Below are 71,335 nucleotides of genomic sequence, written 5' to 3' on the forward strand. Positions count from 1 at the left end.
GTGGATCACCACGAAGATTGAAGTTTCCCAATGAACACCAAATGGCATGGACTGATATGCTCGGACATGTTTCTGGAATCACTTGGGCAAAAGGTTGCACCTTGGTTTGTGCATTTCACGTACATATTTCTGGTTTGCTGCTTCACTTGTTTTCCTTCTTGAAATCCACATGGTAGTTGGTAGCCCTGTTGCCTGACAATGGCTTCTCTACTAAAAATCCCAGCCTGTGGTTGCAGTGAACGGAACACGAGTATTTGATAACGTTCCCAACTAAACTGACACTCTTTTCCAGTTGACAGTGTTTGGGATTTTGAATTTGTTTCACATGTTCTATTCTTGCTGTTGTTACGGATTTGCTCTGTTATGTTGCGTGTTCCATTTGAACTGGTTAACGTCCACGGTGTCCAAGGAAATAGTCCACATCCACTATGCATTAAGATTAGGAGACAAAGAGAGATTTTCTTTGAGAACAACTGAAAGCTTAGAGCCTGGGAAACAGAGATTCCAGGAGCACCCGAACTGTCTTTCATTAGACTGCAAGGTAGGCACTGCAGGAGTCTCTGGAAAGCCAAAATCTGCAGTGTGACAAGTTCGTTTCTTCAGTGCTTTACAAATATTTTCTTTGGAGCTGGCATGAAGGAAGGGCGCTTTTAAAGGGAGTCCCCGTTGGGGATCCGAAACCATTGCCTTTTCTTGCATCCTTCCAGAGGGAGATCTGGAGACGACCCTACGTCACCAGCTGCCAGCTGCTAGGGCAGGTAATCCTTGCAGAAGGGTTGGCATTGACCTAGAGTTGGAGAGATTTCAGGAAACTCAAGATCTCAAGGGTGTGCCGGACGTGCCTGAAACCACACCCTCCCTGGCCATCAAACACGGCTCCCCCCTTAGAATGCAGGAAACAAACACCCATCCATTCCCTTGCTACAAGAAATACGCAACCTCAAATAGGAAAGGGGTGGGGGGCAGCCCTTCAAACTGCCCAACTGAAAGAATAGTACGCACAAGGGGCAAGTCACCATGACTTCGGTGACTAAAAGGGAAGCTCATCTTCTGAGGAGTAGCGGGCTGTTGTGGGTGTGCGGGTGGGTTGGCGCCATCAGACAGGGCAGCACGTTGGTCATAACTCAAAGAAATAGGTTTTCTAAACAATCCTCTGGTGTGTTCTGTGTTGGGGGTTGGATTGTGTGTTTGTCTGGCTTCATTTGGCTTTCGTCTACTTTCCTTTCCAATAGTGAAAGTGCAGATAAGTTGTGCGAATGATAGTTCAGAAGCCAGGTTCCTATCGTTAGCATAGAGTTAGAGGTAAATCTGGTAGAAGCCATCAAGACTGTCCCAGGCCTCCACAGGTAGAAAATGCTTCCACCCGTTTTGGTCACGTTAGCCGGTTTTCCTAGGGGATTCCCCTTCTGTTTGCATTGCATCCTCTGGATCCTTGGCGAATGGCGAGGTGATCCCCATAGCCTTGACCTCAGCATCGCTTTAGCCCCCAGTGTTCCAATCAGCATGGCCTTTGGGGTGTATCCACGGTTGTTCCAAAGGCAGAGTCTACCCCTGGCTTAGAGATTTTTCTCATGGCACAAGGACCAGCGCTGTGCCGGCACCATTTGTTTGCACCTCCATGGATTCTCCCCTGACACATTCCCCCTTTTCTCTCCCACAGGACGTCTCTCAAGACCATCGCGAAGGAGGAGGCTTGTTCTGAGTCTGAGTCAGAAGGACACCCTGCAAGCACTCTTTCAACAGAACCCCTATCCCGGGATAACGACCAGAGAATGGCTGGCACGAGAACTGGACATTCCAGAAAGCAGAATTCAGGTACAACCGAGCCTCTCGATCCATTTTCCCTCTCGGGGTCCATGTCCAGACGCAAGTCGCCCTACTGCAATTGGAGTCCTTGCTCTAGGGCTTTCCTCTTCGGGCTGCTCCAGACAGAAGTGACTCAAATCTTGGCAAGGAAGGTGGCTCCCTTTAGAAAACATGGCCAGACTGAGCTGTGTGGCGAGAGGTCCATTCAAATGTGTGGTCAAGTATAAAGGGCGAAGGGCCAAGGAAGCAGGAAAGCCTGGTGGTGTCAAGGAGGTGTTTCCTTGATGGCTGGCCTCCGAGGAACTGGCTGTGCTGCAGACTTCCCTCTCTGGGCAGCTTGGAGAGGAGTCACCAAAGTTAGGAACAGCGTGCCTGCGACCTTACAAAACGTCGCCAAAGACTGATTGACTTTCCCTACGAACACTTTTTCTCAGGGTGTCCAATTTTCCACACACCACCATCAGAAATATCTAAAAACATGCACACACACACGAACACAAGCACAGGTCCACACTGCAGTTCGGCCTCGGGGAATGAGGTAACATGCACAATGCTTCACTGTTGAAGACAAGGACACATATTCTGAAGATGGAGAGCGGGTACATAAGAGCCTCCTGACCTAAAAGTGATGGAGGCATGTAGTCCCTGAGAAGTAACTGTCAGTGAGTAGTTCCCAGGCAGCATGAGAAGAGTGGTTTTCATGGGGGCACTTGCTAATGGATACGATTGCATGTTATGAGACAGTACTGCCTGTGGGGACGTAAGAGAGGCAGGGAAACATGAATCGGGCATGGACTATGCCAAAGGGGAGGCAAAGAGACCAAATGAGGGAAAGGAGATTGAGCCTGAGAGCCTGGGACAGAGACAGAGAGAGGGGAAGGCAAGCAGGCAGTCACTTGGGCAGCCGGGCGGGTCGCAACAGAGACAGACGTCAACAGGTAGATGCAGAGAATCGTAGACAGAGACCTAAAGACCCACAGAGAAAATGGTAGTTTTGATGAGAACGGCTGGGGCGGGAGAGAGAGACAGAGAGAGTTAGCTATCCATCCCATTCTGACTGTGGGAAAGCAAGCATTGTCTCCTCCTGTGTCACAAAGCATTACTCTGGACACCAGTAAGGTGACTCGAAGAGGAAAGATTATTTTCACAGACACAGATTGTGTATTCTGGAATCTGGTGCACTTCTTCAGAGGTAAAAGCCGGAGTCTACATTCTACATGCTAGTGAGACTTCAGTCCCTTTGAATCGTAAATATTTCCACTGGGAGCAGACGGGCCATACTGGGTCTCCATCAGTCGGCTTGTTGCTGGCCGGCTGGCCAGCCGGCCGGCTGGCTGGTGTGTTTGTGCGTTTGTTCTATGGTGCATCCCTGCAATAGATCTTGGAAGTACGTGCATAAGCATTGAAAGACAAGGCTTTCTTTCTTTGTACCCAGGTTTGGTTTCAAAACCAACAAAGAAGACGCCTAAAGCAGAGCCGATTGCTGTCGGAGAATGCCTTCAAAGGAGGGCACTCACAGCCGCTGCGGCCCCCACCACCTGAGGCTTCGACTCGAGGTAAGTACCCGGCATTCCATAAGCATTTCCCCAGAGCATCTCCTTGAGACAGAATCGTCTATGAACGTGGATGACCATGGGAGGCCAAGAACGCTTCAGACAGGAAACAATGATATCTTGGGTGCTTGCCCCACTCCTGTTCCACCCAGGAGCATCATGCCCCTCTTAGAGGGTGGGGAGATGTATGCCCAGGAAGGCTTGGAATCTTTGGGTCCGGAAAATGCCCGATGTGCAGAAATGCCTTCTTCCATCACATGGGGCGTTTTCACATAGCACTGAATCAGGTGTATCGATGTATCAATCTTGATCTATGACATACTGCTTCCTACATACCACACACTGGATCTGCTATGAATGTGTTGAAATTGGCCTGAATGTCCTCTCTTCTCTGTGTGTTTTTCTTTAGGAAGCATGGGAAGACAGGCCAGGCGAAAGAGGACTTTCATCTCTCCTTCTCAAACAAGGGTTCTTGTGCAAGCCTTTGAGAGGGATCGATTTCCATCTATTGCTGCCAGGGAAGAATTGGCTCACCAGACAGGAATTCCCGAACCTCGAATCCAGGTAAGTTCTCCACCAGTGGGTTGAACTTGGCTTCTCCCACGAGAAAGGAGTGTTAAACCTTGCGACGCGTTGTTGCTGGATATATGTAGGCTTGGAGACGGGGGATTGGGAGGACGTTCCCTTCATCTTAGGAATACGCTATGGGGGCTGATCTGAAGGCATCCGTTTCCAGAAGAGGAGAGGGCAATGGAAGTCCTGGGCAGCCAGGGAGGGGCCTGAGTTTGTAGCTGGTCAATGCCGGCTCTCCTCAAAGCTAGGGGTGGGGAGGGGTGTGGAGAGTGGTGTGAGTCTTGCGTTGCCCTGACGTCCTCCCGCATTTTCAAGAGCCAAGGTGTAAGATCTAGGTAAAATGGCCCTTAGATGAGGCCCACCAATACTTGCCATGGGCCTGACAGATTGGAGGGCAGGTCAGGTCAGGGCAGGGCAGGGTGGGGCGGGATGCGGCGGGCTGGGGATGAGGCGACAGCAAGTCGATCTGGATTGTCACGCTGCTAATGTTCCTGTCACCCCATATGTCTCCCTAGATATGGTTCCAGAACCGAAGAGCTCGGCACCCAAAGCAGAGCGCTAGTGGGCCTGTGAATGCCTTAGCCAAAGGCCCTGATGCCACATCAGCCGTGACTGCCCTGTCGGACCAAAGTCCCCGGCCCACTGTCCATAGAAGCTCTCACCGTTATCCTCCCTCTCATGCACCTGATAGCATGAAATGCTTTGCTGCAGCCACTCCTGTTTTCTCCCCCTCCTTTCTTGTGCCAGAGACTTCCTATGGGTTCTGTGTGGGCCAGCCGTTGATGTTCATCATGCCCCAGCCCAGCCTGGCAGCCCTTCAGAGATGCCAGAACCCGCAGCCTCTTCAGGCCACGGTTCCGTGGGGCGAAGTGTCACATGCTCTCATCACCTGTGGGCAGCCTGCCCAGGGGGACATCTGGCCACCTGCACCATCAGAGACACACTTCTGGCAGCAGCAGGCAAGCTCAGGTGAAGAGACATCTCCCCAGCTGGATCAACAGCCCCAGTATTCAGCCTTTCCAGGCTCCTCAAGCTTCCTGGACGAACTGTTGTCAGACGTGGACATTCTGGACACGTCCGGCCCTTTTCTCAATGTGGACACAGAGGAAGAGGAACTTGCAGCAACCCTGGAAGCCCCCCTCAGCGAGGAAGAATTCAAGGCCCTGCTTGACATACTGCCAGGCTCCCCAGTGTCACAGGTTTAGGGGGAGAAAGGAAGGCCTTCCCCCGTGCCCCTTTCAAGCCTCCTTTCCTGGGAGGCAGAGCCATGGGGGAGAGAAAGAAGAAGGAACAAGCAACGCTCATGAGAGTGTCTGGCAGGGAGAACAAGGCAAGTTGACTGCTGACAGCAACTGCGTTGTGGCCAGGAGGGATGCCATGCTCCACACAGACCGTCACAAAGCTTGCACACCAGGAGGGACACCCTCTCTGAAGCCTCAAGGAATTCAAACCTTCCAATGAGAACGAGGAGGACCCAATGCTGAACTGGATTTCCCCGTTGTATGTGACTTTCCATTGATCCAATCAATAAATCTTGGCACTCACTTCAAGTTCTTGGTTGTGTTTTGGTCACTTTGATTTCTCCCACGTTTCCTCGGAGAGGTGAAATCCCTCCCTTGACCTGGGACAGCATGGAATGTGGTCCAGATACCCCTGTCTACTCCCGTAGCTAGTAGCCACAAACACACCCTAGTGGAATCACGAAAACAGTCTCGCAGTGACAACCTTCACTTGCTTTCTGGGTGCATGGTATGAAAGGCTTCCTCGAGGGCATTGCCTTTGCACACGAGGACAGAATTATGCTAACATTTTCATTACCAGGGTTCATAGTAACAACTGTGCCCAATATATTATGCAGGCAAATAATCTCTCCATCTCACTCTCTCTCTCTCTCTCTCTCTCTCTCTCTCTCTCTCTCTCTCTCTCTCTCTGTCTCTGTCTCTCTCACTCTCTCTCACTCACTCATTATCTGTCCACAGCTACACACTACACGCACTCACCTCTCAAAATATAAGCCAAGATACAACTAAAGTGATGCACAAATGAACTGAAAACCCAAATGCCTGTGGCATCGTAACGTCATGGCAGATGATCCCTTCCACTGCTTCTTTCAAAAATCTTTTCCAACACATGTGCCTCGTACACTCTCTATTGAGTAATTCTCCACTGGCTCAATCTGTGTGCCCCAGTTCCAGCATGGGAGTGTCAGCAGCAGGAAGCATTAAAATAATCCAATGTGTAAACAACAGTGTATCTGAGTCTCTAGATAAAACTGCATCCGGGTCTCTAGCTCTATTGTGTGCATATCTCTGCAGAAACATCTAGTCCTCAACTCCTTCCCAGGCACACCCGTGTCTTAGGCTCCGATTTCCCCGGAGCTCTAGAGCAATGTACAGTGCTCTCTCGCTCTCCCTCTCTCTCTCTCCCTCAGTTTCTCTCTCTCTTTCTCTTTCACTTTCTCTCTGTCTCTCTGTCTCTCTGTCTCTCTGTCTCTCTCTCTCTCTCTCTCTCTCTCCTTCTTTCCATTGGGCACAAAAGGAACATCAGTTTCAAGAGCCACACAGGTGGCATAGGCCTTCTGGGGAAAGAAACTGGCCATGGTTGCCTCAGGACAAGTAGGATTAGAGATGTGGAAAGAGACAGCTTATGGAAGAGTTGATGCTTTCAAGAGGGTGGGAGGGACACTGGGTCACAGTGTGCTGGGAAACACTGAGATGCTTCTGGGTGGAAGGACTTGCACAGACTCTAGCTAGAGCTAGGAGCTGTGGCTTTACTATCTTCGTTGTCCAATGCTGGCGGCTCCAGAGAAACCTCGGAGCCCAGGGACAGGCAGCGATACCTCCACAGGGAGGTCAGCGGTGGACTGTGCATAAACACACCTGCGGCCTCTCAGTGTTCCCTGGCTGCCATGCACATCACAGCTTCTGCTCTCCCAAGCAAGCTTATCCCACCTGGATTGTCCAGGAGAGAGGTGATCCAGGTCTGGCAGGCAGTGCTTTCTGGGAGAAGCCAGCAAATCCCATGTTTCAGTGATTAATTTTCTCAGCCAAAACTTCCAACTACTCGGGAAAACCCACCCTGATCCAACAAGATGGTCATGCCTCCCTCTGATCTCTGGCACTTCAGGACAAGGGACCAGAACATACACCTCCTCGGGACATCCTCCTGGGCCTCCTGGGACTTGCAGACACCTACTGGTCCCAGTGACATCCGTCCACGGGTACCACCTGACAACCGTCCTTAGTGGGTGCAGAAAATCAAACACACAGATCACACAAACACCCCTACACACACACACACACACACCAGCCACATTTTAACGAATGGCTGGTGTAATTACCCTGATTGCCAACTGTTTCTGAATAAGCTCACTATCCTCATGTTAATCCCCGTGGTGGCAAAAGAACCATGGTGGCAAAAGAACACATTTGGCAAGGTTCTCTATTTCTGGGTGGGGTTTTCTTGTTGCTTTGTTTTTAATTTTTCTATTCTCTGCAGCCCAAATGCACCGAAAATGTTGACATGGCTGCACTTGGAATCCAAAGCTTTCGTTTCAAACTCAGCTGTGTCATCATCCATCATGTAACGTGCTACATATCCCTCTCCTTCCCGTTCGCCTTCCCCTTCCTCTTCTCCTTCTCCTTCTTCTTCTTATTCTTCTTCTCGGTACAGATGTCACTTGACCACTGAATGTGAAACCGACACTGTGTTTTGTACGCCAAGGATAAGCACTGAAAATAAGTTCCTTTTCTTGTGAAACATACACGTGTGGCATGCCCCTTTCTCTGGTCTCTCCATGGCATGTGAGCAAGGGTGTGGGTTTCAGGGTACCTCTGAAAAAGTCCCAAACTGCTGAGGACCATGGGTAGACGCTAGATAAGCACTCAAGCTTAGTAGGTGAATTATCAGGAACTCAAACCCCCGCCAAGGAAATGCTTTAGGAGTGTGAGGCAATGATGTCCTGATGGTGATGAGGGAAGTGGGAAACGTACTCGATGCAAACTAGGCTCTAGGTTCTCTCTCCATTTGGGAAAGTACAGTGACACACTTAAGCGTGAAGGACTCAGAGGTGGGGAATTCCACGGAGACAGAAAGTATGTTTGGAATGTGGAAAGGTGTGAAAAGGAGAGAGCACTGGACCCCAAGCATTCTGGAAAAGGATGACGAGGGCGGCAGCTTCAAAGGGACCAGGGAGCCTCCGAACAGGCCTTCCATTCCAACGCCCACTTGCCTCACGGGATTCCTTCCAGGTTCTCAATTGGCAAGGAAGGGTTCCGCACCATCTGTGGCTATTTACATAAATAGGGGCGTGGCATCCTCATCCATTATAAACCCTGAGCTTCTGAGAACTGAACAGTTGGTCAGCAGTTTCCGTGCCATTCCTTTGGGTCTTCCACCATGGATTCGTCCAGCTCATCCGGCACATACAGCACCTCCAGAGGTACGTTGCCCTCAGTATCTGGGCTCTGCACTTGGGTCATCCAAATACACTCATGCACCTCCCCACCCCAAGGTGGATCACCACGAAGATTGAAGTTTCCCAATGAACACCAAATGGCATGGACTGATATGCTCGGACATGTTTCTGGAATCACTTGGGCAAAAGGTTGCACCTTGGTTTGTGCATTTCACGTACATATTTCTGGTTTGCTGCTTCACTTGTTTTCCTTCTTGAAATCCACATGGTAGTTGGTAGCCCTGTTGCCTGACAATGGCTTCTCTACTAAAAATCCCAGCCTGTGGTTGCAGTGAACGGAACACGAGTATTTGATAACGTTCCCAACTAAACTGACACTCTTTTCCAGTTGACAGTGTTTGGGATTTTGAATTTGTTTCGCATGTTCTATTCTTGCTGTTGTTACGGATTTGCTCTGTTATGTTGCGTGTTCCATTTGAACTGGTTAACGTCCACGGTGTCCAAGGAAATAGTCCACATCCACTATGCATTAAGATTAGGAGACAAAGAGAGATTTTCTTTGAGAACAACTGAAAGCTTAGAGCCTGGGAAACAGAGATTCCAGGAGCACTCGAACTGTCTTTCATTAGACTGCAAGGTAGGCACTGCAGGAGTCTCTGGAAAGCCAAAATCTGCAGTGTGACAAGTTCGTTTCTTCAGTGCTTTACAAATATTTTCTTTGGAGCTGGCATGAAGGAAGGGCGCTTTTAAAGGGAGTCTCCGTTGGGGATCCGAAACCATTGCCTTTTCTTGCATCCTTCCAGAGGGAGATCTGGAGACGACCCTATGTCACCAGCTGCCAGCTGCTAGGGCAGGTAATCCTTGCAGAAGGGTTGGCATTGACCTAGAGTTGGAGAGATTTCAGGAAACTCAAGATCTCAAGGGTGTGCCGGACGTGCCTGAAACCACACCCTCCCTGGCCATCAAACACGGCTCCCCCCTTAGAATGCAGGAAACAAACACCCATCCATTCCCTTGCTACAAGAAATACGCAACCTCAAATAGGAAAGGGGTGGGGGGCAGCCCTTCAAACTGCCCAACTGAAAGAATAGTACGCACAAGGGGCAAGTCACCATGACCTCGGTGACTAAAAGGGAAGCTCATCTTCTGAGGAGTAGCGGGCTGTTGTGGGTGTGCGGGTGGGTTGGCGCCATCAGACAGGGCAGCACGTTGGTCATAACTCAAAGAAATAGGTTTTCTAAACAATCCTCTGGTGTGTTCTGTGTTGGGGGTTGGATTGTGTGTTTGTCTGGCTTCATTTGGCTTTCGTCTACTTTGCTTTCCAATAGTGAAAGTGCAGATAAGTTGTGCGAATGATAGTTCAGAAGCCAGGTTCCTATCGTTAGCATAGAGTTAGAGGTAAATCTGGTAGAAGCCATCAAGACTGTCCCAGGCCTCCACAGGTAGAAAATGCTTCCACCCGTTTTGGTCACGTTAGCCGGTTTTCCTAGGGGATTCCCCTTCTGTTTGCATTGCATCCTCTGGATCCTTGGCGAATGGCGAGGTGATCCCCATAGCCTTGACCTCAGCATCGCTTTAGCCCCCAGTGTTCCAATCAGCATGGCCTTTGGGGTGTATCCACGGTTGTTCCAAAGGCAGAGTCTACCCCTGGCTTAGAGATTTTTCTCATGGCACAAGGACCAGCGCTGTGCCGGCACCATTTGTTTGCACCTCCATGGATTCTCCCCTGACACATTCCCCCTTTTCTCTCCCACAGGCCGTCTCTCAAGACCATCGCGAAGGAGGAGGCTTGTTCTGAGTCTGAGTCAGAAGGACACCCTGCAAGCACTCTTTCAACAGAACCCCTATCCCGGGATAACGACCAGAGAATGGCTGGCACGAGAACTGGACATTCCAGAAAGCAGAATTCAGGTACAACCGAGCCTCTCGATCCATTTTCCCTCTCGGGGTCCATGTCCAGACGCAAGTCGCCCTACTGCAATTGGAGTCCTTGCTCTAGGGCTTTCCTCTTCGGGCTGCTCCAGACAGAAGTGACTCAAATCTTGGCAAGGAAGGTGGCTCCCTTTAGAAAACATGGCCAGACTGAGCTGTGTGGCGAGAGGTCCATTCAAATGTGTGGTCAAGTATAAAGGGCGAAGGGCCAAGGAAGCAGGAAAGCCTGGTGGTGTCAAGGAGGTGTTTCCTTGATGGCTGGCCTCCGAGGAACTGGCTGTGCTGCAGACTTCCCTCTCTGGGCAGCTTGGAGAGGAGTCACCAAAGTTAGGAACAGCGTGCCTGCGACCTTACAAAACGTCGCCAAAGACTGATTGACTTTCCCTACGAACACTTTTTCTCAGGGTGTCCAATTTTCCACACACCACCATCAGAAATATCTAAAAACATGCACACACACACGAACACAAGCACAGGTCCACACTGCAGTTCGGCCTCGGGGAATGAGGTAACATGCACAATGCTTCACTGTTGAAGACAAGGACACATATTCTGAAGATGGAGAGCGGGTACATAAGAGCCTCCTGACCTAAAAGTGATGGAGGCATGTAGTCCCTGAGAAGTAACTGTCAGTGAGTAGTTCCCAGGCAGCATGAGAAGAGTGGTTTTCATGGGGGCACTTGCTAATGGATACGATTGCATGTTATGAGACAGTACTGCCTGTGGGGATGTAAGAGAGGCAGGGAAACATGAATCGGGCATGGACTATGCCAAAGGGGAGGCAAAGAGACCAAATGAGGGAAAGGAGATTGAGCCTGAGAGCCTGGGACAGAGACAGAGAGAGGGGAAGGCAAGCAGGCAGTCACTTGGGCAGCCGGGCGGGTCGCAACAGAGACAGACGTCAACAGGTAGATGCGGAGAATCGTAGACACAGACCAAAAGACCCACAGAGAAAATGGTAGTTTTGATGAGAACGGCTGGGGCGGGAGAGAGAGACAGAGAGAGTTAGCTATCCATCCCATTCTGACTGTGGGAAAGCAAGCATTGTCTCCTCCTGTGTCACAAAGCATTACTCTGGACACCAGTAAGGTGACTCGAAGAGGAAAGATTATTTTCACAGACACAGATTGTGTATTCTGGAATCTGGTGCACTTCTTCAGAGGTAAAAGCCGGAGTCTACATTCTACATGCTAGTGAGACTTCAGTCCCTTTGAATCGTAAATATTTCCACTGGGAGCAGACGGGCCATACTGGGTCTCCATCAGTCGGCTTGTTGCTGGACGGCTGGCCAGCCGGCCGGCTGGCTGGTGTGTTTGTGCGTTTGTCCTATGGTGCATCCCTGCAATAGATCTTGGAAGTACGTGCATAAGCATTGAAAGACAAGGCTTTCTTTCTTTGTACCCAGGTTTGGTTTCAAAACCAACGAAGAAGACGCCTAAAGCAGAGCCGATTGCTGTCGGAGAATGCCTTCAAAGGAGGGCAGTCACAGCCGCTGCGGCCCCCACCACCTGAGGCTTCGACTCGAGGTAAGTACCCGGCATTCCATAAGCATTTCCCCAGAGCATCTCCTTGAGACAGAATCGTCTATGAACGTGGATGACCATGGGAGGCCAAGAACGCTTCAGACAGGAAACAATGATATCTTGGGTGCTTGCCCCACTCCTGTTCCACCCAGGAGCATCATGCCCCTCTTAGAGGGTGGGGAGATGTATGCCCAGGAAGGCTTGGAATCTTTGGGTCCGGAAAATGCCCGATGTGCAGAAATGCCTTCTTCCATCACATGGGGCGTTTTCACATAGCACTGAATCAGGTGTATCGATGTATCAATCTTGATCTATGACATACTGCTTCCTACATACCACACACTGGATCTGCTATGAATGTGTTGAAATTGGCCTGAATGTCCTCTCTTCTCTGTGTGTTTTTCTTTAGGAAGCATGGGAAGACAGGCCAGGCGAAAGAGGACTTTCATCTCTCCTTCTCAAACAAGGGTTCTTGTGCAAGCCTTTGAGAGGGATCGATTTCCATCTATTGCTGCCAGGGAAGAATTGGCTCACCAGACAGGAATTCCCGAACCTCGAATCCAGGTAAGTTCTCCACCAGTGGGTTGAACTTGGCTTCTCCCACGAGAAAGGAGTGTTAAACCTTGCGACGCGTTGTTGCTGGATATATGTAGGCTTGGAGACGGGGGATTGGGAGGACGTTCCCTTCATCTTAGGAATACGCTATGGGGGCTGATCTGAAGGCATCCGTTTCCAGAAGAGGAGAGGGCAATGGAAGTCCTGGGCAGCCAGGGAGGGGCCTGAGTTTGTAGCTGGTCAATGCCGGCTCTCCTCAAAGCTAGGGGTGGGGAGGGGTGTGGAGAGTGGTGTGAGTCTTGCGTTGCCCTGACGTCCTCCCGCATTTTCAAGAGCCAAGGTGTAAGATCTAGGTAAAATGGCCCTTAGATGAGGCCCACCAATACTTGCCATGGGCCTGACAGATTGGAGGGCAGGTCAGGTCAGGGCAGGGCAGGGTGGGGCGGGATGCGGCGGGCTGGGGATGAGGCGACAGCAAGTCGATCTGGATTGTCACGCTGCTAATGTTCCTGTCACCTCATATGTCTCCCTAGATATGGTTCCAGAACCGAAGAGCTCGGCACCCAAAGCAGAGCGCTAGTGGGCCTGTGAATGCCTTAGCCAAAGGCCCTGATGCCACATCAGCCGTGACTGCCCTGTCGGACCAAAGTCCCCGGCCCACTGTCCATAGAAGCTCTCACCGTTATCCTCCCTCTCATGCACCTGATAGCATGAAATGCTTTGCTGCAGCCACTCCTGTTTTCTCCCCCTCCTTTCTTGTGCCAGAGACTTCCTATGGGTTCTGTGTGGGCCAGTCGTTGATGTTCATCATGCCCCAGCTCAGCCTGGCAGCCCTTCAGAGATGCCAGAACCCGCAGCCTCTTCAGGCCACGGTTCCGTGGGGCGAAGTGTCACATGCTCTCATCACCTGTGGGCAGCCTGCCCAGGGGGACATCTGGCCACCTGCACCATCAGAGACACACTTCTGGCAGCAGCAGGCAAGCTCAGGTGAAGAGACATCTCCCCAGCTGGATCAACAGCCCCAGTATTCAGCCTTTCCAGGCTCCTCAAGCTTCCTGGACGAACTGTTGTCAGACGTGGACATTCTGGACACGTCCGGCCCTTTTCTCAATGTGGACACAGAGGAAGAGGAACTTGCAGCAACCCTGGAAGCCCCCCTCAGCGAGGAAGAATTCAAGGCCCTGCTTGACATACTGCCAGGCTCCCCAGTGTCACAGGTTTAGGGGGAGAAAGGAAGGCCTTCCCCCGTGCCCCTTTCAAGCCTCCTTTCCTGGGAGGCAGAGCCATGGGGGAGAGAAAGAAGAAGGAACAAGCAACGCTCATGAGAGTGTCTGGCAGGGAGAACAAGGCAAGTTGACTGCTGACAGCAACTGCGTTGTGGCCAGGAGGGATGCCATGCTCCACACAGACCGTCACAAAGCTTGCACACCAGGAGGGACACCCTCTCTGAAGCCTCAAGGAATTCAAACCTTCCAATGAGAACGAGGAGGACCCAATGCTGAACTGGATTTCCCCGTTGTATGTGACTTTCCATTGATCCAATCAATAAATCTTGGCACTCACTTCAAGTTCTTGGTTGTGTTTTGGTCACTTTGATTTCTCCCACGTTTCCTCGGAGAGGTGAAATCCCTCCCTTGACCTGGGACAGCATGGAATGTGGTCCAGATACCCCTGTCTACTCCCGTAGCTAGTAGCCACAAACACACCCTAGTGGAATCACGAAAACAGTCTCGCAGTGACAACCTTCACTTGCTTTCTGGGTGCATGGTATGAAAGGTTTCCTCGAGGGCATTGCCTTTGCACACGAGGACAGAATTATGCTAACATTTTCATTACCAGGGTTCATAGTAACAACTGTGCCCAATGTATTATGCAGGCAAATAATCTCTCCATCTCACTCTCTCTCTCTCTCTCTCTCTCTCTCTCTCTCTGTCTCTGTCTCTCTCACTCTCTCTCACTCACTCATTATCTGTCCACAGCTACACACTACACGCACTCACCTCTCAAAATATAAGCCAAGATACAACTAAAGTGATGCACAAATGAACTGAAAACCCAAATGCCTGTGGCATCGTAACGTCATGGCAGATGATCCCTTCCACTGCTTCTTTCAAAAATCTTTTCCAACACATGTGCCTCGTACACTCTCTATTGAGTAATTCTCCACTGGCTCAATCTGTGTGCCCCAGTTCCAGCATGGGAGTGTCAGCAGCAGGAAGCATTAAAATAATCCAATGTGTAAACAACAGTGTATCTGAGTCTCTAGATAAAACTGCATCCGGGTCTCTAGCTCTATTGTGTGCATATCTCTGCAGAAACATCTAGTCCTCAACTCCTTCCCAGGCACACCCGGGTCTTAGGCTCCGATTTCCCCAGAGCTCTAGAGCAATGTACAGTGCTCTCTCGCTCTCCCTCTCTCTCTCTCCCTCAGTTTCTCTCTCTCTTTCTCTTTCACTTTCTCTCTGTCTCTCTGTCTCTCTGTCTCTCTCTCTCTCTCTCTCTCTCTCTCTCTCCTTCTTTCCATTGGGCACAAAAGGAACATCAGTTTCAAGAGCCACACAGGTGGCATAGGCCTTCTGGGGAAAGAAACTGGCCATGGTTGCCTCAGGACAAGTAGGATTAGAGATGTGGAAAGAGACAGCTTATGGAAGAGTTGATGCTTTCAAGAGGGTGGGAGGGACACTGGGTCACAGTGTGCTGGGAAACACTGAGATGCTTCTGGGTGGAAGGACTTGCACAGACTCTAGCTAGAGCTAGGAGCTGTGGCTTTACTATCTTCGTTGTCCAATGCTGGCGGCTCCAGAGAAACCTCGGAGCCCAGGGACAGGCAGCGTTACCTCCACAGGGAGGTCAGCGGTGGACTGTGCATAAACACACCTGCGGCCTCTCAGTGTTCCCTGGCTGCCATGCACATCACAGCTTCTGCTCTCCCAAGCAAGCTTATCCCACCTGGATTGTCCAGGAGAGAGGTGATCCAGGTCTGGCAGGCAGTGCTTTCTGGGAGAAGCCAGCAAATCCCATGTTTCAGTGATTAATTTTCTCAGCCAAAACTTCCAACTACTCGGGAAAACCCACCCTGATCCAACAAGATGGTCATGCCTCCCTCTGATCTCTGGCACTTCAGGACAAGGGACCAGAACATACACCTCCTCGGGACATCCTCCTGGGCCTCCTGGGACTTGCAGACACCTACTGGTCCCAGTGACATCCGTCCACGGGTACCACCTGACAACCGTCCTTAGTGGGTGCAGAAAATCAAACACACAGATCACACAAACACCCCTACACACACACACACACACACCAGCCACATTTTAACGAATGGCTGGTGTAATTACCCTGATTGCCAACTGTTTCTGAATAAGTTCACTATCCTCATGTTAATCCCCGTGGTGGCAAAAGAACCATGGTGGCAAAAGAACACATTTGGCAAGGTTCTCTATTTCTGGGTGGGGTTTTCTTGTTGCTTTGTTTTTAATTTTTCTATTCTCTGCAGCCCAAATGCACCGAAAATGTTGACATGGCTGCACTTGGAATCCAAAGCTTTCGTTTCAAACTCAGCTGTGTCATCATCCATCATGTAACGTGCTACATATCCCTCTCCTTCCCGTTCGCCTTCCCCTTCCTCTTCTCCTTCTCCTTCTTCTTCTTATTCTTCTTCTCGGTACAGATGTCACTTGACCACTGAATGTGAAACCGACACTGTGTTTTGTACGCCAAGGATAAGCACTGAAAATAAGTTCCTTTTCTTGTGAAACATACACGTGTGGCATGCCCCTTTCTCTGGTCTCTCCATGGCATGTGAGCAAGGGTGTGGGTTTCAGGGTACCTCTGAAAAAGTCCCAAACTGCTGAGGACCATGGGTAGACGCTAGATAAGCACTCAAGCTTAGTAGGTGAATTATCAGGAACTCAAACCCCCGCCAAGGAAATGCTTTAGGAGTGTGAGGCAATGATGTCCTGATGGTGATGAGGGAAGTGGGAAACGTACTCGATGCAAACTAGGCTCTAGGTTCTCTCTCCATTTGGGAAAGTACAGTGACACACTTAAGCGTGAAGGACTCAGAGGTGGGGAATTCCACGGAGACAGAAAGTATGTTTGGAATGTGGAAAGGTGTGAAAAGGAGAGAGCACTGGACCCCAAGCATTCTGGAAAAGGATGACGAGGGCGGCAGCTTCAAAGGGACCAGGGAGCCTCCGAACAGGCCTTCCATTCCAACGCCCACTTGCCTCACGGGATTCCTTCCAGGTTCTCAATTGGCAAGGAAGGGTTCCGCACCATCTGTGGCTATTTACATAAATAGGGGCGTGGCATCCTCATCCATTATAAACCCTGAGCTTCTGAGAACTGAACAGTTGGTCAGCAGTTTCCGTGCCATTCCTTTGGGTCTTCCACCATGGATTCGTCCAGCTCATCCGGCACATACAGCACCTCCAGAGGTACGTTGCCCTCAGTATCTGGGCTCTGCACTTGGGTCATCCAAATACACTCATGCACCTCCCCACCCCAAGGTGGATCACCACGAAGATTGAAGTTTCCCAATGAACACCAAATGGCATGGACTGATATGCTCGGACATGTTTCTGGAATCACTTGGGCAAAAGGTTGCACCTTGGTTTGTGCATTTCACGTACATATTTCTGGTTTGCTGCTTCACTTGTTTTCCTTCTTGAAATCCACATGGTAGTTGGTAGCCCTGTTGCCTGACAATGGCTTCTCTACTAAAAATCCCAGCCTGTGGTTGCAGTGAACGGAACACGAGTATTTGATAACGTTCCCAACTAAACTGACACTCTTTTCCAGTTGACAGTGTTTGGGATTTTGAATTTGTTTCGCATGTTCTATTCTTGCTGTTGTTACGGATTTGCTCTGTTATGTTGCGTGTTCCATTTGAACTGGTTAACGTCCACGGTGTCCAAGGAAATAGTCCACATCCACTATGCATTAAGATTAGGAGACAAAGAGAGATTTTCTTTGAGAACAACTGAAAGCTTAGAGCCTGGGAAACAGAGATTCCAGGAGCACTCGAACTGTCTTTCATTAGACTGCAAGGTAGGCACTGCAGGAGTCTCTGGAAAGCCAAAATCTGCAGTGTGACAAGTTCGTTTCTTCAGTGCTTTACAAATATTTTCTTTGGAGCTGGCATGAAGGAAGGGCGCTTTTAAAGGGAGTCTCCGTTGGGGATCCGAAACCATTGCCTTTTCTTGCATCCTTCCAGAGGGAGATCTGGAGACGACCCTACGTCACCAGCTGCCAGCTGCTAGGGCAGGTAATCCTTGCAGAAGGGTTGGCATTGACCTAGAGTTGGAGAGATTTCAGGAAACTCAAGATCTCAAGGGTGTGCCGGACGTGCCTGAAACCACACCCTCCCTGGCCATCAAACACGGCTCCCCCCTTAGAATGCAGGAAACAAACACCCATCCATTCCCTTGCTACAAGAAATACGCAACCTCAAATAGGAAAGGGGTGGGGGGCAGCCCTTCAAACTGCCCAACTGAAAGAATAGTACGCACAAGGGGCAAGTCACCATGACCTCGGTGACTAAAAGGGAAGCTCATCTTCTGAGGAGTAGCGGGCTGTTGTGGGTGTGCGGGTGGGTTGGCGCCATCAGACAGGGCAGCACGTTGGTCATAACTCAAAGAAATAGGTTTTCTAAACAATCCTCTGGTGTGTTCTGTGTTGGGGGTTGGATTGTGTGTTTGTCTGGCTTCATTTGGCTTTCGTCTACTTTCCTTTCCAATAGTGAAAGTGCAGATAAGTTGTGCGAATGATAGTTCAGAAGCCAGGTTCCTATCGTTAGCATAGAGTTAGAGGTAAATCTGGTAGAAGCCATCAAGACTGTCCCAGGCCTCCACAGGTAGAAAATGCTTCCACCCGTTTTGGTCACGTTAGCCGGTTTTCCTAGGGGATTCCCCTTCTGTTTGCATTGTATCCTCTGGATCCTTGGCGAATGGCGAGGTGATCCCCATAGCCTTGACCTCAGCATCGCTTTAGCCCCCAGTGTTCCAATCATCATGGTCTTTGGGGTGTATCCACGGTTGTTCCAAAGGCAGAGTCTACCCCTGGCTTAGAGATTTTTCTCATGGCACAAGGACCAGCGCTGTGCCGGCACCATTTGTTTGCACCTCCATGGATTCTCCCCTGACACATTCCCCCTTTTCTCTCCCACAGGCCGTCTCTCAAGACCATCGCAAAGGAGGAGGCTTGTTCTGAGTCTGAGTCAGAAGGACACCCTGCAAGCACTCTTTCAACAGAACCCCTATCCCGGGATAACGACCAGAGAATGGCTGGCACGAGAACTGGACATTCCAGAAAGCAGAATTCAGGTACAACCGAGCCTCTCGATCCATTTTCCCTCTCGGGGTCCATGTCCAGACGCAAGTCGCCCTACTGCAATTGGAGTCCTTGCTCTAGGGCTTTCCTCTTCGGGCTGCTCCAGACAGAAGTGACTCAAATCTTGGCAAGGAAGGTGGCTCCCTTTAGAAAACATGGCCAGACTGAGCTGTGTGGCGAGAGGTCCATTCAAATGTGTGGTCAAGTATAAAGGGCGAAGGGCCAAGGAAGCAGGAAAGCCTGGTGGTGTCAAGGAGGTGTTTCCTTGATGGCTGGCCTCCGAGGAACTGGCTGTGCTGCAGACTTCCCTCTCTGGGCAGCTTGGAGAGGAGTCACCAAAGTTAGGAACAGCGTGCCTGCGACCTTACAAAACGTCGCCAAAGACTGATTGACTTTCCCTACGAACACTTTTTCTCAGGGTGTCCAATTTTCCACACACCACCATCAGAAATATCTAAAAACATGCACACACACACGAACACAAGCACAGGTCCACACTGCAGTTCGGCCTCGGGGAATGAGGTAACATGCACAATGCTTCACTGTTGAAGACAAGGACACATATTCTGAAGATGGAGAGCGGGTACATAAGAGCCTCCTGACCTAAAAGTGATGGAGGCATGTAGTCCCTGAGAAGTAACTGTCAGTGAGTAGTTCCCAGGCAGCATGAGAAGAGTGGTTTTCATGGGGGCACTTGCTAATGGATACGATTGCATGTTATGAGACAGTACTGCCTGTGGGGACGTAAGAGAGGCAGGGAAACATGAATCGGGCATGGACTATGCCAAAGGGGAGGCAAAGAGACCAAATGAGGGAAAGGAGATTGAGCCTGAGAGCCTGGGACAGAGACAGAGAGAGGGGAAGGCAAGCAGGCAGTCACTTGGGCAGCCGGGCGGGTCGCAACAGAGACAGACGTCAACAGGTAGATGCGGAGAATCGTAGACACAGACCAAAAGACCCACAGAGAAAATGGTAGTTTTGATGAGAACGGCTGGGGCGGGAGAGAGAGACAGAGAGAGTTAGCTATCCATCCCATTCTGACTGTGGGAAAGCAAGCATTGTCTCCTCCTGTGTCACAAAGCATTACTCTGGACACCAGTAAGGTGACTCGAAGAGGAAAGATTATTTTCACAGACACAGATTGTGTATTCTGGAATCTGGTGCACTTCTTCAGAGGTAAAAGCCGGAGTCTACATTCTACATGCTAGTGAGACTTCAGTCCCTTTGAATCGTAAATATTTCCACTGGGAGCAGACGGGCCATACTGGGTCTCCATCAGTCGGCTTGTTGCTGGACGGCTGGCCAGCCGGCCGGCTGGCTGGTGTGTTTGTGCGTTTGTCCTATGGTGCATCCCTGCAATAGATCTTGGAAGTACGTGCATAAGCATTGAAAGACAAGGCTTTCTTTCTTTGTACCCAGGTTTGGTTTCAAAACCAACGAAGAAGACGCCTAAAGCAGAGCCGATTGCTGTCGGAGAATGCCTTCAAAGGAGGGCAGTCACAGCCGCTGCGGCCCCCACCACCTGAGGCTTCGACTCGAGGTAAGTACCCGGCATTCCATAAGCATTTCCCCAGAGCATCTCCTTGAGACAGAATCGTCTATGAACGTGGATGACCATGGGAGGCCAAGAACGCTTCAGACAGGAAACAATGATATCTTGGGTGCTTGCCCCACTCCTGTTCCACCCAGGAGCATCATGCCCCTCTTAGAGGGTGGGGAGATGTATGCCCAGGAAGGCTTGGAATCTTTGGGTCCGGAAAATGCCCGATGTGCAGAAATGCCTTCTTCCATCACATGGGGCGTTTTCACATAGCACTGAATCAGGTGTATCGATGTATCAATCTTGATCTATGACATACTGCTTCCTACATACCACACACTGGATCTGCTATGAATGTGTTGAAATTGGCCTGAATGTCCTCTCTTCTCTGTGTGTTTTTCTTTAGGAAGCATGGGAAGACAGGCCAGGCGAAAGAGGACTTTCATCTCTCCTTCTCAAACAAGGGTTCTTGTGCAAGCCTTTGAGAGGGATCGATTTCCATCTATTGCTGCCAGGGAAGAATTGGCTCACCAGACAGGAATTCCCGAACCTCGAATCCAGGTAAGTTCTCCACCAGTGGGTTGAACTTGGCTTCTCCCACGAGAAAGGAGTGTTAAACCTTGCGACGCGTTGTTGCTGGATATATGTAGGCTTGGAGACGGGGGATTGGGAGGACGTTCCCTTCATCTTAGGAATACGCTATGGGGGCTGATCTGAAGGCATCCGTTTCCAGAAGAGGAGAGGGCAATGGAAGTCCTGGGCAGCCAGGGAGGGGCCTGAGTTTGTAGCTGGTCAATGCCGGCTCTCCTCAAAGCTAGGGGTGGGGACGGGTGCGGAGAGTGGTGTGAGTCCTGCGTTGCCCTGACGTCCTCCCGCATTTTCAAGAGCCAAGGTGTAAGATCTAGGTAAAATGGCCCTTAGATGAGGCCCACCAATACTTGCCATGGGCCTGACAGATTGGAGGGCAGGTCAGGTCAGGTCAGGGCAGGGCAGGGTGGGGCGGGACGCGGCGGGCTGGGGATGAGGCGACAGCAAGTCGATCTGGATTGTCACGCTGCTAATGTTCCTGTCACCCCATATGTCTCCCTAGATATGGTTCCAGAACCGAAGAGCTCGGCACCCAAAGCAGAGCGCTAGTGGGCCTGTGAATGCCTTAGCCAAAGGCCCTGATGCCACATCAGCCGTGACTGCCCTGTCGGACCAAAGTCCCCGGCCCACTGTCCATAGAAGCTCTCACCGTTATCCTCCCTCTCATGCACCTGATAGCATGAAATGCTTTGCTGCAGCCACTCCTGTTTTCTGCCCCTCCTTTCTTGTGCCAGAGACTTCCTATGGGTTCTGTGTGGGCCAGCCGTTGATGTTCATCATGCCCCAGCCCAGCCTGGCAGCCCTTCAGAGATGCCAGGACCCGCAGCCTCTTCAGGCCACGGTTCCGTGGGGCGAAGTGTCACATGCTCTCATCACCTGTGGGCAGCCTGCCCAGGGGTACATCTGGCCACCTGCACCATCAGAGACACACTTCTGGCAGCAGCAGGCAAGCTCAGGTGAAGAGACATCTCCCCAGCTGGATCAACAGCCCCAGTATTCAGCCTTTCCAGGCTCCTCAAGCTTCCTGGACGAACTGTTGTCAGACGTGGACATTCTGGACACGTCCGGCCCTTTTCTCAATGTGGACACAGAGGAAGAGGAACTTGCAGCAACCCTGGAAGCCCCCCTCAGCGAGGAAGAATTCAAGGCCCTGCTTGACATACTGCCAGGCTCCCCAGTGTCACAGGTTTAGGGGGAGAAAGGAAGGCCTTCCCCCGTGCCCCTTTCAAGCCTCCTTTCCTGGGAGGCAGAGCCATGGGGGAGAGAAAGAAGAAGGAACAAGCAACGCTCATGAGAGTGTCTGGCAGGGAGAACAAGGCAAGTTGACTGCTGACAGCAACTGCGTTGTGGCCAGGAGGGATGCCATGCTCCACACAGACCGTCACAAAGCTTGCACACCAGGAGGGACACCCTCTCTGAAGCCTCAAGGAATTCAAACCTTCCAATGAGAACGAGGAGGACCCAATGCTGAACTGGATTTCCCCGTTGTATGTGACTTTCCATTGATCCAATCAATAAATCTTGGCACTCACTTCAAGTTCTTGGTTGTGTTTTGGTCACTTTGATTTCTCCCACGTTTCCTCGGAGAGGTGAAATCCCTCCCTTGACCTGGGACAGCATGGAATGTGGTCCAGATACCCCTGTCTACTCCCGTAGCTAGTAGCCACAAACACACCCTAGTGGAATCACGAAAACAGTCTCGCAGTGACAACCTTCACTTGCTTTCTGGGTGCATGGTATGAAAGGTTTCCTCGAGGGCATTGCCTTTGCACACGAGGACAGAATTATGCTAACATTTTCATTACCAGGGTTCATAGTAACAACTGTGCCCAATGTATTATGCAGGCAAATAATCTCTCCATCTCACTCTCTCTCTCTCTCTCTCTCTCTCTCTCTCTCTCTCTCTCTCTCTCTCTGTCTCTGTCTCTCTCACTCTCTCTCACTCACTCATTATCTGTCCACAGCTACACACTACACGCACTCACCTCTCAAAATATAAGCCAAGATACAACTAAAGTGATGCACAAATGAACTGAAAACCCAAATGCCTGTGGCATCGTAACGTCATGGCAGATGATCCCTTCCACTGCTTCTTTCAAAAATCTTTTCCAACACATGTGCCTCGTACACTCTCTATTGAGTAATTCTCCACTGGCTCAATCTGTGTGCCCCAGTTCCAGCATGGGAGTGTCAGCAGCAGGAAGCATTAAAATAATCCAATGTGTAAACAACAGTGTATCTGAGTCTCTAGATAAAACTGCATCCGGGTCTCTAGCTCTATTGTGTGCATATCTCTGCAGAAACATCTAGTCCTCAACTCCTTCCCAGGCACACCCGTGTCTTAGGCTCCGATTTCCCCGGAGCTCTAGAGCAATGTACAGTGCTCTCTCGCTCTCCCTCTCTCTCTCTCCCTCAGTTTCTCTCTCTCTTTCTCTTTCACTTTCTCTCTGTCTCTCTGTCTCTCTGTCTCTCTGTCCCTCTCTCTCTCTCTCTCTCTCTCCATCTTTCCATTGGGCACAAAAGGAACATCAGTTTCAAGAGCCACACAGGTGGCATAGGCCTTCTGGGGAAAGAAACTGGCCATGGTTGCCTCAGGACAAGTAGGATTAGAGATGTGGAAAGAGACAGCTTATGGAAGAGTTGATGCTTTCAAGAGGGTGGGAGGGACACTGGGTCACAGTGTGCTGGGAAACACTGAGATGCTTCTGGGTGGAAGGACTTGCACAGACTCTAGCTAGAGCTAGGAGCTGTGGCTTTACTATCTTCGTTGTCCAATGCTGGCCGCTCCAGAGAAACCTCGGAGCCCAGGGACAGGCAGCGATACCTCCACAGGGAGGTCAGCGGTGGACTGTGCATAAACACACCTGCGGCCTCTCAGTGTTCCCTGGCTGCCATGCACATCACAGCTTCTGCTCTCCCAAGCAAGCTTATCCCACCTGGATTGTCCAGGAGAGAGGTGATCCAGGTCTGGCAGGCAGTGCTTTCTGGGAGAAGCCAGCAAATCCCATGTTTCAGTGATTAATTTTCTCAGCCAAAACTTCCAACTACTCGGGAAAACCCACCCTGATCCAACAAGATGGTCATGCCTCCCTCTGATCTCTGGCACTTCAGGACAAGGGACCAGAACATACACCTCCTCGGGACATCCTCCTGGGCCTCCTGGGACTTGCAGACACCTACTGGTCCCAGTGACATCCGTCCACGGGTACCACCTGACAACCGTCCTTAGTGGGTGCAGAAAATCAAACACACAGATCACACAAACACCCCTACACACACACACACACACACCAGCCACATTTTAACGAATGGCTGGTGTAATTACCCTGATTGCCAACTGTTTCTGAATAAGTTCACTATCCTCATGTTAATCCCCGTGGTGGCAAAAGAACCATGGTGGCAAAAGAACACATTTGGCAAGGTTCTCTATTTCTGGGTGGGGTTTTCTTGTTGCTTTGTTTTTAATTTTTCTATTCTCTGCAGCCCAAATGCACCGAAAATGTTGACATGGCTGCACTTGGAATCCAAAGCTTTCGTTTCAAACTCAGCTGTGTCATCATCCATCATGTAACGTGCTACATATCCCTCTCCTTCCCGTTCGCCTTCCCCTTCCTCTTCTCCTTCTCCTTCTTCTTCTTATTCTTCTTCTCGGTACAGATGTCACTTGACCACTGAATGTGAAACCGACACTGTGTTTTGTACGCCAAGGATAAGCACTGAAAATAAGTTCCTTTTCTTGTGAAACATACACGTGTGGCATGCCCCTTTCTCTGGTCTCTCCATGGCATGTGAGCAAGGGTGTGGGTTTCAGGGTACCTCTGAAAAAGTCCCAAACTGCTGAGGACCATGGGTAGACGCTAGATAAGCACTCAAGCTTAGTAGGTGAATTATCAGGAACTCAAACCCCCGCCAAGGAAATGCTTTAGGAGTGTGAGGCAATGATGTCCTGATGGTGATGAGGGAAGTGGGAAACGTACTCGATGCAAACTAGGCTCTAGGTTCTCTCTCCATTTGGGAAAGTACAGTGACACACTTAAGCGTGAAGGACTCAGAGGTGGGGAATTCCACGGAGACAGAAAGTATGTTTGGAATGTGGAAAGGTGTGAAAAGGAGAGAGCACTGGACCCCAAGCATTCTGGAAAAGGATGACGAGGGCGGCAGCTTCAAAGGGACCAGGGAGCCTCCGAACAGGCCTTCCATTCCAACGCCCACTTGCCTCACGGGATTCCTTCCAGGTTCTCAATTGGCAAGGAAGGGTTCCGCACCATCTGTGGCTATTTACATAAATAGGGGCGTGGCATCCTCATCCATTATAAACCCTGAGCTTCTGAGAACTGAACAGTTGGTCAGCAGTTTCCGTGCCATTCCTTTGGGTCTTCCACCATGGATTCGTCCAGCTCATCCGGCACATACAGCACCTCCAGAGGTACGTTGCCCTCAGTATCTGGGCTCTGCACTTGGGTCATCCAAATACACTCATGCACCTCCCCACCCCAAGGTGGATCACCACGAAGATTGAAGTTTCCCAATGAACACCAAATGGCATGGACTGATATGCTCGGACATGTTTCTGGAATCACTTGGGCAAAAGGTTGCACCTTGGTTTGTGCATTTCACGTACATATTTCTGGTTTGCTGCTTCACTTGTTTTCCTTCTTGAAATCCACATGGTAGTTGGTAGCCCTGTTGCCTGACAATGGCTTCTCTACTAAAAATCCCAGCCTGTGGTTGCAGTGAACGGAACACGAGTATTTGATAACGTTCCCAACTAAACTGACACTCTTTTCCAGTTGACAGTGTTTGGGATTTTGAATTTGTTTCGCATGTTCTATTCTTGCTGTTGTTACGGATTTGCTCTGTTATGTTGCGTGTTCCATTTGAACTGGTTAACGTCCACGGTGTCCAAGGAAATAGTCCACATCCACTATGCATTAAGATTAGGAGACAAAGAGAGATTTTCTTTGAGAACAACTGAAAGCTTAGAGCCTGGGAAACAGAGATTCCAGGAGCACTCGAACTGTCTTTCATTAGACTGCAAGGTAGGCACTGCAGGAGTCTCTGGAAAGCCAAAATCTGCAGTGTGACAAGTTCGTTTCTTCAGTGCTTTACAAATATTTTCTTTGGAGCTGGCATGAAGGAAGGGCGCTTTTAAAGGGAGTCTCCGTTGGGGATCCGAAACCATTGCCTTTTCTTGCATCCTTCCAGAGGGAGATCTGGAGACGACCCTACGTCACCAGCTGCCAGCTGCTAGGGCAGGTAATCCTTGCAGAAGGGTTGGCATTGACCTAGAGTTGGAGAGATTTCAGGAAACTCAAGATCTCAAGGGTGTGCCGGACGTGCCTGAAACCACACCCTCCCTGGCCATCAAACACGGCTCCCCCCTTAGAATGCAGGAAACAAACACCCATCCATTCCCTTGCTACAAGAAATACGCAACCTCAAATAGGAAAGGGGTGGGGGGCAGCCCTTCAAACTGCCCAACTGAAAGAATAGTACGCACAAGGGGCAAGTCACCATGACCTCGGTGACTAAAAGGGAAGCTCATCTTCTGAGGAGTAGCGGGCTGTTGTGGGTGTGCGGGTGGGTTGGCGCCATCAGACAGGGCAGCACGTTGGTCATAACTCAAAGAAATAGGTTTTCTAAACAATCCTCTGGTGTGTTCTGTGTTGGGGGTTGGATTGTGTGTTTGTCTGGCTTCATTTGGCTTTCGTCTACTTTCCTTTCCAATAGTGAAAGTGCAGATAAGTTGTGCGAATGATAGTTCAGAAGCCAGGTTCCTATCGTTAGCATAGAGTTAGAGGTAAATCTGGTAGAAGCCATCAAGACTGTCCCAGGCCTCCACAGGTAGAAAATGCTTCCACCCGTTTTGGTCACGTTAGCCGGTTTTCCTAGGGGATTCCCCTTCTGTTTGCATTGCATCCTCTGGATCCTTGGCGAATGGCGAGGTGATCCCCATAGCCTTGACCTCAGCATCGCTTTAGCCCCCAGTGTTCCAATCAGCATGGCCTTTGGGGTGTATCCACGGTTGTTCCAAAGGCAGAGTCTACCCCTGGCTTAGAGATTTTTCTCATGGCACAAGGACCAGCGCTGTGCCGGCACCATTTGTTTGCACCTCCATGGATTCTCCCCTGACACATTCCCCCTTTTCTCTCCCACAGGCCGTCTCTCAAGACCATCGCGAAGGAGGAGGCTTGTTCTGAGTCTGAGTCAGAAGGACACCCTGCAAGCACTCTTTCAACAGAACCCCTATCCCGGGATAACGACCAGAGAATGGCTGGCACGAGAACTGGACATTCCAGAAAGCAGAATTCAGGTACAACCGAGCCTCTCGATCCATTTTCCCTCTCGGGGTCCATGTCCAGACGCAAGTCGCCCTACTGCAATTGGAGTCCTTGCTCTAGGGCTTTCCTCTTCGGGCTGCTCCAGACAGAAGTGACTCAAATCTTGGCAAGGAAGGTGGCTCCCTTTAGAAAACATGGCCAGACTGAGCTGTGTGGCGAGAGGTCCATTCAAATGTGTGGTCAAGTATAAAGGGCGAAGGGCCAAGGAAGCAGGAAAGCCTGGTGGTGTCAAGGAGGTGTTTCCTTGATGGCTGGCCTCCGAGGAACTGGCTGTGCTGCAGACTTCCCTCTCTGGGCAGCTTGGAGAGGAGTCACCAAAGTTAGGAACAGCGTGCCTGCGACCTTACAAAACGTCGCCAAAGACTGATTGACTTTCCCTACGAACACTTTTTCTCAGGGTGTCCAATTTTCCACACACCACCATCAGAAATATCTAAAAACATGCACACACACACGAACACAAGCACAGGTCCACACTGCAGTTCGGCCTCGGGGAATGAGGTAACATGCACAATGCTTCACTGTTGAAGACAAGGACACATATTCTGAAGATGGAGAGCGGGTACATAAGAGCCTCCTGACCTAAAAGTGATGGAGGCATGTAGTCCCTGAGAAGTAACTGTCAGTGAGTAGTTCCCAGGCAGCATGAGAAGAGTGGTTTTCATGGGGGCACTTGCTAATGGATACGATTGCATGTTATGAGACAGTACTGCCTGTGGGGACGTAAGAGAGGCAGGGAAACATGAATCGGGCATGGACTATGCCAAAGGGGAGGCAAAGAGACCAAATGAGGGAAAGGAGATTGAGCCTGAGAGCCTGGGACAGAGACAGAGAGAGGGGAAAGCAAGCAGGCAGTCACTTGGGCAGCCGGGCGGGTCGCAACAGAGACAGACGTCAACAGGTAGATGCGGAGAATCGTAGACACAGACCAAAAGACCCACAGAGAAAATGGTAGTTTTGATGAGAACGGCTGGGGCGGGAGAGAGAGACAGAGAGAGTTAGCTATCCATCCCATTCTGACTGTGGGAAAGCAAGCATTGTCTCCTCCTGTGTCACAAAGCATTACTCTGGACACCAGTAAGGTGACTCGAAGAGGAAAGATTATTTTCACAGACACAGATTGTGTATTCTGGAATCTGGTGCACTTCTTCAGAGGTAAAAGCCGGAGTCTACATTCTACATGCTAGTGAGACTTCAGTCCCTTTGAATCGTAAATATTTCCACTGGGAGCAGACGGGCCATACTGGGTCTCCATCAGTCGGCTTGTTGCTGGCCGGCTGGCCAGCCGGCCGGCTGGCTGGTGTGTTTGTGCGTTTGTTCTATGGTGCATCCCTGCAATAGATCTTGGAAGTACGTGCATAAGCATTGAAAGACAAGGCTTTCTTTCTTTGTACCCAGGTTTGGTTTCAAAACCAACGAAGAAGACGCCTAAAGCAGAGCCGATTGCTGTCGGAGAATGCCTTCAAAGGAGGGCAGTCACAGCCGCTGCGGCCCCCACCACCTGAGGCTTCGACTCGAGGTAAGTACCCGGCATTCCATAAGCATTTCCCCAGAGCATCTCCTTGAGACAGAATCGTCTATGAACGTGGATGACCATGGGAGGCCAAGAACGCTTCAGACAGGAAACAATGATATCTTGGGTGCTTGCCCCACTCCTGTTCCACCCAGGAGCATCATGCCCCTCTTAGAGGGTGGGGAGATGTATGCCCAGGAAGGCTTGGAATCTTTGGGTCCGGAAAATGCCCGATGTGCAGAAATGCCTTCTTCCATCACATGGGGCGTTTTCACATAGCACTGAATAAGGTGTATCGATGTATCAATCTTGATCTATGACATACTGCTTCCTACATACCACACACTGGATCTGCTATGAATGTGTTGAAATTGGCCTGAATGTCCTCTCTTCTCTGTGTGTTTTTCTTTAGGAAGCATGGGAAGACAGGCCAGGCGAAAGAGGACTTTCATCTCTCCTTCTCAAACAAGGGTTCTTGTGCAAGCCTTTGAGAGGGATCGATTTCCATCTATTGCTGCCAGGGAAGAATTGGCTCACCAGACAGGAATTCCCGAACCTCGAATCCAGGTAAGTTCTCCACAAGTGGTTTGAACTTGGCTTCTCCCACGAGAAAGGAGTGTTAAACCTTGCGACGCGTTGTTGCTGGATATATGTAGGCTTGGAGACGGGGGATTGGGAGGACGTTCCCTTCATCTTAGGAATACGCTATGGGGGCTGATCTGAAGGCATCCGTTTCCAGAAGAGGAGAGGGCAATGGAAGTCCTGGGCAGCCAGGGAGGGGCCTGAGTTTGTAGCTGGTCAATGCCGGCTCTCCTCAAAGCTAGGGGTGGGGACGGGTGCGGAGAGTGGTGTGAGTCCTGCGTTGCCCTGACGTCCTCCCGCATTTTCAAGAGCCAAGGTGTAAGATCTAGGTAAAATGGCCCTTAGATGAGGCCCACCAATACTTGCCATGGGCCTGACAGATTGGAGGGCAGGTCAGGTCAGGTCAGGGCAGGGCAGGGTGGGGCGGGACGCGGCGGGCTGGGGATGAGGCGACAGCAAGTCGATCTGGATTGTCACGCTGCTAATGTTCCTGTCACCCCATATGTCTCCCTAGATATGGTTCCAGAACCGAAGAGCTCGGCACCCAAAGCAGAGCGCTAGTGGGCCTGTGAATGCCTTAGCCAAAGGCTCTGATGCCACATCAGCCGTGACTGCCCTGTCGGACCAAAGTCCCCGGCCCACTGTCCATAGAAGCTCTCACCGTTATCCTCCCTCTCATGCACCTGATAGCATGAAATGCTTTGCTGCAGCCACTCCTGTTTTCTGCCCCTCCTTTCTTGTGCCAGAGACTTCCTATGGGTTCTGTGTGGGCCAGCCGTTGATGTTTATCATGCCCCAGCCCAGCCTGGCAGCCCTTCAGAGATGCCAGGTCCCGCAGCCTCTTCAGGCCACGGTTCCGTGGGGCGAAGTGTCACATGCTCTCATCACCTGTGGGCAGCCTGCCCAGGGGTACATCTGGCCACCTGCACCATCAGAGACACACTTCTGGCAGCAGCAGGCAAGCTCAGGTGAAGAGACATCTCCCCAGCTGGATCAACAGCCCCAGTATTCAGCCTTTCCAGGCTCCTCAAGCTTCCTGGACGAACTGTTGTCAGACGTGGACATTCTGGACACGTCCGGCCCTTTTCTCAATGTGGACACAGAGGAAGAGGAACTTGCAGCAACCCTGGAAGCCCCCCTCAGCGAGGAAGAATTCAAGGCCCTGCTTGACATACTGCCAGGCTCCCCAGTGTCACAGGTTTAGGGGGAGAAAGGAAGGCCTTCCCCCGTGCCCCTTTCAAGCCTCCTTTCCTGGGAGGCAGAGCCATGGGGGAGAGAAAGAAGAAGGAACAAGCAACGCTCATGAGAGTGTCTGGCAGGGAGAACAAGGCAAGTTGACTGCTGACAGCAACTGCGTTGTGGCCAGGAGGGATGCCATGCTCCACACAGACCGTCACAAAGCTTGCACACCAGGAGGGACACCCTCTCTGAAGCCTCAAGGAATTCAAACCTTCCAATGAGAACGAGGAGGACCCAATGCTGAACTGGATTTCCCCGTTGTATGTGACTTTCCATTGATCCAATCAATAAATCTTGGCACTCACTTCAAGTTCTTGGTTGTGTTTTGGTCACTTTGATTTCTCCCACGTTTCCTCGGAGAGGTGAAATCCCTCCCTTGACCTGGGACAGCATGGAATGTGGTCCAGATACCCCTGTCTACTCCCGTAGCTAGTAGCCACAAACACACCCTAGTGGAATCACGAAAACAGTCTCGCAGTGACAACCTTCACTTGCTTTCTGGGTGCATGGTATGAAAGGTTTCCTCGAGGGCATTGCCTTTGCACACGAGGACAGAATTATGCTAACATTTTCATTACCAGGGTTCATAGTAACAACTGTGCCCAATGTATTATGCAGGCAAATAATCTCTCCATCTCACTCTCTCTCTCTCTCTCTCTCTCTCTCTCTCTCTCTCTCTCTGTCTCTGTCTCTCTCACTCTCTCTCACTCACTCATTATCTGTCCACGGCTACACACTACACGCACTCACCTCTCAAAATATAAGCCAAGTTACAACTAAAGTGATGCACAAATGAACTGAAAACCCAAATGCCTGTGGCATCGTAACGTCATGGCAGATGATCCCTTCCACTGCTTCTTTCAAAAATCTTTTCCAACACATGTGCCTCGTACACTCTCTATTGAGTGATTCTCCACTGGCTCAATCTGTGTGCCCCAGTTCCAGCATGGGAGTGTCAGCAGCACGAAGCATTAAAATAATCCAATGTGTTAATATTAAACGGTGGAAATCTCCTAGAGACCTCCATCTTAACACCAGCACCCAGCTTCACTCAACGACCAGCAAGCCACAGTGCTGGACAACCTATGCCAAACAACTAGCAAAACAGGAACACAACCCCACCCATTAGCAGAGAGGCTGCCTAAAATCATAACAAGGCCACAGACACCCCAAAACACACCACCAGACGTGAACCTGCCCACTAGAGAGACAAGATCCAGCCTCATCCAGCACAACACAGGCACTAGTCCCCTCCACCAGGAAGCCTACACAACCCGCTGAAACAACCTTAGCCACTGGAGACAGACCAAAAACAACGGGAACTATGAACGTGCAGCCTGCAAAAAGGAGACCCCAAACACAGTAAGATAAGCAAAATGAGAAGACAGAAAAACACACAGCAGATGAAGGAACAAGATAAAAACCCACCAGACCTAACAAATGAAGAGGAAATAGGCAATCTACCTGAAAAAGAATTCAGAATAATGATAGTAAGGATGATCCGAAATCTTGGAAGTAGAATGGATAAAATGCAAGAAACAGTTAACAAGGACCTACAAGAACTAAAGATGAAACAAGCAACGATGAACAACGCAATAAATGAAATTAAAAGTACTCTAGATAGGATCAATAGCAGAATAACTGAGGCAGAAGAACGGATAAGTGACCAGGAAGATAAAGTAGTGGAAATAACTACTGCAGAGCAGAATAAAGAAAAAAGAATGAAAAGAACTGAGGACAGTCTCAGAGACCTCTGGGACAACATTAAACGCACCAACATTCGAATTATAGGGGTTCCAGAAGAAGAAGAAAAAAAGAAAGGGACTGAGAAAATATTTGAAGAGATTATAGTTGAAAACTTCCCTAATATGGGAAAGGAAATAGTTAATCAAGTCCAGGAAGCACAGAGAGTCCCATACAGGATAAATACAAGGAGAAATACGCCAAGACACATATTAATCAAACTATCAAAAAGTAAATACAAAGAAAGCATATTAAAAGCAGCAAGGGAAAAACAACAAATAACACACAAGGGAATCCCCATAAGGTTAACAGCTGATCTCTCAGCAGAAACCCTACAAGCCAGAAGGGAGTGGCAGGACATACTGAAAGTGATGAAGGAGAAAAACCTGCAACCAAGACTACTCTACTCAGCAAGGATCTCATTCAGATTTGATGGAGAAATTAAAACCTTTACAGACAAGCAAAAGCTGAGAGAGTTCAGCACCACCAAACCAGCTTTACAACAAATGCTAAAGGAACTTCTCTAGATAAGAAGTGCAAAAGAAGGAAACGACCTATAATAACGAACCCAAAACAATATAGAAAATGGGAATAGGAACATACATATCGATAATTACCTTAAATGTAAATGGACTAAATGCTCCCACCAAAAGACACAGATTGGCTGAATGGATACAAAAACAAGACCCTTATATATGCTGTCTACAAGAGACCCACCTCAGACCTAGAGACACATACAGACTGAAAGTAAGGGGATGGAAAAAGATATTCCATGCAAATGGAAACCAAAAGAAAGCTGGAGTAGCAATTCTCATATCAGACAAAATAGACTTTAAAATAAGGACTATTAAAAGGGATAAAGAAGGACACTACATAATGATCAAGGGATCGATCCAAGAAGAAGATATAACAATTGTAAATATTTATGCACCCAACATAGGAGCACCTCAATACATAAGGCAAATACTAACAGCCATAAAAGGGGAAATTGACAGTAACACATTCATAGTAGGGGACTTTAACACCCCACTTTCACCCATGGACAGATCATCCAAAATGAAAATAAATAAGGAAACACAAGCTTTAAATGATACATTAAACAAGATGGACTTAATTGATATTTATAGGACACTCCATCCAAAAACAACAGAATACACATTTTTCTCAAGTGCTCATGGAACATTCTCCAGGATAGATCATATCTTGGGTCACAAATCAAGCCTTGGTAAATTTAAGAAATTTAAATTTACCTACTTGAAATTGTATCAAGTTTCTTTTCTGACCACAACGCCATGAGACTAGATATCAATTACAGGAAAAGATCTGTAAAATATACAAACACATGGAGGCTAAACAATACACTACTTAATAATGAAGTGATCACTGAAGAAATCAAAGAGGATATAAAAAAAATACCTAGAAACAAATGACAATGGAGACACAACGACCCAAAACCTATGGGATGCAGCAAAAGCAGTTCTAAGGGGGAAGTTTATAGCAATACAAGCCCACCTTAAGAAGCAGGAAACATCTCGAATAAACAACCTAACCTTGCACCTCAAGCAATTAGAGAAAGAAGAACAAAAAAGCCCCAAAGCTAGCAGAAGGAAAGAAATCATAAAAATCAGATCAGAAATAAATGAAAAAGAAATGAAGGAAACGATAGCAAAGATCAATAAAACTAAAAGCTGGTTCTTTGAGAAGATAAACAAAATAGATAAACCACTAGCCAGACTCATCAAGAAAAAAAGGGAGAAGACTCAAATCAATAGAATTAGAAATGAGAAAGGAGAAATAACAACTGACACTGCAGAAATAAAAAAAATCATGAGAGATTACTACAAGCAACTCTATGCCAATAAAATGGACAATCTGGAAGAAATGGACAAATTCTTAGAAATGCACAACCTGCCAAGACTGAATCAGGAAGAAATAGAAAATATGAACAGACCAATCACAAGCACTGAAATTGAAACTGTGATTAAAAATCTTCCAACAAACAAAAGCCCAGGACCAGACGGCTTCACAGGTGAATTCTATCAAACGTTTAGAGAAGAGCTAACACCTATCCTTCTCGAACTCTTCCAAAATATAGCAGAGGGAGGAACACTCCCAAATTCCTTCTACGAGGCCACCATCACCTTGATACCAAAACCAGACGAGGATGTCACAAAGAAAGAAAACTACAGGCCAATATCACTGATGAACATAGATGCAAAAATCCTCAACAAAATACTAGCAAACAGAATCCAACAGCACATTAAAAGGATCATACACCATGATCAAGTGGGGTTTATTCCAGGAATGCAAGGATTCTTCAATATACGCAAATCTATCAATGTGATAAACCATATTAACAAATTGAAGGAGAAAAACCATATGATCATCTCAATAGATGCAGAGAAAGCTTTCGACAAAATTCAACACCCATTTATGATAAAAACCCTCCAGAAAGTAGGCATAGAGGGAACTTTCCTCAACGTAATAAAGGCCATATATGACAAGCCCACAGCAAACATCATCCTCAATGGTGAAAAACTGAAAGCATTTCCACTAAGATCAGGAACAAGACAAGGTTGCCCACTCTCACCACTCTTATTCAACATAGTTTTGGAAGTTTTAGCCACAGCAATCAGAGAAGAAAAGGAAATAAAAGGAATCCAAATCGGAAAAGAAGAAGTAAAGCTGTCACTGTTTGCAGATGACATGATATTATACATAGAGAATCCTAAAGATGCTACAAGAAAACTACTAGAGCTAATCAATGAATTTGGTAAAGTAGCAGGATACAAAATTAATGCACAGAAATCTCTGGCATTCCTATATACTAATGATGAAAAGTCTGAAAGTGAAATCAAGAAAACACTCCCATTTACCATTGCAACAAAAAGAATAAAATATCTAGGAATAAACCTACCTAAGGATACGAAAGACCTGTATACAGAAAATTATAAGACACTGATGAAAGAAATTAAAGATGATACAAATAGATGGAGAGATATACCATGTTCTTGGATGGGAAGAATCAACATTGTGAAAATGACTCTACTACCCAAAGCAATCTACAGATTCAATGCAATCCCTATCAAACTACCACTGACATTTTTCACAGAACTAGAACAAAAAATTTCGCAATTTGTATGGAAACACAAAAGACCCCGAATAGCCAAAGCAATCTTGAGAACGAAAAAAGGAGCTGGAGGAATCAGGCTCCCTGACTTCAGACTATACTACAAAGCAACAGTAATCAAGACAGTATGGTACTGGCACAAAAACAGAAAGATAGATCAGTGGAACAGGATAGAAAGCCCAGAGATAAACCCACGCACATATGGACACCTTATCTTTGATAAAGGAGGCAGGAATGTACAGTGGAGAAAGGACAGCCTCTTCAATAAATGGTGCTGGGAAAACTGGACAGGTACATGTAAAAGTATGAGATTAGATCACTCCCTAACACCATACACAAAAATAAGCTCAAAATGGATTAAAGACCTAAATGTAAGGCCAGAAACTATCAAACTCTTAGAGGAAAACATAGGAAGAACACTCTATGACATAAATCACAGCAAGATCCTTTCTGACCCACCTCCTAGAGTAATGGAGATAAAAACAAAAATAAACAAATGGGACCTAATGAAACTTCAAAGCTTTTGCACAGCAAAGGAAACCATAATCAAGACCAAAAGACAACCCTCAGAATGGGAGAAAACATTTGCAAATGAAGCAACTGACAAAGGATTAATCTCCAAAATTTACAAGCAGCTCATGCAGCTCAATAACAAAAAAACAAACAACCCCATCCAAAAATGGGCAGAAGACCTAAACAGACATTTCTCCAAAGAAGATATACAGAATGCCAACAAACACATGAAAGAATGCTCAACATCATTAATCATTAGAGAAATGCAAATCAAAACTACAATGAGATATCATCTCACACCAGTCAGAATGGCCATCATCAAAAAATCTAGAAACAATAAATGCTGGAGAGGGTGTGGAGAAAAGGGGACACTCTTGCACTGCTGGTGGGAATGTGAATTGGTTCAGCCACTATGGAGAACAGTATGGAGGTTCCTTAAAAAACTACAAATAGCATTACCATATGACCCAGCAATCCCACTACTGGGCATATACCCTGAGAAAACCAAAATTCAAAAAGAGTCATGTACCAAAATGTTCATTGCAGCTCTATTTACAATAGCCCGGAGATGGAAACAACCTAAGCGCCCATCATCGGACGAATGGATAAAGAAGATGTGGCACATATACACAATGGAATAGTACTCAGCCTTAAAAAGAAATGAAATTGAGTTATTTGTAATGAGATGGATAGACCTAGAGTCTGTCATACAGAGTGAAGTAAGTCAGAAAGAAAAACACAAATACCGTATGCTAACATATATATATGGAATTTAAGGGGAAAAAATGTCATGAAGAACCTAGGAATAAGACAGGAATAGAGGCCCAGACCTACTGGAGAACGGACTTGAGGATATGGGGAGGGGGAAGGGTGAGTTTTGACAGGGCGAGAGAGAGTCATGGACATATACACACTAACAAACGTAGTAAGGTAGATAGCTAGGGGGAAGCAGCCGCAAGGCACAGGGATTTTAGCTCGGGGCTTTGGGACAGCCTGGAGGGGTGGGATGGGGAGAGTGGGAGGGAGGGAGACGCAAGAGGGAAGACACATGGGAGCATATGTATATGTATAGCTGATTCACTTTGTTATAAAGCAGAAACTAACACACCATTGTAAAGCAATTATACCCCAATAAAGATGTTAAAAACAAAAATAATCCAATGTGTAAACAACAGTGTATCTGAGTCTCTAGATAAAACTGCATCCGGGTCTCTAGCTCTATTGTGTGCATATCTCTGCAGAAACATCTAGTCCTCAACTCCTTCCCAGGCACACCCGTGTCTTAGGCTCCGATTTCCCCAGAGCTCTAGAGCAATGTACAGTGCTCTCTCGCTCTCTCTCCCTCTCTCTCTCTCCCTCAGTTTCTCTCTCTCTTTCTCTTTCACTTTCTCTCTGTCTCTCTGTCTCTGTCCTTCTTTCCATTGGGCACAAAAGGAACATCAGTTTCAAGGGCCACACAGGTGGCATAGGCCTTCTGGGGAAAGAATCTGGCCATGGTTGCCTCAGGACAAGTAGGATTAGAGATGTGGAAAGAGACAGCTTATGGAAGAGTTGATGCTTTCAAGAGGGTGGGAGGGACACTGGGTCACAGTGTGCTGGGAAACACTGAGATGCTTCTGGGTGGAAGGACTTGCACAGACTCTAGCTAGAGCTAGGAGCTGTGGCTTTACTATCTTCGTTGTCCAATGCTGGCCGCTCCAGAGAAACCTCGGAGCCCAGGGACAGGCAGCGATACCTCCACAGGGAGGCCAGCGGTGGACTGTGCATAAACACACCTGTGGCCTCTCAGTGTTCCCTGGCTGCCGTGCACATCACAGCTTCTGCTCTCCCAAGCAAGCTTATCCCACCTGGATTGTCCTGGAGAGAGGTGATCCAGGTCTGGCAGGCAGTGCTTTCTGGGAGAAGCCAGCAAATCCCATGTTTCAGTGATTAATTTTCTCAGCCAAAACTTCCAACTACTCGGGAAAACCCACCCTGATCCAACAAGATGGTCGTGCCTCCCTCTGATCTCTGGCACTTCAGGACAAGGGACCAGAACATACACCTCCTCAGGACATCCTCCTGGGCCTCCTGGGACTTTCAGACACCTACTGGTCCCGGTGACATCCGTCCACGGGTACCACCTGACAACCGTCCTTAGTGGGTGCAGAAAATCAAACACACAGATCACACAAACACCCCTACACACACACACACACACACACACACACCAGCCACATTTTAACGAATGGCTGGTGTAATTACTCTGATTGCCAACTGTTTCTGAATAAGCTCACTATCCTCATGTTAATCCCCGTGGTGGCAAAAGAACCATGGTGGCAAAAGAACACATTTGGCATGGTTGTCTATTTCTGGGTGGGGTTTTCTTGTTGCTTCGTTTTTAATTTTTCTATTCTCTGCAGCCCAAATGCACCGAAAATGTTGACATGGCTGCACTTGGAATCCAAAGCTTTCGTTTCAAACTCAGCTGTGTCATCATCCATCATGTAACGTGCTACATATCCCTCTCCTTCCCGTTCGCCTTCCCCTTCCTCTTCTCCTTCTCCTTCTTCTTCTTATTCTTCTTCTCGGTACAGATGTCACTTGACCACTGAATGTGAAACCGACACTGTGTTTTGTACGCCAAGGATAAGCACTGAAAATAAGTTCCTTTTCTTGTGAAACATACACGTGTGGCATGCCCCTTTCTCTGGTCTCTCCATGGCATGTGAGCAAGGGTGTGGGTTTCAGGGTACCTCTGAAAAAGTCCCAAACTGCTGAGGACCCTGGGTAGATGCTAGATAAGCACTCAAGCTTAGTAGGTGAATTATCAGGAACTCAAACCCCCGCCAAGGAAATGCTTTAGGAGTGTGAGGCAATGATGTCCTGATGGTGATGAGGGAAGTGGGAAACGTACTCGATGCAAACTAGGCTCTAGGTTCTCTCTCCATTTGGGAAAGTACAGTGACACACTTAAGCGTGAAGGACTCAGAGGTGGGGAATTCCACGGAGACAGAAAGTATGTTTGGAATGTGGAAAGGTGTGAAAAGGAGAGAGCACTGGACCCCAAGCATTCTGGAAAAGGATGACGAGGGCGGCAGCTTCAAAGGGACCAGGGAGCCTCCGAACAGGCCTTCCATTCCAACGCCCACTTGCCTCACGGGATTCCTTCCAGGTTCTCAATTGGCAAGGAAGGGTTCCGCACCATCTGTGGCTATTTACATAAATAGGGGCGTGGCATCCTCATCCATTATAAACCCTGAGCTTCTGAGAACTGAACAGTTGGTCAGCAGTTTCCGTGCCATTCCTTTGGGTCTTCCACCATGGATTCGTCCAGCTCATCCGGCACATACAGCACCTCCAGAGGTACGTTGCCCTCAGTATCTGGGCTCTGCACTTGGGTCATCCAAATACACTCATGCACCTCCCCACCCCAAGGTGGATCACCACGAAGATTGAAGTTTCCCAATGAACACCAAATGGCATGGACTGATATGCTCGGACATGTTTCTGGAATCACTTGGGCAAAAGGTTGCACCTTGGTTTGTGCATTTCACGTACATATTTCTGGTTTGCTGCTTCACTTGTTTTCCTTCTTGAAATCCACATGGTAGTTGGTAGCCCTGTTGTCTGACAATGGCTTCTCTACTAAAAATCCCAGCCTGTGGTTGCAGTGAACGGAACACGAGTATATGATAACGTTCCCAACTAAACTGACACTCTTTTCCAGTTGACAGTGTTTGGGATTTTGAATTTGTTTCACATGTTCTATTCTTGCTGTTGTTACGGATTTGCTCTGTTATGTTGCGTGTTCCATTTGAACTGGTTAACGTCCACGGTGTCCAAGGAAATAGTCCACATCCACTATGCATTAAGATTAGGAGACAAAGAGAGATTTTCTTTGAGAACAACTGAAAGCTTAGAGCCTGGGAAACAGAGATTCCAGGAGCACTCGAACTGTCTTTCATTAGACTGCAAGGTAGGCACTGCAGGAGTCTCTGGAAAGCCAAAATCTGCAGTGTGACAAGTTCGTTTCTTCAGTGCTTTACAAATATTTTCTTTGGAGCTGGCATGAAGGAAGGGCGCTTTTAAAGGGAGTCTCCGTTGGGGATCCGAAACCATTGCCTTTTCTTGCATCCTTCCAGAGGGAGATCTGGAGACGACCCTACGTCACCAGCTGCCAGCTGCTAGGGCAGGTAATCCTTGCAGAAGGGTTGGCATTGACCTAGAGTTGGAGAGATTTCAGGAAACTCAAGATCTCAAGGGTGTGCCGGACGTGCCTGAAACCACACCCTCCCTGGCCATCAAACACGGCTCCCCCCTTAGAATGCAGGAAACAAACACCCATCCATTCCCTTGCTACAAGAAATACGCAACCTCAAATAGGAAAGGGGTGGGGGGCAGCCCTTCAAACTGCCCAACTGAAAGAATAGTACGCACAAGGGGCAAGTCACCATGACCTCGGTGACTAAAAGGGAAGCTCATCTTCTGAGGAGTAGCGGGCTGTTGTGGGTGTGCGGGTGGGTTGGCGCCATCAGACAGGGCAGCACGTTGGTCATAACTCAAAGAAATAGGTTTTCTAAACAATCCTCTGGTGTGTTCTGTGTTGGGGGTTGGATTGTGTGTTTGTCTGGCTTCATTTGGCTTTCGTCTACTTTCCTTTCCAATAGTGAAAGTGCAGATAAGTTGTGCGAATGATAGTTCAGAAGCCAGGTTCCTATCGTTAGCATAGAGTTAGAGGTAAATCTGGTAGAAGCCATCAAGACTGTCCCAGGCCTCCACAGGTAGAAAATGCTTCCACCCGTTTTGGTCACGTTAGCCGGTTTTCCTAGGGGATTCCCCTTCTGTTTGCATTGCATCCTCTGGATCCTTGGCGAATGGCGAGGTGATCCCCATAGCCTTGACCTCAGCATCGCTTTAGCCCCCAGTGTTCCAATCAGCATGGCCTTTGGGGTGTATCCACGGTTGTTCCAAATGCAGAGTCTACCCCTGGCTTAGAGATTTTTCTCATGGCACAAGGACCAGCGCTGTGCCGGCACCATTTGTTTGCACCTCCATGGATTCTCCCCTGACACATTCCCCCTTTTCTCTCCCACAGGCCATCTCTCAAGACCATCGCGAAGGAGGAGGCTTGTTCTGAGTCTGAGTCAGAAGGACACCCTGCAAGCACTCTTTCAACAGAACCCCTATCCCGGGATAACGACCAGAGAATGGCTGGCACGAGAACTGGACATTCCAGAAAGCAGAATTCAGGTACAACCGAGCCTCTCGATCCATTTTCCCTCTCGGGGTCCATGTCCAGACGCAAGTCGCCCTACTGCAATTGGAGTCCTTGCTCTAGGGCTTTCCTCTTCGGGCTGCTCCAGACAGAAGTGACTCAAATCTTGGCAAGGAAGGTGGCTCCCTTTAGAAAACATGGCCAGACTGAGCTGTGTGGCGAGAGGTCCATTCAAATGTGTGGTCAAGTATAAAGGGTGAAGGGCCAAGGAAGCAGGAAAGCCTGGTGGTGTCAAGGAGGTGTTTCCTTGATGGCTGGCCTCCGAGGAACTGGCTGTGCTGCAGACTTCCCTCTCTGGGCAGCTTGGAGAGGAGTCACCAAAGTTAGGAACAGCGTGCCTGCGACCTTACAAAACGTCGCCAAAGACTGATTGACTTTCCCTACGAACACTTTTTCTCAGGGTGTCCAATTTTCCACACACCACCATCAGAAATATCTAAAAACATGCACACACACACGAACACAAGCACAGGTCCACACTGCAGTTCGGCCTCGGGGAATGAGGTAACATGCACAATGCTTCACTGTTGAAGACAAGGACACATATTCTGAAGATGGAGAGCGGGTACATAAGAGCCTCCTGACCTAAAAGTGATGGAGGCATGTAGTCCCTGAGAAGTAACTGTCAGTGAGTAGTTCCCAGGCAGCATGAGAAGAGTGGTTTTCATGGGGGCACCTGCTAATGGATACGATTGCATGTTATGAGACAGTACTGCCTGTGGGGACGTAAGAGAGACAGGGAAACATGAATCGGGCATGGACTATGCCAAAGGGGAGGCAAAGAGACCAAATGAGGGAAAGGAGATTGAGCCTGAGAGCCTGGGACAGAGACAGAGAGAGGGGAAGGCAAGCAGGCAGTCACTTGGGCAGCCGGGGGGGTCGCAACAGAGACAGACGTCAACAGGTAGATGCGGAGAATCGTAGACAGAGACCAAAAGACCCACAGAGAAAATGGTAGTTTTGATGAGAACGGCTGGGGCGGGAGAGAGAGACAGAGAGAGTTAGCTATCCATCCCATTCTGACTGTGGGAAAGCAAGCATTGTCTCCTCCTGTGTCACAAAGCATTACTCTGGACACCAGTAAGGTGACTCGAAGAGGAAAGATTATTTTCACAGACACAGATTGTGTATTCTGGAATCTGGTGCACTTCTTCAGAGGTAAAAGCCGGAGTCTACATTCTACATGCTAGTGAGACTTCAGTCCCTTTGAATCGTAAATATTTCCACTGGGAGCAGACGGGCCATACTGGGTCTCCATCAGTCGGCTTGTTGCTGGCCGGCTGGCCAGCCGGCCGGCTGGCTGGTGTGTTTGTGCGTTTGTTCTATGGTGCATCCCTGCAATAGATCTTGGAAGTACGTGCATAAGCATTGAAAGACAAGGCTTTCTTTCTTTGTACCCAGGTTTGGTTTCAAAACCAACGAAGAAGACGCCTAAAGCAGAGCCGATTGCTGTCGGAGAATGCCTTCAAAGGAGGGCAGTCACAGCCGCTGCGGCCCCCACCACCTGAGGCTTCGACTCGAGGTAAGTACCCGGCATTCCATAAGCATTTCCCCAGAGCATCTCCTTGAGACAGAATCGTCTATGAACGTGGATGACCATGGGAGGCCAAGAACGCTTCAGACAGGAAACAATGATATCTTGGGTGCTTGCCCCATTCCTGTTCCACCCAGGAGCATCATGCCCCTCTTAGAGGGTGGGGAGATGTATGCCCAGGAAGGCTTGGAATCTTTGGGTCCGGAAAATGCCCGATGTGCAGAAATGCCTTCTTCCATCACATGGGGCGTTTTCACATAGCACTGAATCAGGTGTATCGATGTATCAATCTTGATCTATGACATACTGCTTCCTACATACCACACACTGGATCTGCTATGAATGTGTTGAAATTGGCCTGAATGTCCTCTCTTCTCTGTGTGTTTTTCTTTAGGAAGCATGGGAAGACAGGCCAGGCGAAAGAGGACTTTCATCTCTCCTTCTCAAACAAGGGTTCTTGTGCAAGCCTTTGAGAGGGATCGATTTCCATCTATTGCTGCCAGGGAAGAATTGGCTCACCAGACAGGAATTCCCGAACCTCGAATCCAGGTAAGTTCTCCACCAGTGGGTTGAACTTGGCTTTTCCCACGAGAAAGGAGTGTTAAACCTTGCGACGCGTTGTTGCTGGATATATGTAGGCTTGGAGACGGGGGATTGGGAGGACGTTCCCTTCATCTTAGGAATACGCTACGGGGGCTGATCTGAAGGCATCCGTTTCCAGAAGAGGAGAGGGCAATGGAAGTCCTGGGCAGCCAGGGAGGGGCCTGAGTTTGTAGCTGGTCAATGCCGGCTCTCCTCAAATCTAGGGGTGGGGAAGGGAGCGGAGAGTGGTGTGAGTCGTGTTGCCCTGACGTCCTCCCACATTTTCAAGAGCCAAGGTGTAAGATCTAGGTAAAATGGCCCTTAGATGAGGCCCACCAATACTTGCCATGGGCCTGACAGATTGGAGGGCAGGTCAGGTCAGGGCAGGGCAGGGTGGGGCGGGACGCGGCGGGCTGGGGATGAGGCGACAGCAAGTCGATCTGGATTGTCACGCTGCTAATGTTCCTGTCACCCCATATGTCTCCCTAGATATGGTTCCAGAACCGAAGAGCTCGGCACCCAAAGCAGAGCGCTAGTGGGCCTGTGAATGCCTTAGCCAAAGGCCCTGATGCCACATCAGCCGTGACTGCCCTGTCGGACCAAAGTCCCCGGCCCACTGTCCATAGAAGCTCTCACCGTTATCCTCCCTCTCATGCACCTGATAGCATGAAATGCTTTGCTGCAGCCACTCCTGTTTTCTCCCCCTCCTTTCTTGTGCCAGAGACTTCCTATGGGTTCTGTGTGGGCCAGCCGTTGATGTTCATCATGCCCCAGCCCAGCCTGGCAGCCCTTCAGAGATGCCAGAACCCGCAGCCTCTTCAGGCCACGGTTCCGTGGGGCGAAGTGTCACATGCTCTCATCACCTGTGGGCAGCCTGCCCAGGGGTACATCTGGCCACCTGCACCATCAGAGACACACTTCTGGCAGCAGCAGGCAAGCTCAGGTGAAGAGACATCTCCCCAGCTGGATCAACAGCCCCAGTATTCAGCCTTTCCAGGCTCCTCAAGCTTCCTGGACGAACTGTTGTCAGACGTGGACATTCTGGACACGTCCGGCCCTTTTCTCAATGTGGACACAGAGGAAGAGGAACTTGCAGCAACCCTGGAAGCCCCCCTCAGCGAGGAAGAATTCAAGGCCCTGCTTGACATACTGCCAGGCTCCCCAGTGTCACAGGTTTAGGGGGAGAAAGGAAGGCCTTCCCCCGTGCCCCTTTCAAGCCTCCTTTCCTGGGAGGCAGAGCCATGGGGGAGAGAAAGAAGAAGGAACAAGCAACGCTCATGAGAGTGTCTGGCAGGGAGAACAAGGCAAGTTGACTGTTGACAGCAACTGCGTTGTGGCCAGGAGGGATGCCATGCTCCACACAGACCGTCACAAAGCTTGCACACCAGGAGGGACACCCTCTCTGAAGCCTCAAGGAATTCAAACCTTCCAATGAGAACGAGGAGGACCCAATGCTGAACTGGATTTCCCCGTTGTATGTGACTTTCCATTGATCCAATCAATAAATCTTGGCACTCACTTCAAGTTCTTGGTTGTGTTTTGGTCACTTTGATTTCTCCCACGTTTCCTCGGAGAGGTGAAATCCCTCCCTTGACCTGGGACAGCATGGAATGTGGTCCAGATACCCCTGTCTACTCCCGTAGCTAGTAGCCACAAACACACCCTAGTGGAATCACGAAAACAGTCTCGCAGTGACAACCTTCACTTGCTTTCTGGGTGCATGGTATGAAAGGTTTCCTCGAGGGCATTGCCTTTGCACACGAGGACAGAATTATGCTAACATTTTCATTACCAGGGTTCATAGTAACAACTGTGCCCAATGTATTATGCAGGCAAATAATCTCTCCATCTCACTCTCTCTCTCTCTCTCTCTCTCTCTCTCTCTCTCTGTCTCTGTCTCTCTCACTCTCTCTCACTCACTCATTATCTGTCCACGGCTACACACTACACGCACTCACCTCTCAAAATATAAGCCAAGTTACAACTAAAGTGATGCACAAATGAACTGAAAACCCAAATGCCTGTGGCATCGTAACGTCATGGCAGATGATCCCTTCCACTGCTTCTTTCAAAAATCTTTTCCAACACATGTGCCTCGTACACTCTCTATTGAGTGATTCTCCACTGGCTCAATCTGTGTGCCCCAGTTCCAGCATGGGAGTGTCAGCAGCACGAAGCATTAAAATAATCCAATGTGTTAATATTAAACGGTGGAAATCTCCTAGAGACCTCCATCTTAACACCAGCACCCAGCTTCACTCAACGACCAGCAAGCCACAGTGCTGGACAACCTATGCCAAACAACTAGCAAAACAGGAACACAACCCCACCCATTAGCAGAGAGGCTGCCTAAAATCATAACAAGGCCACAGACACCCCAAAACACACCACCAGACGTGAACCTGCCCACTAGAGAGACAAGATCCAGCCTCATCCAGCACAACACAGGCACTAGTCCCCTCCACCAGGAAGCCTACACAACCCGCTGAAACAACCTTAGCCACTGGAGACAGACCAAAAACAACGGGAACTATGAACGTGCAGCCTGCAAAAAGGAGACCCCAAACACAGTAAGATAAGCAAAATGAGAAGACAGAAAAACACACAGCAGATGAAGGAACAAGATAAAAACCCACCAGACCTAACAAATGAAGAGGAAATAGGCAATCTACCTGAAAAAGAATTCAGAATAATGATAGTAAGGATGATCCGAAATCTTGGAAGTAGAATGGACAAAATGCAAGAAACAGTTAACAAGGACCTACAAGAACTAAAGATGAAACAAGCAACGATGAACAACGCAATAAATGAAATTAAAAGTACTCTAGATAGGATCAATAGCAGAATAACTGAGGCAGAAGAACGGATAAGTGACCAGGAAGATAAAGTAGCAGAAATAACTACTGCAGAGCAGAATAAAGAAAAAAGAATGAAAAGAACTGAGGACAGTCTCAGAGACCTCTGGGACAACATTAAATGCACCAACATTCGAATTATAGGGGTTCCAGAAGAAGAAGAAAAAAAGAAAGGGACTGAGAAAATATTTGAAGAGATTATAGTTGAAAACTTCCCTAATATGGGAAAGGAAATAGTTAATCAAGTCCAGGAAGCACAGAGAGTCCCATACAGGATAAATACAAGGAGAAATACGCCAAGACACATATTAATCAAACTATCAAAAAGTAAATACAAAGAAAGCATATTAAAAGCAGCAAGGGAAAAACAACAAATAACACACAAGGGAATCCCCATAAGGTTAACAGCTGATCTCTCAGCAGAAACCCTACAAGCCAGAAGGGAGTGGCAGGACATACTGAAAGTGATGAAGGAGAAAAACCTGCAACCAAGACTACTCTACCCAGCAAGGATCTCATTCAGATTTGATGGAGAAATTAAAACCTTTACAGACAAGCAAAAGCTGAGAGAGTTCAGCACCACCAAACCAGCTTTACAACAAATGCTAAAGGAACTTCTCTAGATAAGAAATGCAAAAGAAGGAAACGACCTATAATAACGAACCCAAAACAATATAGAAAATGGGAATAGGAACATACATATCGATAATTACCTTAAATGTAAATGGACTAAATGCTCCCACCAAAAGACACAGATTGGCTGAATGGATACAAAAACAAGACCCTTATATATGCTGTCTACAAGAGACCCACCTCAGACCTAGAGACACATACAGACTGAAAGTAAGGGGATGGAAAAAGATATTCCATGCAAATGGAAACCAAAAGAAAGCTGGAGTAGCAATTCTCATATCAGACAAAATAGACTTTAAAATAAGGACTATTAAAAGGGATAAAGAAGGACACTACATAATGATCAAGGGATCGATCCAAGAAGATATAACAATTGTAAATATTTATGCACCCAACATAGGAGCACCTCAATACATAAGGCAAATACTAACAGCCATAAAAGGGGAAATTGACAGTAACACATTCATAGTAGGGGACTTTAACACCCCACTTTCACCCATGGACAGATCATCCAAAATGAAAATAAATAAGGAAACACAAGCTTTAAATGATACATTAAACAAGATGGACTTAATTGATATTTATAGGACACTCCATCCAAAAACAACAGAATACACATTTTTCTCAAGTGCTCATGGAACATTCTCCAGGATAGATCATATCTTGGGTCACAAATCAAGCCTTGGTAAATTTAAGAAAATTGAAATTGTATCAAGTTTCTTTTCTGACCACAACGCCATGAGACTAGATATCAATTACAGGAAAAGATCTGTAAAATATACAAACACATGGAGGCTAAACAATACACTACTTAATAATGAAGTGATCACTGAAGAAATCAAAGAGGATATAAAAAAAATACCTAGAAACAAATGACAATGGAGACACAACGACCCAAAACCTATGGGATGCAGCAAAAGCAGTTCTAAGGGGGAAGTTTATAGCAATACAAGCCCACCTTAAGAAGCAGGAAACATCTCGAATAAACAACCTAACCTTGCACCTCAAGCAATTAGAGAAAGAAGAACAAAAAAGCCCCAAAGCTAGCAGAAGGAAAGAAATCATAAAAATCAGATCAGAAATAAATGAAAAAGAAATGAAGGAAACGATAGCAAAGATCAATAAAACTAAAAGCTGGTTCTTTGAGAAGATAAACAAAATAGATAAACCACTAGCCAGACTCATCAAGAAAAAAAGGGAGAAGACTCAAATCAATAGAATTAGAAATGAGAAAGGAGAAATAACAACTGACACTGCAGAAATAAAAAAAATCATGAGAGATTACTACAAGCAACTCTATGCCAATAAAATGGACAATCTGGAAGAAATGGACAAATTCTTAGAAATGCACAACCTGCCAAGACTGAATCAGGAAGAAATAGAAAATATGAACAGACCAATCACAAGCACTGAAATTGAAACTGTGATTAAAAATCTTCTAACAAACAAAAGCCCAGGACCAGACGGCTTCACAGGTGAATTCTATCAAACGTTTAGAGAAGAGCTAACACCTATCCTTCTCGAACTCTTCCAAAATATAGCAGAGGGAGGAACACTCCCAAATTCCTTCTATGAGGCCACCATCACCTTGATACCAAAACCAGACGAGGATGTCACAAAGAAAGAAAACTACAGGCCAATATCACTGATGAACATAGATGCAAAAATCCTCAACAAAATACTAGCAAACAGAATCCAACAGCACATTAAAAGGATCATACACCATGATCAAGTGGGGTTTATTCCAGGAATGCAAGGATTCTTCAATATACGCAAATCTATCAATGTGATAAACCATATTAACAAATTGAAGGAGAAAAACCATATGATCATCTCAATAGATGCAGAGAAAGCTTTCGACAAAATTCAACACCCATTTATGATAAAAACCCTCCAGAAAGTAGGCATAGAGGAAACTTTCCTCAACGTAATAAAGGCCATATATGACAAGCCCACAGCAAACATCATCCTCAATGGTGAAAAACTGAAAGCATTTCCACTAAGATCAGGAACAAGACAAGGTTGCCCACTCTCACCACTCTTATTCAACATAGTTTTGGAAGTTTTAGCCACAGCAATCAGAGAAGAAAAGGAAATAAAAGGAATCCAAATCGGAAAAGAAGAAGTAAAGCTGTCACTGTTTGCAGATGACATGATATTATACATAGAGAATCCTAAAGATGCTACAAGAAAACTACTAGAGCTAATCAATGAATTTGGTAAAGTAGCAGGATACAAAATTAATGCACAGAAATCTCTGGCATTCCTATATACTAATGATGAAAAGTCTGAAAGTGAAATCAAGAAAACACTCCCATTTACCATTGCAACAAAAAGAATAAAATATCTAGGAATAAACCTACCTAAGGATACGAAAGACCTGTATACAGAAAATTATAAGACACTGATGAAAGAAATTAAAGATGATACAAATAGATGGAGAGATATACCATGTTCTTGGATGGGAAGAATCAACATTGTGAAAATGACTCTACTACCCAAAGCAATCTACAGATTCAATGCAATCCCTATCAAACTACCACTGACATTTTTCACAGAACTAGAACAAAAAATTTCGCAATTTGTATGGAAACACAAAAGACCCCGAATAGCCAAAGCAATCTTGAGAACGAAAAAAGGAGCTGGAGGAATCAGGCTCCCTGACTTCAGACTATACTACAAAGCAACAGTAATCAAGACAGTATGGTACTGGCACAAAAACAGAAAGATAGATCAGTGGAACAGGATAGAAAGCCCAGAGATAAACCCACGCACATATGGACACCTTATCTTTGATAAAGGAGGCAGGAATGTACAGTGGAGAAAGGACAGCCTCTTCAATAAATGGTGCTGGGAAAACTGGACAGGTACATGTAAAAGTATGAGATTAGATCACTCCCTAACACCATACACAAAAATAAGCTCAAAATGGATTAAAGACCTAAATGTAAGGCCAGAAACTATCAAACTCTTAGAGGAAAACATAGGAAGAACACTCTATGACATAAATCACAGCAAGATCCTTTCTGACCCACCTCCTAGAGTAATGGAGATAAAAACAAAAATAAACAAATGGGACCTAATGAAACTTCAAAGCTTTTGCACAGCAAAGGAAACCATAATCAAGACCAAAAGACAACCCTCAGAATGGGAGAAAACATTTGCAAATGAAGCAACTGACAAAGGATTAATCTCCAAAATTTACAAGCAGCTCATGCAGCTCAATAACAAAAAAACAAACAACCCCATCCAAAAATGGGCAGAAGACCTAAACAGACATTTCTCCAAAGAAGATATACAGAATGCCAACAAACACATGAAAGAATGCTCAACATCATTAATCATTAGAGAAATGCAAATCAAAACTACAATGAGATATCATCTCACACCAGTCAGAATGGCCATCATCAAAAAATCTAGAAACAATAAATGCTGGAGAGGGTGTGGAGAAAAGGGGACACTCTTGCACTGCTGGTGGGAATGTGAATTGGTTCAGCCACTATGGAGAACAGTATGGAGGTTCCTTAAAAAACTACAAATAGAATTACCATATGACCCAGCAATCCCACTACTGGGCATATACCCTGAGAAAACCAAAATTCAAAAAGAGTCATGTACCAAAATGTTCATTGCAGCTCTATTTACAATAGCCCGGAGATGGAAACAACCTAAGCGCCCATCATCGGATGAATGGATAAAGAAGATGTGGCACATATACACAATGGAATATTACTCAGCCTTAAAAAGAAATGAAATTGAGCTATTTGTAATGAGATGGATAGACCTAGAGTCTGTCACACAGAGTGAAGTAAGTCAGAAAGAAAAAGACAAATACCGTATGCTAACACATATATATGGAATTTATGGGGGAAAAAAATGTCATGAAGAACCTAGGGGTAATACTGGAATAAAGACGCAGACCTACTGGAGAACGGACTTGAGGATATGGGGAGGGGGAAGAGTGAGTTTTGACAGGGCGAGAGAGAGTCATGGACATATACACACTAACAAACGTAGTAAGGTAGATAGCTGGGGGGAAGCAGCCGCAAGGCACAGGGATATTAGCTCGGTGCTTTGTGACAGCGTGGAGGGGTGGGATGGGGAGAGTGGGAGGGAGGGAGATGCAAGAGGGAAGACATATGGGAACATATGTATATGTATAGCTGATTCACTTTGTTATAAAGCAGAAACTAACACACCATTGTAAAGCAATTATACCCCAATAAAGATGTTTAAAAAAAAATGGGTAAGGATCTGAACAGACACCTGGCCAAAGAAGATATACAGATAATAAATAAGTAGACAGAAATACAATCAACATCAAATACCATTAGGGAATTACAAATTAACCCAATAAGACAGCACTACACACCTATGAAAACTGCTAACCTCCTCCTGAAATGACAATACTGATTACTGGAGTATGGGGAACCAAAGCAACTCTCCTTGCTGATGGAACACATACAGGGCCTCTTGAGATACTTTGGCAGGATTGTTCAAAGCCAAACAAGTCTCACCCCTGAGATCCATCCATCACACCTCCAGTATTCACAGAGTTCTTTCGAAAAACTATATCTAAACAAAACCAAGGATGGTACTAGGCACGGAAGCTATTCTCATAATGCCTAAACCTTACAAGAATCAGGATAACTTCAGAAGACGAATGCAAAGCAAATTGGGGTACATCCATGTGAAAGGTTGTAGAAGAGGACACCCCAAATCACAGAATTTCTAGAGACCCCTAAGAGCTAAAAGAATTTTGACAAAGAAAATCAAAGAGGGAGGCTTACACTTCCCGATTTCAAATGTTAGTACACAGCATCAGGAAATAAAATACAGTCATGCTGGCATGAAGTTATACATAGAGATGAATAAAATTGAATGGAGATCCCAGAAATAAACCCATCTGTCTAGCATGAAATAATTTTAGGCAACAGTCAACAGCATGAAATTGGGAGAAAATGATGTTTTCAACAAATGGTGCTAGTCAATTGGCATCCACATGCAGAGAAATGAAATTAGACCATTACCTCATACAAAATACAAAGAGGATCACAAAATACATAAAAGACTTTAAGTAAAAAGTAAAATTTCACTCAGCCCCTTGTATCCGTGGGTTGCACAACCATGGATTAAACCAACTCCAAATCAGAAATACTAGAAAATTCAAAAAGTTTCAAAAGAAAAAGAAAACTTGAATTTGCCACAGTATAGGAACTATTTACATAGCATATACATTGTGTTTATAATATTTATATAGCATTTATATTGTATTAGTTCTTAAAAGTAATCTACAGATAATTAAATGCATACAGAAAGATGTGCTAGGTTATTTGCAAATTCTATACCATTTTATATAAAAGACTTGAACATCTTCAGGTTTTGATAATCGCCGGCTGTCCTGGCACCAATTCCTGATGGATACCAAGGGATGGCAGTGTAAAATCTCCAAGAAAACATTAGGGTAACCCTTCATAACCTTGTAATTAGCAATGGTGTTTCTTAGATCTGACATCTAAGCACAAGCAACACATGAAAAATAGTTTGAATTTCCTCAAAATAAGCCTGTGTGCTTCAAAAGAGGCAATTCAGAAAGTGAAAGAGGGCTCACAGAATGGAAGACAATAATTCCACACTATGTTATCTGGTGAGACTTTATCCATTGTATATCAAGAACTTTTACAAACTCATCAACAAAACAAACAACTCATTTTAAATATGGACGAAGGAATTAAATTGACCCTTCTCCACACAATATATGAAAAATGGTCAAGAAGGAGGTGAAAAGATACAATGGAAATGCATATTAAAACCACAATGCAATAAGTCCTTTATACACTCTACGATGGTTTTAATGAAGAAAATTAACAATAGCAAATCCTGGAAACAATGAGGAGACATTGGAACCTTTAATCATTACCGGTAGACATGGAAAAACGTGAAACCTATATTTACCCTACAAACATACAACAACCATATGGTTCAACGAATTCACACCTAGATAAATACCAAACAGAATGGAAAACAAGTGTTCAAGTCTATTAATACCAGCACTCTTCACAATAGTCAAATATTAGAAACAATGCAAACGTCCACCAATGCGTAAAGAGATAAATAATATGGTGGTTGATTCATAACACACCATATTATTCTGCCATGAAAAGAATCAAGTAAAATAATGCAGTCTCTGTGGAAAACAGTATGACCGTTCTCAAAAAAATTCAACATAGAATTAATGTATGATCTACCAATTCCACAACAGGGTATTTACCCAAAAAATTGAATTCAAGAACTGGAAGAGATATGGGTATACCCATAGTTATAGCAGCATTAACTACAATCACAAAAGTCGGAAGTGCCCCAATTGTCTATCAATGGAAGAATGGCTAAAATAAATGTGGTATACACACAAAGGAATGTCATTCAGCCTTAAAATCTCAGGAAACTCTGACATATGCTACAACATGTATGAACCTTGAAGCCATTATGTGAAGTAAAATAGCCCTGTCACACACACACACAATGATATGATTGCGCTTATACAACATAACCAGAGAAGTCAATTTCTTTTTTTTAATTAATTAGTTTATGTTTGGCTGTGTTTGGTCTTTATTGCTGCCTGCGGGCTTTCTCTGGTTGCAACAAGTGGGGGCTACTCTTCATTGTGGTGCACAGGCTTCTCACTGCCATGACTTCTCATCACAGAGCATAGGCTCCAGGCACGTGGGCTTCAGCAGTTGTGGCGTATGGGCTCAATAGTTGTGGCTCACGGGCTCTAGAGCTCAGACTCAGTAGTTGTGGCACATAGGCCCAGCTGCTCCACAGCATGTGGGGTCTTTCTGGACCAGGGCTCGAACCCGTGTCCCCTGCATTGGCAGGCAGATTCTTAACCACTCAGCCACCAGGGAAGCCCCAGAGAAGTCAATTTCTAAGGCAGAATTTAGAATGTGGTTGCCAGGAGCTGAGGGAAATTAGTGACTAATGGCCACAGAGTTTCACTGGTGAAAATGGAAGATTTCTGAGCATAGATGATGAAGATATTGGTGCAAAAATGTGAGTGTAGTTAATGCCACAGAACTGTGCACTTACAATGGTTTAAATCATAAATGTTATGTACATTTCATCAAGATTTTTAAAAATGAATGAAGCACTGCTACCTGCTACCATACATAAAAGTCCAGCAAGATACTACATATCCTGTGCACTTTCAATCCATCACGGTTGTAAACATGAGGGAAAGTATGTCATGGTTACAGAAAAAATAACTGGATCAGAATGAAAAAAGTCACTTCCCTAGAGTTGGGGCAGATGGTGAAAGTTGAAGTGCCCCTGTGGATAGGATTGTAATGTGGAAACCATAATTTCCTCATTTAGAGGTTATGTGCTCATTCCCTGGAAGAGTGTTTCTATTTTGTGTAAAACCTACTGGAGTTTTTTGTGTGAAGTTGCAAATGTGAGTACTTTGTACTGCTGTTGAAATTTTTTCTATACATTTGAAATGACCAGAAAATAAATTGCTTTTATAACAATAATGTCAATATAGGGACAGAAAAGTAGAAAAGATATCAAGCTTTGTTACAGAGGCCGAGCCCTATGCTTAGCCTGTTGACCCAAAGTGATGATGCAGTTCCCTGTTGTATGAAATCACAGATTTTTATGGGGCACTCTGGAAAGATATAAGTAGCCACTATGTCTTCACTGATGTGGATCACCTGGATGTGGTAGAAACAGTGGGATTTCTAATTCCAGTTTTCCACATCAAGCCACCAAAAAACTGTTAGAACTAATAAATGAATCTAGTAAAGTTGCAAAATACAAAATCAAGAGACAAAAACCACGCACTAATATGTTCCTATACACTAATAATGAAACGTCAGAAAGAGAAATTAAGAAAACAACCCCATTTACAATAACATCAAAAGAACCAAATACCTAAGAATACATTTCACTCAAGTTGTGGAAGACCCACACACTGAAAATGTTGACATTCATGAAGAAATTGAAGGTGAAAATAAATGGAAAGATATCCTGTGCTCATGGATATAAAAAATTAGTAGTGGTGGGCTTCCCTGGTGGTGCGGTGGTTGAGAGTCCACCTGCCGATGCAGGGGACACGGGTTCATGCCCCGGTCCGGGAAGATCCCACATGCCACGGAGCAGCTGGGCCTATAAGCCATGGCTGCTGAGCCTGTGCATCCGGAGCCTGTGCTCCACAATGCGAGAGACCACAACAGTGAGAGGCCCATGTACCGCAAAAAAAAAAAAAAATTAGTAGTGGTAAAATGTCCATTCTACCCAAAATATTATACACATTCAATGCAATTCCTGTGAAAATGGCATTTACCACAAAACTGAACAATCTTGAATTCTCTATGGAAACTTAAAGAACCCTGAAGAGCCACGGGGACCCTGAGAAAGGATTGACTTCTCTATGGAATCTTAAAGAATCCTGAAGGGCCACAGGGACCCTGAGAAAGGATTGACTTTTCTATGGAATCTTAAAGAACCCTGAGAAAGGAGAGCAGCAGTGGTAGGAAACTACCTCCCTAACTTAAACAATATTATGAAGCTACAGTAAACAAAGAGGGTACAGCATAAAAATGACACAAAAAGAAGCACACAGGCTAGAGGAATGGAAGAGAGCCCAGGAATAAACCCACATATCTGTGGTCAGTTAATTTATAGCAAAGCTGCCAAGGACATACACCAGGGAAAGAACACTCCCCTCAATAAATTTCCTGGAAAACGGAACCTCACAAGCCATAAAAGGACACTGGACACCATCTGCACCACACACAAAACTAACTAAAACCCACAGCTTTCCAAGCCCTTCATTTGCTCGGTCTTCTGAAGATGGACCCCTGTCAGTCAGCCTTGCACAGAAGACTTCTCCCAAATTCTTTTTAAAGTTTTCCTCCTGCAGTGGAATCTCCCAGCTGGTTGTGAGGAAACCGAGCTCCTCTCAATGTGCATGCATTCCCAAGTTGTCTGGAAGCCAAATCCCTGACAAGTCCTGAGGAGACATAGCTCCTGTCATCTGTGTAGAAAGCCAAGTCTGTGGACAGAACAGTCAGGCAATGCACTGGTAAGAGATGCAGGCTTATTACTGTCTGCAGGCAATGTGGGAAATGCTGGCCACACCCAATCATAATTCAGTGGAGGCCTATTTTCCTGCTGGCATTCCTGCTGAATTCACTACCTTTTAGAAATTCAAATGGTTGGAAGAAAATATCCCATGACTTCTCAAAAAAACAGTTATAGAACAATTAAAAAACATATGCAATGAAATAAATGTAGACACAAACTTTATAGCTTACAACAAAAATCACTCCAAACTGTCCATAAACAAATTTAAAATATGAAACCCTACAAATTGTAGAAGAAAACATAGAAGAAAATCTATATGGCCATGGGTCTGGTGACATAGATCATGAGCTTTGACTTTTAACACACAACATGAAAATCCCACACACAAAAGGAAAAAAAATTAATAACATGTACTTTATCCAATAAAATATTTCTGCTCCATGAAATATCTTATTCAGAAAAAGGCAAGCAACAAACAGAGGGGAAAAAATCTTTGCAAAATATAAAGAATTTTTACTCAGATTACATACAGAAGTATATAACAGGTGCATTAAAATTGACAAAGATCTTAAAAGACACCTGTCCAAAGAAGATATAAAGATAATAAGTGGACAAAAATATGATCAATATCACATATAATTAGGAACTTATAAATTGAAAAAACAAGACAGCAGTACACCCCTATTAGAACTGTTAACCTCCTCCAAAAATGACAATATCAATTACTGGAGGATGGGGAAGCAGAGCTACTCTCATTGCTGATGGAACTCAAATATACCTTCTTGAGATAGAGTTTGGCAGTATTTTCCAAAGTCAAAGAAGTCTTGCATCTTGAGATCCATCCATCACAACTTCAGTATTCACACAACTGCTTTGAAAAACTCTATCCAAATGAAAACAAGGATGCCATTATGCATGGAAGCTCTAGTCATACTGTCTAAACCTTACAGGAATTAGGAGGTCTTCATGAGATGAATGCATAAGCAAATAAGGGTACATTCATGTGAAAGGGAGATGAATAGGACACCCCAGAATATGGAATTTCAAGAGACACCAAGGAGTTAAAATAATTTTCAAAAAGAAAATCAAAATTGGAGGTTTACATTTCCAATTTCAAATGTTAGTATATAACAGCAGTAAACAAAACACTGTGATACAAACATGAAGATTTACAAATAAGTGAATGGTAGTGAGAAGAGATCCCAGAAGTAAACCCATACATCTATGATGAACAGATTTTAGAAAACAGTCAACAGCACTAAATTGGGAGAAAGTGGTGTTTTTAGCAAATGATGCTAGGCAATTGTCTATCCTCATGCAGAGGAATGACATTGGACCATTACTTTATACCACATACAAAAAGTATTTCAAAATACATAAGAGGTTTAAATGTAAAAAGTAAAATTTCACTCAGTCCTTTGTATCCACGTGACCACATCCATGGATTCAACAAACTCCAGATCACAAATATTAACAAAAATTTTCCAAAATTTTCAGAAGGAAAAACTTGAATTTTCCACTTGCCAGCAAATATTTACATAGCATTTACATTGTATATACATTTACATATCTTTTGTATTGTATTATTTCTTTTAAGTAACCCAGAGATATCTTAAAGTATACAGGAAGATGTGCCCAGGTTATGTGCAAATACTATGTCATTTTATGTAAGGGACTTGATACTCTGCAAATTTTGCTGTCTGCAGGATGCTCTGGAACCAATCCCCCACGAATATCAAGAGACAACTGTGTAAACTCTCCAAAAAAAGATGAGAATAAACCTTCATAACCGTGGATTTAGCAATGTTTTCTTTGATCTGACAGCAAAGCACAAGCAACAACAAGAAAAATAAATTGGATTTCCTCAAAATGAAAAGACTTTGTGCATCAAAAGATGCAATTCAGAAAGTGAAAGACAGCCCACAGAATGGAAGAAAATACTTCCAAAGTACATATCTGATGAGTCTTTATCAAGTATATCTCAAGAACTTTTACAACTTGTTAACCAAGAGAAACAATCCATTTTAAATATGAACAAATGACTGATGTAGACCCTTCTCCACACAAGACATGCAAATGGTCAACAAGCAGATTAAAAGATAGGATGAAAATGCAAATTACAACCACTATACCATAACTATTTCACACAGGCTAAAATGGTTATATTCAAGAAAATTTTAAATGACAAATGTTGGCAACTATGCAAAGAAATTGGAAACTTTAAACATTACTTGTGGAAATGGAAAAGGATGCAACATATGTTTACAATACTAACATACAATTAACGTATTGTTCTACAGCTCCATTTATAAGCTTCTCCCCACTTTACCTCACTACTCCTTTTTCCTCATCTTTTCTCTAGGTGTCCCCTGGGTTTTCAGGAAACCAAATTCCTGTCAGTGTGGACACAGTCACACCTTGTCATGAAGCCAAAGCCCCATTTGGCCTTGAAGAACCAGATTCCTGTCAGCATGGTACAGACCTGTGTTGTGTTGAAGCCAAAAACCCAGAAAGTCCTAAGGAGACTGAGCTCCTGTCAGCATAGATGCTTACTTGCACCATCTGAATGGAAGCTGTAGTGGTGTCTGAGGAGACAGAACCCATTTCAGCTGCCCGAGGAGCCAAGTCCGTGGGTGGAACGTGCATGCCCTGTGAGTCAGAGAGGTGGACTTGGCCTCTCTGTGGGCAGAGTTGGAAGTGTAGGCCCTGCCTACCTAACAGATCCCTATAGACAGCACTCCCTTCTGGCAAAACTGCTGAATCAATCTCACTTAGGATTTTCAAACTAAAATGGAGACTATATCCCATAACATTTCTAACAATAGTTAAGGAACATTCCATTGGAAACAGTTTGGCCTAAAATGAATGCAGACACAAACTTTACAACTTATGCCAAATTCCCTGACAATTATTCATAGGCCAATCTTAAATACAAAACTGTTCAAAATTATAGAAGAAAACATAGACAAAAAATAAACATGAGCTTTGGTTTCATCACTTAAATCATGAGATTTGATTCTTGATGGAAACAAGATGTCAGAGTAGAAGGACGTGAGCTCACCTCTTCTTACAAAAACACCAAAGTCACAACTGTAAACACAAAAATGGTGGAACCTACAACAAAAGATACCCTACGTCAAAAGACAAAGAAGAAGCTACAACGAGATAGTAGGAGGGGCACAACTGTGATAAAATCAAATCCCATACCCACTGGGAAGGTGACCCACAAACTGGGAAATAAATATACAACAGAAATTCTCTCATAGGAGTGAAAGTTCTGAGCCCCACGTCAGGCTCCCCAGCCTGGGGTTCTGGCAATCGGAGGAAGAGCCCCCAGAGAATCTGGCTTTGAAGGCCAGTGGGGTTAGAACGCAGGAATTCCAGTGGACTGGGGGTAAAAGAGACTTCAGTACTGGAGGGTGTACACAAGGAATTGTGTGCACCAGAACCCAGGAAATAAAAGCAGTGACCTCATAAGAGACTGAGCCAGACCTACCTGCTAGTATTGGAGGATCTCCTGCAGAGACAGAGGTAGTTAAGTCTCACTGCCAGGACAAAGACACAGCTGACAATAATTCTGGGGAGTGTTCACTGGCGTGAGCCCTCCTGGAGGCTGCCATTTTCCCACCAAGACCTGGCCCCATCAAATAACCTGTAGGCTCCTGTGTCAGGATGCCTCAGGCCAAAACACCAACAGGGTGAGAACACAGCCACACTCATCAGCAGACAGGCTGCTTAAAGTCTTCCTGAGCACACAGCTGCCTGATAAACACACCTCCTGACATGGCCCTGCCCACCAGAAGTATAAGACCCAGCTCTACACAATAGTGGGCAGGACCCAGTCCCACCAACCAGGAAGCCTGCACAAGCCTCTCAGCCTCATCCACCAGGAGCAGACAGAAGAAGTAAGAATAACTAGAACCCTGCAGCCTGTGGAACAGAGATCACAAACAAAGAAAGTTAGACAAAATAAGAGGGCAGAGAAATATGTCCCAGATGAAGCAACAAGATAAAACCCCAAAGAACAACTAAGTGAAGTGGAGACAGGCAATCTAAATGAAAAAGAATTCAGCGTAATAATAGTAAAAATGATCCAAGATCTTGAAAAAAATGGAGGCACAGACCAAGAAGATACAAGAAATGTTTAGCAAAGACCTAGATGAAAGAAAAAACAAGCAAACAGAAATGAACAATACAATAATTGAAATGAAAAATACACTAGAAGGAATCAATATCAGAATAACTGAGGCAGAAGAACAGATAAGGGAGCTGGAAGACAGAATGGTGGAAATCATTGCCATGGAACAGAATAAAGAAAAATGAATGAAAAAGAATAAGGACAGTCTAAGAGATAGCTGGGAAAACATTAAATGTGCCAACATTCACATTATAGGGGTCCCATAAGGAGAAGGGAGCGAGAAGGACCTAAGAAAATATTTGAAGAGATAATAACTGAAAACTTCTCTAATGTGGGAAAGGACATAGTCACCCAAGTCCAGGAAGTGCAGAGAGTCCCAGGCAGGATAAATCCAAGGAGAAACACTCTGAGACACAGAGTAATCAAACTGACAAACATTAAAGACAAAGAAAAAAATATTAAAAGCAACAAGGGAAAAGCAACAAATCATATACACTGGATTCCCAAAAGGTGATCAGCTCATTTCTCAACAAAAACCCTGCAGGACAGAAGGGAGTGGCAGGATATATTTTAAATGATGAAAGGGAAGAATCTACAACCAGGAATACTCAATCCAGCAAGGCTCTCATTCAGATTCAATAGAGAAATCAAAAGCTTTACATACAAGCAAAAGCTAAGAGAATTGAGCACCACCTGACCAGCTCTGGAAAAAATGCTAAAGGAAATTCTCTAGGTGGAAAAGAAAAGGTCACAACTAGAAACAAGAAAATTATGAACAAAAAAGCCCACTGGTAGGGGCAAACATACAATAAAGGTAGGAAATCATCCAAACACAAATATGATATCAAAACGAGCTCTTGTGAGAAGAGGGGAGCACAGATGCAGGATACTGGAAATACATTTGAAATTTTAAAAAAAAGCAACTTAAAACAATCTTCTTTATAGACTGCTATATCAAAAACTCATGGTAACTGCAAAAAGAAAATCTATAATAGATACACACCCAAAAAAGAAAAAGGAATCCCAAACACAACACTAAAGTTAGTCATCAAATCACAAGAGAAAAAAAGAGGAAGGAAGAAAAAAGACCTCCAAAAACAAACCCCAAACAATTAAGAAAACAGCAACAGGAATATACATATCAATAATTACCTTAAATGTAAATGAATTAAATGCTCCAACCAGAAGGCATACACTGGCTGAATGGATACAAAAGAAGACCCATATATAGGCTGTCTATAAGAGAACCACTTCAGATATAGGGATACACAGAGACTGAAAGTGAGCAGATGGAAAAAGGTATTCCATGCAAATGTAAATCAAAAGAAACCTGGAGACAAAATTGACTTTAAAATAAAGAATGTTACAAGAGACAAAGAAGGACACAACATAATGATCAAGGGATCAATTCTAAAGGAAGTTATAACAATTGTAAATATATATGAACCCAACATAGGTGCACCTCAATATAGAAAGCAAAAGCTAACAGCCATAAAAGGAGAAATAGACAGTAGCACAATACTAATGGGGAACTTTAACACCCCACTTCCATCAATAAACAGACCATCAAGAAAGAAAATCAACAATGAAATACAGGCCTTAAATAACACGTTAGACCAGATGGACTTAATTGATATTTATAGAGCATTTCATGCAAAAGCAGCAGAATACGTATTCTTTTCCAGTGCACATGGAACATTATCCAGGACTGATCACATGCTGGGCCACAAATTGAACCTCAGTAAATTTAAGAAAATTCGTATCATATCAAGCATCTTTTCCAACCACAATGTTATGCGATTAGAAATCAACTACAAGAAAAATATATAAAAAACACAAACATATGGAAGCTAAACAATATGCTACTAAACAGCCAATGGAGCAATGAAAAAAATCAAAGAGGAAATTAAAAAATACCTAGAGACATGAAAACAAAAGTACAATGATCCAAAACCTATTGGATGCAGCAAATGCTCTAAGAGGGAAGTTTATAGCAGTATAAAGTTTATCTCAGGAAACAAGAAAAATCTCAAATAAACAATCTAACCTTAAACCTAAAGCAACTAGAGAAATAGGAACAAACAAAATCCAAGTTAGTAGGAGAAAAGAAATAATAAATATCAGAGGAGGAATAAATGAAATAGAGAGAAAGAAAACAATAGAAAAGATCAATGGGACGGGTGCGGAGGGCAAAGCGGGGGGATTCCTGCACAGACGATCGGTGCCGACCGGCACTCACCAACCCGAGAGGCTTGTCTGCTTACCCGCCGGGGCGGGCGGGGCTGCGAGCTGAGGCTCGGGTTTCGGTTTTGGACGGAGCGCGGGGAGAGGACTGGGGTTGGCGGCTTGAGCATAGCCTGGAGGGGTTGGTGCGCCACGACTAGCCGGGAGGGAGTTCGGGGAAAAGCCTGCACCGGCCGAAGAGGCAAGAGACTTTTTCTTCCCTCTTTGTTTCCTGGCGCGCGAGGAGAGGGGTTTAAGAGCGCTGCTTAAAGGAACTCCAGAGAAGGGCGCGAGCCGCGGCTAAAAAGCGCAAACCCCAGAGACGGGCGCGAGCCTCGGCTGAGGGCGCGAGCCCCCGAGACGGGCGCGAGCCGCGGCGGGAAGCGCGAGCCCCCGAGACGGGCGCGAGCCGCGGCGGGAAGCGCGAGCCCCAGAGACGGGCGCGAGCCGCGGCTGAAACTGCGGAGCCCAGAGACGGGCGGGAGACGCTGGGGCTGCTGCTGCCGCCACCAGGGGGGCTGTGTGCGAGCACAGGTCACTCTCCGCGCCCCTCTTCCACGGAGCCTGTGCAGGCCGCCACTGCCGGGTTCCCGGGATCTGGGGACAGCTTCCCGCACGGCGGGTCTCAGGCTGGTGCAGCGTCACGCCGGCCTCTGCCGCAGCGTCACGCCGCCTCTGCCGCCGCAGGCCCGCCCCGCACGCAGTGCCCCGCCTTCCCCCATCCCCCAACCCCCGGCCTGAGTGAGCCGGAGCTCCCGAATCAGCGGCTCCTTTAACCCCGTCCTGTCTGAGCAAAAAAAACAGACGCCCTCCAGCGATCAGCGCGCAGGGGCAGGGCCGGGTACAAAGCTGAGCTCCTGTGAGCTGTGAGAGCAGGGAGGAGAGGGGGAGGTCTCTCCCGGCAGCCGCGGAGGCGGCGGATTGAAGCTCCACAATCAACTTGATGTGCCCTGCATTGTGGAATACCTGAATAGACAGGGAGTGAGCCCAAATTGAAGAGGGGGAATTTAGGAGCGAGATCGGTGATTTTTTTCCCTTTTCCTCTTTTTGTGAATGTGGGCATGTATGCTTCTGTGTGAGATCTTGTCTGTATACTCTTGTTTCCACCATTTGTCCTAGGGCTCTATCCGTCCATGGGTTTTTTTTTTTTAAAAAAAAAAAAAAAATTTTTTTTTAATAATTAATTTTAATTGTAATAACTTTATTGAACTTTACCTTCGTTCTTTCTTTCTTTCTTTCCTTCCTTCCTTCCCTCCTTTAGACAACAAATCACCCCAAATTGAGGAGGTGGTCTCTGGGAGCAGGATTTATGATTTTTCCCCCTTTGCCTCTCTTTGTGAACGTGTAGGTGTATGCTTCTGTGTAAGATTTTCTCTGTATAGCTTTGCTCCCAATAGTTGTCCTAGGGCTCTATCCTTCCATGGTTTTTTAAAAAAAAAAAAAAATTTTTTTTCTTTCTTAATAATTAATTTTAATTGCAATAACTTTATTGTACTTTACCTTCGTTCTTTCTTTCTTTCTTTCCTTCCTTCCTTCCCTCCTTTAGACAGCAAATCACCCCAGGTTGAGGAGGTGGTCTCTGGGAGCAGGATTTAGGATTTTTCCCCCTTTGCCTCTCTTTGTGAACGTGTATGTGTATGCTTCTGTGTAAGATTTTCTCTGTATAGCTTTGCTTCCAACATTTGTCCTAGGGCTCTATCCGTCCATGTTTTTTTTTTAAAAAAAAAAATTTTTTTTTCTTAATAATTAATTTTAATTGTAATAACTTTATTGTACTTTACCTTCGTTCTTTCTTTCTTTCCTTCCTTCCTTCCCTCCTTTAGACAGCGAATCACCCCAGGTTGAGGAGGTGGTCTCTGGGAGCAGGATTTATGATTTTTCCCACTTTGCCTCTCTTTGTGAACACGTATGTGTATGCTTCTGTGTAAGATTTTCTCTGTATAGCTTTGTTTCCAGCATTTGTCCTAGGGTTCTATCTGTTCTTTTTTTTTTTTTTCTTTTTTTTTTTTTTTTTTGTTCTAAATATTTTTTAGTACAATAACTATATTATACTTTATTTTATTTTTACTGTATCTTCTTTCTTTCTGTCTTTTTTCCTTCTTTCCTTCCTTCCTTCCTCCCTTCCTCCCTCCCTCCCTCCTTTCTTTCCTTCTTTGCTTCTTTCTTCCTTCCTTCCTTTCCTCCTTTCCTCCTTTCCTTCTTTCTTTCCTCAAACTTCTACTAATTCTCTCTACATTTTCTCCTTCTTTCCCTCCTACCTTCCTTCCTTCCTCCCTCCCTCCCTCCTTTCTTTCCTTCTTTGCTTCTTTCTTCCTTCCTTCCTTTCCTCCTTTCCTTCTCTCTTTCCTCAAACTTCTACTAATTCTCTCTACATTTTCTCCTTCTTTCCCTCCTTCTTTCCTTCCTTCCTCCCTCCCTCCCTCCCTCCTTTCTTTCCTTCTTTGCTTCTTTCTTCCTTCCTTCCTTTCCTCCTTTCCCTCTTTCTTTCCTCAAACTTCTAATAATTCTCTCTACATTTTCCCCTTCTTTCCCTCCTTCCTTCCTTCCTTCCTCCCTCCCTCCCTCCTTTCTTTCCTTCTTTGCTTCTTTCTTCCTTCCTTCCTTTCCTCCTTTCCTTCTTTCTTTCCTCATACTTCTAATAATTCTCTCTACTTTTCCTCCCTTTTATTCTGAGCCGTGTGGATGAAAGGCTCTTGGTGCTCCAGCCCAGGAGGCAGGGCTCTGCCTCTGAGGTAGGAGAGCCAACTTCAGGAAACTGATCAGCAAGAGACCTCCCAGCTCCACATAATATTAAACGGTGGACATCTCCCAGAGACCTCCATCTTAACACCAGCACCCAGCTTCACTCAACGACCAGCAAGCCACAGTGCTGGACAACCTATGCCAAACAACTAGCAAAACAGGAACACAACCCCACCCATTAGCAGAGAGGCTGCCTAAAATCATAACAAGGCCACAGACACCCCAAAACACACCACCAGACGTGAATCTGCCCACTAGAGAGACAAGACCGAGCCTCATCCAGCACAACACAGGCACTAGTCCCCTCCACCAGGAAGCCTACACAACCCGCTGAAACAACCTTAGCCACTGGAGACAGACATCAAAAACAACGGGAACTACGAGCGTGCAGCCTGCAAAAAGGAGACCCCAAACACAGTAAGATAAGCAAAATGAGAAGACAGAAAAACACACAGCAGATGAAGGAGCAAGATAAAAACCCACCAGACCTAACAAATGAAGAGGAAATAGGCAATCTACCTGAAAAAGAATTCAGAATAATGATAGTAAGGATGATCCGAAATCTTGGAAGTAGAATAGACAAAATGCAAGAAACAGTTAACAAGGACCTAGAAGACATAAAGATGAAACAAGCAACGATGAACAACGCAATAAATGAAATTAAAAGTACTCTAGATAGGATCAATAGCAGAATAACTGAGGCAGAAGAACGGATAAGTGACCTGGAAGATAAAGTAGTGGAAATAACTACTGCAGAGCAGAATAAAGAAAAAAGAATGAAAAGAACTGAGGACAGTCTCAGAGAGCTCTGGGACAACATTAAACGCACCAACATTCGAATTATAGGGGTTCCAGAAGAAGAAGAAAAAAAGAAAGGGACTGAGAAAATATTTGAAGAGATTATAGTTGAAAACTTCCCTAATATGGGAAAGGAAATAGTTAATCAAGTCCAGGAAGCACAGAGAGTCCCATACAGGATAAATACAAGGAGAAATACGCCAAGACACATATTAATCAAACTATCAAAAATTAAATACAAAGAAAGCATATTAAAAGCAGCAAGGGAAAAACAACAAATAACACACAAGGGAATCCCCATAAGGTTAACAGCTGATCTCTCAGCAGAAACCCTACAAGCCAGAAGGGAGTGGCAGGACATACTGAAAGTGATGAAGGAGAAAAACCTGCAACCAAGACTACTCTACCCAGCAAGGATCTCATTCAGATTTGATGGAGAAATTAAAACCTTTACAGACAAGCAAAAGCTGAGAGAGTTCAGCACCACCAAACCAGCTTTACAACAAATGCTAAAGGAACTCCTCTAGATAAGAAATACAAAAGAAGGAAACGACCTATAATAACGAACCCAAAACAATATAGAAAATGGGAATAGGAACATACATATCGATAATTACCTTAAATGTAAATGGACTAAATGCTCCCACCAAAAGACACAGATTGGCTGAATGGATACAAAAACAAGACCCTTATATATGCTGTCTACAAGAGACCCACCTCAGACCTAGAGACACATACAGACTGAAAGTAAGGGGATGGAAAAAGATATTCCATGCAAATGGAAACCAAAAGAAAGCTGGAGTAGCAATTCTCATATCAGACAAAATAGACTTTAAAATAAGGACTATTAAAAGGGATAAAGAAGGACACTACATAATGATCAAGGGATCGATCCAAGAAGAAGATATAACAATTGTAAATATTTATGCACCCAACATAGGAGCACCTCAATACGTAAGGCAAATACTAACAGCCATAAAAGGGGAAATAGACAGTAACACATTCATAGTAGGGGACTTTAACACCCCACTTTCACCCATGGACAGATCATCCAAAATGAAAATAAATAAGGAAACACAAGCTTTAAATGATACATTAAACAAGATGGACTTAATTGATATTTATAGGACACTCCATCCAAAAACAACAGAATACACATTTTTCTCAAGTGCTCATGGAACATTCTCCAGGATAGATCATATCTTGGGTCACAAATCAAGCCTTGGTAAATTTAAGAAAATTGAAATTGTATCAAGTTTCTTTTCTGACCACAACGCCATGAGACTAGATATCAATTACAGGAAAAGATCTGTAAAATATACAAGCACATGGAGGCTAAACAATACACTACTTAATAATGAAGTGATCACTGAAGAAATTAAAGAGGAAATAAAAAAATACCTAGAAACAAATGACAATGGAGACACAACGACCCAAAACCTATGGGATGCAGCAAAAGCAGTTCTAAGGGGGAAGTTTATAGCAATACAAGCCCACCTTAAGAAGCAGGAAACATCTCGAATAAACAACCTAACCTTGCACCTCAAGCAATTAGAGAAAGAAGAACAAAAAAGCCCCAAAGCTAGCAGAAGGAAAGAAATCATAAAAATCAGATCAGAAATAAATGAAAAAGAAATGAAGGAAACGATAGCAAAGATCAATAAAACTAAAAGCTGGTTCTTTGAGAAGATAAACAAAATAGATAAACCACTAGCTAGACTCATCAAGAAAAAAAGGGAGAAGACTCAAATCAATAGAATTAGAAATGAGAAAGGAGAAATAACAACTGACACTGCAGAAATAAAAAAAATCATGAGAGATTACTACAAGCAACTCTATGCCAATAAAATGGACAATCTGGAAGAAATGGACAAATTCTTAGAAATGCACAACCTGCCAAGACTGAATCAGGAAGAAATAGAAAATATGAACAGACCAATCACAAGCACTGAAATTGAAAGTGTGATTAAAAATCTTCCAACAAACAAAAGCCCAGGACCAGATGGCTTCACAGGTGAATTCTATCAAACGTTTAGAGAAGAGCTAACACCTATCCTTCTCGAACTCTTCCAAAATATAGCAGAGGGAGGAACACTCCCAAATTCCTTCTACGAGGCCACCATCACCTTGATACCAAAACCAGACAAGGATGTCACAAAGAAAGAAAACTACAGGCCAATATCACTGATGAACATAGATGCAAAAATCCTCAACAAAATACTAGCAAACAGAATCCAACAGCACATTAAAAGGATCATACACCATGATCAAGTTGGGTTTATTCCAGGAATGCAAGGATTCTTCAATATACGCAAATCTATCAATGTGATAAACCATATTAACAAATTGAAGGAGAAAAACCATATGATCATCTCAATAGATGCAGAGAAAGCTTTTGACAAAATTCAACACCCATTTATGATAAAAACCCTCCAGAAAGTGGGCATAGAGGGAACTTTCCTCAACATAATAAAGGCCATATATGACAAGCCCACAGCAAACATCATCCTCAATGGTGAAAAACTGAAAGCATTTCCACTAAGATCAGGAACAAGACAAGGTTGCCCACTCTCACCACTCTTATTCAACATAGTTTTGGAAGTTTTAGCCACAGCAATCAGAGAAGAAAAGGAAATAAAAGGAATCCACATCGGAAAAGAAGAAGTAAAGCTGTCACTGTTTGCAGATGACATGATACTATACATAGAGAATCCTAAAGATGCTACCAGAAAACTACTAGAGCTAATCAATGAATTTGGTAAAGTAGCAGGATACAAAATTAATGCACAGAAATCTCTGGCATTCCTATATACTAATGATGAAAAATCTGAAAGTGAAATCAAGAAAACACTCCCATTTACCATTGCAACAAAACGAATAAAATATCTAGGAATAAACCTACCTAAGGATACGAAAGACCTGTATGCAGAAAATTATAAGACACTGATGAAAGAAATTAAAGATGATACAAATAGATGGAGAGATATACCATGTTCTTGGATGGGAAGAATCAACATTGTGAAAATGACTCTACTACCCAAAGCAATCTACAGATTCAATGCAATCCCTATTAAACTACCACTGGCATTTTTCACAGAACTAGAACAAAAAATTTCGCAATTTGTATGGAAACACAAAAGACCCCGAATAGCCAAAGCAATTTTGAGAACGAAAAAAGGAGCTGGAGGAATCAGGCTCCCTGACTTCAGACTATACTACAAAGCAACAGTAATCAAGACAGTATGGTACTGGCACAAAAACAGAAAGATAGATCAGTGGAACAGGATAGAAAGCCCAGAGATAAACCCATGCACATATGGACACCTTATCTTTGATAAAGGAGGCAGGAATGTACAGTGGAGAAAGGACAGCCTCTTCAATAAATGGTGCTGGGAAAACTGGACAGGTACATGTAAAAGTATGAGATTAGATCACTCCCTAACACCATACACAAAAATAAGCTCAAAATGGATTAAAGACCTAAATGTAAGGCCAGAAACTATCAAACTCTTAGAGGAAAACATAGGAAGAACACTCTATGATATAAATCACAGCAAGATCCTTTCTGACCCACCTCCTAGAGTAATGGAAATAAAAACAAAAATAAACAAATGGGACCTAATGAAACTTCAAAGCTTTTGCACAGCAAAGGAAACCATAATCAAGACCAAAAGACAACCCTCAGAATAGGAGAAAACATTTGCAAATGAAGCAACTGACAAAGGATTAATCTCCAAAATTTACAAGCAGCTCATGCAGCTCAATAACAAAAAAACAAACAACCCCATCCAAAAATGGGCAGAAGACCTAAACAGACATTTCTCCAAAGAAGATATACAGAATGCCAACAAACACATGAAAGAATGCTCAACCTCATTAATCATTAGAGAAATGCAAATCAAAACTACAATGAGATATCATCTCACACCAGTCAGAATGGCCATCATCAAAAAATCTAGAAACAATAAATGCTGGAGAGGGTGTGGAGAAAAGGGGACACTCTTGCACTGCTGGTGGGAATGTGAATTGGTTCAGCCACTATGGAGAACAGTATGGAGGTTCCTTAAAAAACTACAAATAGAATTACCATATGACCCAGCAATCCCACTACTGGGCATATACCCTGAGAAAACCAAAATTCAAAAGGAGTCATGTACCAAAATGTTCATTGCAGCTCTATTTACAATAACCCGGAGATGGAAAGAACCTAAGCGCCCATCATCGGACGAATGGATAAAGAAGATGTGGCACATATACACAATGGAATATTACTCAGCCTTAAAAAGAAATGAAATTGAGATATTTGTAATGAGATGGATAGACCTAGAGTCTGTCATACAGAGTGAAGTAAGTCAGAAAGACAAAGACAGATACCGTATGCTAACACATATATATGGAATTTGAGGGGAAAAAATGTCATGAAGAACCTAGGGATAAGACAGGAATGGAGGCGCAGACCTACTGGAGAGCGGACTTGGGGATATGGGGAGGGGGAAGGGTGAGTTTTGACAGGGCGAGAGAGAGTCATGGACATATACACACTAACAAACGTGGTGGGGTGGATAGCTGGGGGGAAGCAGCCGCAAGGCACAGGGATATTAGCTCGGGGCTTTGGGACAGCCTGGAGGGGTGGGAGGGGGAGAGTGGGAGGGAGGGAGATGCAGGAGGGAAGACACATGGGAGCACATGTATATGTATAGCTGATTCACTTTGTTATAAATCAGAAACTAACACACCATTGTAAAGCAATTATACCCCAATAAAGATGTTAAAAAAAAAAAAAAAAAAAAAAAGAAAAGATCAATGAAATTAAAGCTGGTTCTTTAAAAAGATAAACAAAAATTATAAACCTTCAGCCAGACTCATCAAAAAAAAGAGGGAGAGGGCTCAAATCAATAAAATTAGAAACGAAAAAGATGTTACAATGGGCACCAAAAAATACAAAGGATCATAAAAGACTACTACAAGCAACTATATGCCAATAAAATGGACAACCTTGAAGAAAAAGATAAATTCCTAGAGAGGTACAATCTCCCAGGACTGAACCAAGAAGTAGAAAATATGAACAGACCAATCGCAAGTACTGAAATTGAAAGTGTGATTAAATAAATCCCAACAGGGACTTCCCTGGTGTTCCAGTGGTTAAGACTCCACACTTCCACTGCAGGGGGCACAGGTTTGATCCCTTTTTGGGAAACTAAGATCCTGCATGTTGTGTGACATAGCCAAAAAACAGTAATAATAATCCCAATAAAAGAAAGTCCAGGGCCAGATGGCTTCACTGGGCAATTCTGTCAAACATTTAGAGAAGAATTAAAACCTATCCTTCTGAAACTATTCCAAAAAAAAAAAAAAAAAAAAAAACACTGCAGAGGGTGGAACACTACCAAGCTCATTCTATGAGGCCACCATCATCCTGATACCAAAACCAGACAAAGATATCAGAAAAAAAGGAAAATTAGAGGCCAATATCACTGATGAACATAGACATAAAAATCCTCAACAAAATACTAGCAAACTGAATCCAACAATACATTAAAAGGATCATACAGCATGATCAAGTGGAATTTATCCCAGGGAGACAGAGATTTTTCAATATCTGCAA

General features: G+C 45.5%; 4 protein-coding genes across 4 annotated transcripts; all 4 read left to right on the forward strand.

The window, feature by feature from the left end:
• Nucleotides 1-8,330: 8,330 nt before the first annotated feature.
• LOC136122591 (double homeobox protein 4-like protein 4) lies at nt 8,331-13,582 on the forward strand. The gene is made up of 5 exons (XM_065876656.1): nt 8,331-8,373; nt 10,106-10,260; nt 11,687-11,807; nt 12,214-12,368; nt 12,893-13,582. Exons 1-5 carry the CDS (start codon nt 8,331-8,333, stop codon nt 13,580-13,582), a joined length of 1,164 nt encoding a protein of 387 aa, XP_065732728.1.
• Nucleotides 13,583-16,755: 3,173 nt separating this feature from the next.
• On the forward strand, nt 16,756-22,012 carry LOC136122593 (double homeobox protein 4-like protein 4). Its single transcript, XM_065876658.1, has 5 exons — nt 16,756-16,798; nt 18,531-18,685; nt 20,112-20,232; nt 20,639-20,793; nt 21,323-22,012. The coding sequence occupies exons 1-5, from the start codon at nt 16,756-16,758 to the stop codon at nt 22,010-22,012; spliced, it is 1,164 nt and encodes a 387-aa protein (XP_065732730.1).
• Nucleotides 22,013-25,203: 3,191 nt separating this feature from the next.
• LOC136122594 (double homeobox protein 4-like protein 4) lies at nt 25,204-30,460 on the forward strand. The gene is made up of 5 exons (XM_065876660.1): nt 25,204-25,246; nt 26,979-27,133; nt 28,560-28,680; nt 29,087-29,241; nt 29,771-30,460. Exons 1-5 carry the CDS (start codon nt 25,204-25,206, stop codon nt 30,458-30,460), a joined length of 1,164 nt encoding a protein of 387 aa, XP_065732732.1.
• An 8,723-nt stretch (nt 30,461-39,183) lies between these two features.
• Nucleotides 39,184-44,433, forward strand: LOC136122595 (double homeobox protein 4-like protein 4). The gene is made up of 5 exons (XM_065876661.1): nt 39,184-39,226; nt 40,959-41,113; nt 42,540-42,660; nt 43,067-43,221; nt 43,744-44,433. The coding sequence occupies exons 1-5, from the start codon at nt 39,184-39,186 to the stop codon at nt 44,431-44,433; spliced, it is 1,164 nt and encodes a 387-aa protein (XP_065732733.1).
• Nucleotides 44,434-71,335: the final 26,902 nt, after the last annotated feature.

Source organism: Phocoena phocoena, chromosome 4 (assembly GCF_963924675.1).
Source record: "Phocoena phocoena chromosome 4, mPhoPho1.1, whole genome shotgun sequence".
NCBI classification, from domain to species: Eukaryota; Metazoa; Chordata; class Mammalia; order Artiodactyla; family Phocoenidae; genus Phocoena; species Phocoena phocoena.

Excerpts from the sequence above, each read along its gene's own strand:
- LOC136122591 (XM_065876656.1), top strand. The coding sequence starts at position 8,331 with ATGGATTCGTCCAGCTCATCCGGCACATACAGCACCTCCAGAG. Across the intron at positions 8,374-10,105 it reads CACATACAGCACCTCCAGAG|GCCGTCTCTCAAGACCATCG; the intron begins GTACGTTGCCCT and ends TCTCTCCCACAG. Across the intron at positions 12,369-12,892 it reads TTCCCGAACCTCGAATCCAG|ATATGGTTCCAGAACCGAAG; the intron begins GTAAGTTCTCCA and ends ATGTCTCCCTAG.
- LOC136122593 (XM_065876658.1), top strand. The coding sequence starts at position 16,756 with ATGGATTCGTCCAGCTCATCCGGCACATACAGCACCTCCAGAG. Across the intron at positions 18,686-20,111 it reads TTCCAGAAAGCAGAATTCAG|GTTTGGTTTCAAAACCAACG; the intron begins GTACAACCGAGC and ends CTTTGTACCCAG. Across the intron at positions 20,233-20,638 it reads ACCTGAGGCTTCGACTCGAG|GAAGCATGGGAAGACAGGCC; the intron begins GTAAGTACCCGG and ends GTTTTTCTTTAG.
- LOC136122594 (XM_065876660.1), top strand. The coding sequence starts at position 25,204 with ATGGATTCGTCCAGCTCATCCGGCACATACAGCACCTCCAGAG. Across the intron at positions 27,134-28,559 it reads TTCCAGAAAGCAGAATTCAG|GTTTGGTTTCAAAACCAACG; the intron begins GTACAACCGAGC and ends CTTTGTACCCAG. Across the intron at positions 28,681-29,086 it reads ACCTGAGGCTTCGACTCGAG|GAAGCATGGGAAGACAGGCC; the intron begins GTAAGTACCCGG and ends GTTTTTCTTTAG.
- LOC136122595 (XM_065876661.1), top strand. The coding sequence starts at position 39,184 with ATGGATTCGTCCAGCTCATCCGGCACATACAGCACCTCCAGAG. Across the intron at positions 39,227-40,958 it reads CACATACAGCACCTCCAGAG|GCCATCTCTCAAGACCATCG; the intron begins GTACGTTGCCCT and ends TCTCTCCCACAG. Across the intron at positions 43,222-43,743 it reads TTCCCGAACCTCGAATCCAG|ATATGGTTCCAGAACCGAAG; the intron begins GTAAGTTCTCCA and ends ATGTCTCCCTAG.